This window comes from Halichoeres trimaculatus, unplaced genomic scaffold (genome assembly GCF_033239565.1).
Source record: "Halichoeres trimaculatus isolate MK-OKI-2021-1 unplaced genomic scaffold, fHalTri1.1 fHalTri1_scaffold_7, whole genome shotgun sequence".
NCBI lineage: Eukaryota > Metazoa > Chordata > Actinopteri > Labriformes > Labridae > Halichoeres > Halichoeres trimaculatus.
The window spans coordinates 8,967,912-9,040,000 of record NW_027437185.1 but is presented as its reverse complement, the minus strand read 5'-3'; the positions used below and the strand labels follow the sequence as shown (position 1 = coordinate 9,040,000).

The 72,089-nt window shown below is 40.2% G+C and overlaps 2 protein-coding genes across 2 annotated transcripts; one reads left to right on the top strand and one right to left on the bottom strand.

The window, feature by feature from the left end:
* Positions 1-28,587: 28,587 nt before the first annotated feature.
* On the top strand, positions 28,588-48,285 carry LOC141793067 (uncharacterized). Its single transcript, XM_074673409.1, has 12 exons — positions 28,588-29,009; positions 29,270-29,418; positions 30,838-30,957; positions 35,821-35,960; positions 37,194-39,192; positions 40,056-40,229; positions 41,202-41,375; positions 43,450-43,623; positions 44,512-44,685; positions 47,096-47,269; positions 47,419-47,592; positions 47,702-48,285. Exons 2-12 carry the CDS (start codon positions 29,288-29,290, stop codon positions 47,706-47,708), a joined length of 3,441 nt encoding a protein of 1,146 aa, XP_074529510.1. The 5' UTR covers positions 28,588-29,009; positions 29,270-29,287; the 3' UTR covers positions 47,709-48,285.
* A 6,767-nt stretch (positions 48,286-55,052) lies between these two features.
* On the bottom strand, positions 55,053-57,032 carry LOC141793066 (keratin, type I cytoskeletal 13-like). Its single transcript, XM_074673408.1, has 6 exons — positions 56,610-57,032; positions 56,232-56,314; positions 55,998-56,154; positions 55,728-55,889; positions 55,467-55,592; positions 55,053-55,277 (listed from the first exon to the last, which is right to left on the bottom strand). The coding sequence occupies exons 1-6, from the start codon at positions 57,030-57,032 to the stop codon at positions 55,053-55,055; spliced, it is 1,176 nt and encodes a 391-aa protein (XP_074529509.1).
* Between the last annotated feature and the right edge of the window lie 15,057 nt (positions 57,033-72,089).

Here is a 72,089-nt window from a genome sequence, read left to right as displayed (position 1 = left end):
GTTTAACAGGACCCTTTTTCAGCACAGTAACAGGGTCTCATCATTATGGCAAACACATACACACAGCAGGCACACACTCACTCACTAACCCACTTCCTGTGACATACCCTGCCAAAGGCCAATTAAGCCAGCTCCCTCTGTTATCCTCAGCTTAACTTCCATACAAGTGCACACACACACACAGGTTTGGGTGGTTTATCAGGCCACTTTTCCCAAACCAGCCCTGTGGTGGTTTATGGGGACCTACCTTTTCCTTTGTCCTAGAAAGTAGCAACAACATTTTGCTGTAATATGAGGACGGGCCGGCAGGAGGTGTTTCCTAGCTTAATGGTGACTTATAAGGACCCCCAATAGATTGAGACATATGCCACACACCCACACACAACCAGGACAAAACCCTGGTTTGTGAGGAAAACACTGGTTTATCAGGGCACCAATCGCAAGCACACACACATGCACACGCATGCATGCACGCACGCACACACGCACGCACACACACACACACACACACACAATCAGGACAAAGTCTCTCATTTACGAGTTGTAAGTCAAGAGTTTATTTTGATTTTGGAACCTGTCTCTATTTATCACAGTGATTGCAATCATGTTGGGCCAGTGGTTTGAGTGACACTGCAGACATAATATTCTTGATTGACTTATAAACTTAGGTACAGAGAGAATGCAGACTGGCATGCCTATCTCAGTCATCACAATTTTCAGTATGATGGATGGTTTAATGTACTTTGACTTGCTCATGGTAGCCTGTGAGACTTGTCCAGCCCATTCTTTTGAGCAGATTTTTGTAAACCATTCTGCTGCTTTAATCAAATTTTCATTCTCTGCAGCAATGGCCCTGCAGAGAATGATGTTGCCAATCTTTTTCAGAGAGTGTCCCAACTTTAGGGTAAGACTTGGGTTAGAATATGTGTTTTTCTTCGTCATATCCACCCACCGTTTTACCGCACTAACAATTTTATAAAAATTGTTGGGCCTTAAAGCGTCTTCAAATGTGTGTATGGAATAACTCTCTCTCAAGGTCAACAAAAGTCTGCTCATTTCTTGAACCTTTGTTTGAATGTATTCAAATTTTGTTGGATCACTCCTGTGTTTGTTATACAGAGACTGGGCCAGCTGCAGAATTAGGAAGTTGTTTCGCACCACAGATCCAACATTGTCTTTCCTCATGTTTCCAAGCACCTTCCACACACCTGAGGAAATTTCTTGACTTGGCAATATCAGCTAGATTCAAGTCTTTGCTCTTGCCACCGGCTCCAGTTTTCGCCTTTGACGAGCATCTTCGTGCATGGTGCCGCAGCTCTTTGTGGACAAACATGCCTTTGCACTATGCGCAGTGCAAATACTGATTGGCATTCACAGAGATTTTTGATGGTCCAGTTCTTCTAACTTTCAGTGCTCCACCATGATTCTTCATAACCTCCTGGTTATGTGCATAATTCCCTTTGTTCTGTTACTTCTTTGGTAACTTTTTTCTTTGTTTGAAGTTCTTGGGAAACAAGAATGCTCGGGCAATGTCATGGTCTTTTTCATGCTTTTTAAAATGACAAGTAATTTTGGATTGAGGTGTTTTGCAAACGAAGCAGTAATTTTGCAAGGTGTAAGAAGAGCTTTGTTGGGTTGGTGAGATAGTACAGGACTCGGTTGCATTTGTTGAAAGAGTCTGGTTATCGCCTGAAGTAAGACCATCATCAGAACAGGGTTGGTCAAGTATGACGTTAGATTTGGAGGCATCCTGTTCCATGCAGGATTTATGCTGCAGGACTCCCTTTGTTTTCCCTTGAGAAGAAAGTGATTCAACTGGTCCAACCTCAAGAAGTGGTAAGTTTACTGATTGTGCATCACTGTCATTGCTTAGTTCAGTGTCAGGCACAAAATCTTCATCGGAGCTCAATCCATCACAGGTTGTTGAAGGGGTGGCAGTCATCATCAGAAGCTCTATCACTAATTTCAGAGTTGAAAACATGCTCAGAAGCTTGTGGAACATCCTATGCAGCCAAAATGAGAGAGTTTTGTTTATATACATCCAAAGAATCTATCACTGTACATGTCACAATACAATACTGTAACAGTTTCAAACAAATGTTTAAATTTTAATGAAGACAATCAACATACCTGTGATGACCTCTTTAAAAAGCAGGATTTATGCCATGATCTTGAACACAATAAAAGCACATTTAGAAGAAACATTATCAAGTTGTGCTAAAGACTTGATTTTAGTTTAAAAAATAACTTCACTAAACTTTGTCAAAAATTGGGTTTCAGTGAAGTAAATACTAACATTTGCATGTGAAACCGAGCCGTTTTAAACTGGAGACCGCTCCACTGCAGTCTTGACCAAACCGTCCAAAGTGTTGAGAACTACACTGACCGTTCTACAGTGGCAGTGAAAAACAAATATTGTATAGCAGTTTAAAAAAGCGCACAAATTAACGTTAAGCAAAAGGGGAAAATGACGAATGCAACATTTTGACATTTAACAACAGACTTGCCAAAAAAAGGTGTTCTCATAAAACCCAAACAGCTTAGTTTATAGCCTAAAAACAGGTGTCCTTATAATGCAGGTAGGTCAGGTGAACACCTGACGCACTCCTCAGCTTGCTGCCTGATCTATAAGTTTGTTCCTGTTCTCAAAAGACATTGCTTACTGACAGTCCCAAGCTGTATTAGGTAGTTTACAATATTCAATGGAGTGTGAAGTCCTGAGGACTGTCAAACAGAACTGAATTACCATTGGATGCGAAAGCTTGAGATCTTAAAAAATACAGTCAACTTACTGTGTCATCCTTTGACGTTTCAGGGTGGGGACTGACCGCTGTAGACTCTGCATTGCTCTCAACCAGCTCAGCATCCTGTGTATGAGGCAATGACAGGATCAAATATAAGATTTCTTGAAGCAGAAACAACTATTGTTCATTCAACAAAATGTATTTGATGACACTGGCCACGTTAAAAGCGGAAATTTTAGTCATTTATAAGCAGAAAGGAAGAAAGACTGGCTTAGTGGGCCTGCAATAAATACCTGATAGGCCAATAACATTTTTTATATACCGAGCCAAGTCACTGCTTGCCTTTTCTGCTGATGGTCCGCTTTCGCTGACACTCAGGAGACTTTGCTCTTTACAAGGTTCTTGAAATCAGATAAAGAAAATGCACTGCCTCTCAAAATACTATTACTTATTTGACATTAAGAGAAAAAGAGGACGATTCAATCATGTTGAAAATAATTTGCAGGATCACAAATGTCTACACACTAGGCAGAAGACCTACCAGGAGCAGTATATTAAGAAAAATCTGAGAATCAGAGGAATTGTAAGATTTTTCTAAGAATGACGTCACTAAGAGCTACTTCTAGCCTTAGGATGCTTTGTTAATACAGACTCAGATTTTTTTAAATCTAACCTTGTTAGGAGCAAATTTTTAATAATTCCTAACTTTTGCACCAGGCTGCAAAAGCAAGTCTACAATACAAAGAGAGACAAACAATATCATGAGTGAAAAACTTACCTTTATAGTTGTTGATGAACCTTTCCTCAACGAAGGCTATATCTTTCTCTTGAAAAATATGTTCAATGGTATCCTGTTTGGGAGTCTTTCTCCGTCTTTTTCTCTTTTCAGCCATCTTTGCTGCAATGCCAAGACAATAATGTTCAATTTCTAAGAAACTTTGATAAACTTTGATAAACTTCATGAATAATATGTTGTTAATGTTTAATGTTGAAGTATAAGAAAATACTTTAGTAATACTTTTAAATATATAAATATAATGTTAGTTTGCTTTGAAGATACAAGCACCGTCTGTAAACTCAATGCATAAAAGCTACAATATTATGGAACCAAAGTTAGATCAGTCTCACAAAACAAGGAGGGTAGGCAGTGTTCTAAAATTACATTGTCATAGGACTGAATATGGTGGACTAGCCTGACACCTTTCATCCCAAGAGAAGCAGCTCACCTGTGATTTTTACTTTATATACATCACAGAGACATATGCAAAGGCCTAAACTTGGGTTAACCTTTCTCAACAACTTAATTGGTATTTAGTGCTGATAACAAAAAAAGGGAAACAAAAGACAATTGGCACTAAAATAAATAAAACCTGTCTCCCCTCATTAACATTTACACATCAGTTATTCCCTGAGTTTTTGATCATCACAAAACTAAGGTTTTTTTTCATTCAGCTCCCGCTCTCCTCTCAGCAGACTGATGTGATGTGACCTTTAGGGGACGTTTCTTGGAGACACTTTTCTCAGTCAAGCTTTGCCTCAAATAAACACATTTATACATTTATCTTTACACTAATGTAGTTAAGTTACATCCGGATCAACTACCAAAGGAAAACTCAAAAGACCATGATGCAGATTAAACAAAAAATTTCAATGACCAAAATGAGCAAAAATAAAACTTAAACAAAATCCAACTATAAAAAAAAAAAAACACTGGAAGGCTGGAGACACAGGAGGGAAAGGTTTGACAATGCACAGACAACAAGAGGGAGAGAAACACAGAGACTGAAGTCACAGGGGCAATCAGACACACCTGTGAAACAACACTCAGGTGATCATGAGCAAGGTCATCACAAGGACAACCACAAGAAGCAAAAACTAGAGGCACACGAGGCAAAAACTACAAAATAAAACATGGAACAATAAAAACTTAACACTGAGAGAGACATGCAGACACAGATGAGACCAGAAACACTAAGAAACAATTACAACACTGAAAATTAAAAGTTAAGGGAACAAAACACAGGGATCATAGAGGCAAAGATAAAGAAATACAACAAAAAACGCAATTTTCCTCAGCTTTGCCTGAGTCCCAACATTAACACACCTCTATTTCCAAATCATTATCATCAGAGATGAAAATGTCTCACCTGCTCCTTTTCCGCTGATCCCAACTTCTATAGCTGTGTCCCAATTCAGGGGCTGCAGCCTACGGAGGCTGGATTTGTAGACCGGTGCGTCGGAGGCTGTACCAATACGGAGGCTCCTCCAAATGCGGCCGGCGAATCCTCTGTTTCAGGGGCCGCGAAGGATGGGTTGGGTGAATCCTTCTAGCCTCACATATCCCAAGATTCATTCATTCAAGATTCAATGGTGAAGATAATAAACACGGCCGAACTCCAAATGGAGTCCTGTTTTATCCAGTTGTGAAGGATATCTGGCAACAACTATGTGATTGTGTTTCTAAAATGTGAAAGAATATTTTGTTTTTCTGTGTGAAAATGTGTTTTTTTGGGGGGCTCTTTTCAAGTAATATCCTGAGGAAAAACAGTTCTTTATCAATCTTCTCATTATTATATTAAAAAAATGTTCATAAATGTAAATTCTCTTGGGAAAAAACTTGGTGTTTTTTTTAATTATTTGTTTTACCTGGAATTCAAAAAAGACATTAAATCATTTCAGCAGCTTTTATTTTATACTTATTTATTTATCATCCCCCCAGCACTTGATCAAATGTTGAAAATGTATGTTGTTGCCTTACTCTCATGTAAATGGTGATTCTATACTCTATCAATAATAATAATAATAATCATAAAAATAATAATGCAAAGTAATAAAAGGATAGTGCGAATCATCCTGTTTTAGGCCTGAACCACACGTATATGGATATTTTTTTGATCGGATATCTTTGTCCTCATTTTAAAAAAAAATTCCGTCCACACCACAGAAATATCTCTGCCCATACAAAGAGGTCAAACTGAAAACGATCGCCTCTGAAGCCTGCAATGCCATGCCTGGCTGTTAAGTGGCAGGTTAGCAAAATGTGAAAACCATAGAAGAAGAACGTTATGAGCATGCGCAGTCAAAGACAGGATATTAAATGTTTCTACAGTGACTTGTTGCTAAGTGCTTTACGCCATCGCGTCAACACCAGCTCCGTTTAACACCGCTATTATATATTTTTATATTTCTTGACTTTTTTATCCGTTTTTAAAAATCTCCGTTTATGTGGATGAAATTGTCGTGTTCATGTGGTTGAGAAGCCCAGTTGGACAGAAAAATGCGCGTTTAGGAATATATCCATATACGTGTGGTTCAGGCCTTAAATGTGAGGTTTTGGTTGACCTGTGTTTAAAAAGTAATGAAAGCCTGACAGGTGAGAGCGGCGCTGTGTGACGTCGAGGGTGACAAACAGGAAATGCTTCGTAGACCAGACCGTCTCATTTCAGTTCGGCCTTTGGGGTCTTCACAGGCGACAAAGGCCTGGTCCTCTGAAGGCTACAGCCTATGGAGTCTGCAGCCCCTGAATTGAGACACAGCTTATGTTCACGAGGCTTTGGCCCACAAACAAAAAACATTCATACCCAGAAATATTAACTTATTGACCTTATTACCGCGCTAGGTAGCGCATTTAGACCAATCCTGAGAACCCTCGCGAGGTGAAGAGCCGCCATTACTGCGGTGGGAAAAGCCCCTTCACTGGCATACGTTTAGATCAGAGCGGTCAGAAGAATTATCTGAAACCATTATATTTTGGCTTTGCCACCGTACCACCATGCCAGGAAGGTCTGGAAGAATGTGTGCAGTTTAGGCTGCCACAACAGTAGTGGAAAACTAAAGCTTCTGAAAAAAAGCGAGTGTTTCCAGCATAAGCCTTTGCCTCGGGAGGAGTGTCCCTGTGTGTCACCTTATGGACAGCACAGATTTCCCGGGTGGGCGGAGGATGCTGCTGTTCATCAACAGTGGATTAAAAATATCAACAGAAAGGACTTTGTCCCCGATAAGAACACTGTGGTAAGTTTACGTATTAAGTTGTCAATTGTTTCATATAACCACAACTTTCATGAAGCTGCCTAGACTTAAGGTGAAACATGTAACACTATTTAGCTAATGAAGTTAGCCCTTCATAGCCGCAGTGTCAGTGATTTTAGACTCTTCAAGAGCATGAGCGCCCTTAAATTTCTCATCTGTGGCTACGGAGATGGTAGAGAGTTTACTCAACATTTTCGTTGTAAATCTGAAATCTGAGGCAGGGGTTGTACACTGTCCAGGTGATGCAAAAATAATGCTTTGCTCTGAAAATAAACACAGTTGGCATTCTTGGAGGCAATTTGATGTCTTCAAAATGTGACATTTAGTTAAAAATGTTCTTGTGGTTATAAATTACAGGACAACCCCTGCCTAAGTACTAGAGGATACTGGGAACTTGCTGCTGCTCTCCAATCATGTCAGCCATCCTCAGATTGTTAATGAACAAGACACCACTCACAGACCTATCTACCTTCCTTTTATAAGAATGCAATTTATGTGGAACTTCATTAATATTTTAACAAAGTTTATTTTCCAATAAAAACATGTAATACAATAATTTCATGATGTAATCCTTTATGTTCAATGTTATTTATTACTTCAAACTGATTAGATCCTTTTGAAATAAAAAGAAGTTTTTAAAACTGTGAGTTTTAAATATCTATTGAATTAATATAAATAACACAGACACCTAAAACAACAAAATACACACAAATGAAAAATCTTTACTGTTGTATGGTACATGCACTCAGAATTTATAGAGAAATCACCAACCATCATCTTTACGGTGTTTTTATTTTGCTTGATCAAAAATATAAACACTAGGATACACTGATTTGTTAGTTATACAACATTACTTACTATTAATGTTACCAAATGAGGTAAATTTGTTTGTAATGTAATTTGTAACAGAAAAAAAATATCAGAAGTTATTTGAGGCTATACCCGTTTATCAGAGATCCTTCGGGCTTGCAGATTCTGGACTGGCTGGAGGTCTTGCTCTGCTCCGCCCACAGCGGTTAGTCCCTGGCCTCTGTCTCTGCCTCCGTCCAAAGCCGCTGCTCTCCCCGACGTCTGCCCCGGACGTCTACCTCTGCCATGCCCTAGATGGTAGCCTTATCTTCACTAACCCGATGAGGTGCTTGGCGCTGGATTATAGTCAACTCCAGATCCAACTATACTCTCTTCAAAAGAGCTCTAACAAGAAAAAAAAATGAATAAAAACGTTACAAACCCAAAGCGAAAATCCGAGTGTAAACAGCGGTGTACCAAAATACGTACGTATGTATGCTCCGTAGTTATTTAGTAGCTTCACATAATGAGATGCATTGCTGAAGACACGGACACACTCAATTCAATCGTTACATTTTACTTCTGACTGTTTCCAGCTCTCTGGCTATCAGGAGTTGTTAGCCAGGCAATAATAAATCTGTCATTTCTCATCCACCTATAAGATATACAGAAACGGATGTGCTAGCAGAACCGCCCGCGCACTAAAAGTGCTCATTTTCATCTATTACTACTGTAACAGGGTGTCCGTGGGACCTTAAAAAGTATTAAAAGTTGATAAACCAGTTGTGGGAAATTTAAGGCCCTTAAAAAGTATTAAAAAGTCTTAATCGTAATGTTATGAGGTATTAAATTTTATTGGTATTCAAGCTTTGACTCCAAACATATGCATGAATATTTATTTTCCTCCTTGCCACAGCTACAAACTAAGCTGACACGCCACACAGACAGTTTCATAAATCTCCACAGAAATAGTCCATCTGGTGCGAAAATGTTTTCAGGGTCTGAACCTTCAAAAATAACCTCACCTGGTGATTGAACGATCATTCTGCTCGTCACACTCATCACAGACCACTGTGAGGATCTAGAAAAAGCTTTAGCATCTCAAAAGATTTCTCTCTAGATCATAAGAGGTTCTCAAGCCTCCTGAGAAAATTTCTCAAACTTATGAAGACCTGAGATCTTGGATTCTTACGATTTAGAGAAAGCTTCCTCCAGCTTCCCCTGATCTCAATTGCTTTGGAACAAATTTTCTTTGCTCAAATCACCTTTTTACTGGATACAACGAGGTGAGATAAGGTATTTATCAATACAGTTACGTGGCACTGTTGTTTGAGACGTGACAACAAGCAAAGCTGTAATTTGTGAGGCGCGGGCAATTCGTAGCGCTAGCAGCCCAACATATCCGTAGGCTAATGTGACAACAAACTCAGTCTGTACAGTAGTTTAGTAGCCATCCGTATGTAACGCTGATAGAAAGCAAATAACACATGTCCTAGTAACACACGTCCTAAATTTTGACGATGATGAAATAAAATTCTTGTTTTTTTTCCCCTGCAAGTTGGCCTTGAATAACTGCTGTTACTTTTTGTGGAAATGGAAATATCAATTAACCCGCTTTTAGTTTCATTTATTCTTTCAAACTTTCTTCCTTCTCAACTTACCTAATTTGCAAATGACAACTGTCAAAGATTGGTTGGTAACAGCAGCTTAAAGTTGCAATAAGGTCTTAAGACTTTTTGAAAGGTTTTTAAAAAAGTCCTAAAAAGGTATTGAATTTAACCTCAGGATTTCAGCTTATATCCTGTGTAAAGTCAATTTACTTACATGACAATGAGACATGCTTCCTTTTCTTTGATGGAAATACCACACACAATGTAGCAAGTTAGCTCTCCACTGCTACCTGTGATACTCGTCCAGCTGTTGTCTGCCCCAGCTAGGGTTGCCAACTTTGAGGCAGAGAGAGACGGGACGGGACGGGGCGGGGGGCAGTCAGTATCTCGCTACCGTACAGTCTGTGCTCGCTACACAGTACAGCGCACACGCACTGGGACTGGGTCACACGACCGTTAGCACCACGGCCATAGCAGTCAGCCAGACACACAATGCATGGCGCACAGAGAGAAAAAAATTATGCATCTTGCCTTTACCTCTGAAGCCGGGACAAACAACGTCCCGTACGGGACGCGCCTCTTTTGGCTCAAATAAGGGACGTCCTGGCCAATACAGGACGGTTGGCAACCCTAGCCCCTGCGTGTTCATGTGGTTCAGGGGATGTGCTTTCGGGGGAAGCCTGGAGGGAGGGGATGGGGTTACTCCGGATGTATCGTTTCATGAACTGATATATTCTTAACAAAGTGGTTGAACAAGAAACATGAAATTGAAACGAACTGTGTGTGTCTGTGTGTGGGCATGTGTGATTAGAGCTAAACCCAGTCAATTGCAAGGAGCTCATCCTCAACAACTGCGTCATCCTACCCCCGCTCCTCTTCTGGCTTGTTTTAGTCCTGCTGCTCCTTTCCCTTCACCTACTCCTCCATTTCTTCCTCTGCTGAAACACCATCAAGCTCCCCATCCTTAATAAAAAAATATATATATATGTTTGGGGAGGCCTTGTGCTTCATCTGGAAAAGCCTTGTGCCACATTTTTCCCGGGATCTGGAAGGCAATGTCTCTTTTGTCCAATACCTCCACTACTCCTCCAGGGCACTTCATGACCCCCTCCACTTCTAGAGGGAAGTTTCCCTCAACAACCTGAAGTAAATACAAAGCATTTAGTGTCAAGAAATGAGTGAAGCAGTAGAAAAAGAAACACACAAATCACTTACTCACCTAAACATCAGTGGTGTTCGTTGAGGTCAAAAGTACCCCACCTTTCCCATCACTTTTATTCATAAGATGGGACAAACGTTCCTGGATACCGATGTGCAGCTTGGTTATGTTAGCTTAATTCCAGAGACTAATTGTTACTTCATATCTGTCCTGTATGAGAAGGAAATAATGAATATATATTTATTTAATCTGATAGAAAATTTTTAAAGCAGTCAAGACAAAATGAAAAAGTTGTCCCTCACCCTCATTAGGGTGATGTCTCTCCAAGGGTAGACATTCCCTTTGCTGTCCACAAGCCCCCTGAATGGCTCCAGCTGGTAGACAAGTTTAATAGTTGAATAGTTGTTGATTTGAAACAGTAAAGTGCTACGGTGATATTCATTGTTCAGTACGTGTGTGTGTGTTCTCCCTCTCTCTTTCTCTCTCTATGTTGTTCTACCCGTGTCTTTCTTTGTGCGTATGTGTTCTACCCCTCTCTCTCCCTCTCTCTTTATCTGTGTGTGTCTGGTGGGACCAGATTAAAAAACTAAAATTTACCTTTGTTACAAATCCTTCCACTATTAAGTACGTGCTCTCTTCCTTTGGCAAATCCTTTATTGACACCAGCTTGGAGTGGGGGCTCAACAGGAACTCTCCTTCTTTCTCCAGCTGTTTGTCAAAAGTGAAGTCATTGCAGTCATAAATGCGTGTCTTTTTTGGGGGGGCTCAGGATTGTGGTTTTTCTTCCATATGATCCAAGGGTATAATTTCTTATAAAAATAAATTTTCCCTTTTGGACGTAGTCAGCCAAGTGATTATAAATGACAAATTTAAAAACTGTCTTCCCATCACAGATCACAGCTTCTTTGTTAGCATGCGAACTCATGGGTTTTGCTTCTTCATTATTAACGTGAATCACCTTTTGATTGGTTCTTGCATCAAAAACTTTGACTTGCAGTGGTTTGGAGTCAGCCCTCTAAAAATATAGAAAAGAAAAACGATGTCATTAGTAAAGCAAAGAGAGAAAAAAATCCAGGGGGCAGTTTTGTTAAGTATCGAAATGTGTTCAGGTATCATGCACAATGCACAAAATAACACACTCAGTTTAAGTTAATAACTACCACAGATGGCATTGCAATGATTTTTTTAATGCTTTTACAAAGCAATATCTTGTGAATATATTCTAGCACTGATGTAATATGCTAGGTCATTGTAGGTTTCATTAGCACTACATGAGTAGACAACTGGGAGCGCTGAGGTCTTTTTCCTGTAGCGCAGCATGCCAACTGATAGCAGATATACAACAGTTCTGGATCTGGTACGACACAGAAGACTTAAAGAGCCTAGTGTGGCAGAATGCAGTTAGCCTATACGCTAAGCTCTTGAGATGGTGATCCCTTATTAATTTAAAACATTTTTAAAGTTTGTGAAGAGTTGAATGAGTTTGGGCACCAACGGTGAATATTAACAGCTTTTTGTGGATCTCAGTTTTGGATTCTGCACCCAAAAATTGTTAAAAAACAGCTGTACAAAAATTCTGTACCCCTGTCTAAGTACTGATACATTTAATTTTGGCACTTTTTGTCCTCCATGCATTTCTGCCTCCACATCTTAGCATGTTTACAATTTCCCTCATACACAGACAGAAAGACGAGAGGAGAACGCGCGCGCACACACAGAAAAACCTCCATAAGGAACGCATTAAAACAAAAAAAAAAAAACCACGCCATTTTGTGAAAATGCAACGCTCGCTTTCCTGCCCCTCGACAGAGCTACCATCACCCTCCTAAGGCTGCAGACCGAGAGGAAACACTACTTTGTTACATTTTCACATTAACAATTGTCAACATTAACTGTTATCTAGGTAAAAATATTTCTAAAAAGGTTACCGGCCAAACCAACGGTAAACTGCCAGTTAGCGGCAGGCTAGCAAACTGACGGTTGGCGGTGTGAGCTACTGTCAAAGGAACGAAAACAGGGCTTATACATTCTTCAGTAGTTTGGATCCTATTACTGATTAAAATGCAGCTGTATTTCTTCCTGTATGCTTGGTTTGGTCTGTCATCATGCCATTTTACACTCACATTTAAAACTTAGTGTCTTAATGGTTACGAGAGACAGGAGAGACATCTACTCACCTTTCAATTCCAGGGAAAAGAAGGGCGGTCAATGATCAGCCTGACATCAAAGGACATTGAGGTGCATTCACTTGCACTCGAAAATTCCAACGTGACAGTTGCAGGTTTATTTTTCTTCTACTAGAAATGCATTAGTTTTAACTGTACTATTTATAAGGACATGGAAGGTCACATGCGTGTGTGTGTGTGTGTGTGCACTTGTGTTTATTGTGCTGTCAGTGGGTTGGTAAATCAGTACTGATTGGGTCTGTGACAGGAAAAACAATCAAGATTTCCAACTGTCCTGAATGCACACAGATGTCAGTTGAAAGTTGTGGTTGCTTAAATCCTGACACAGTTAAACCATAGACTCTATATAGAGTGGACAGCGTGGCTCCACCATTAACCACTGTACGGTTTTGAAGCTAAAAAAGCCCCGTCACAGATGCAGCCATTGGTAGCAGTTGTGCAGCCAGAGTCTGGGCAGTAGAGACGGTGAGGGATTCTGGGAGAATCCCAGTCAAGATGGGTGACAAAATTAACTAAAAAGGCAATTTCTGAAGAAATTGCGCTGTGAATGCAGAATGCCGAAGCAGCTTGCGCTGAATTGTTAATGCAAAATGTTGAACATGAATGACTGATGATATGTTTGAAAATGGTCTAAAAAAATCTTGAAAAGCTTGCGTTAAACTGCTGATGCAGAATACTGAACATGGTAACTGAATTTATGTCTGAAAATGGTCATATGAAGTCTTGGAAAGCTTGCACTAAAAGCTAATGCTGAAGATGAATGACTGAAGATATGTCTGAAAATTGTTGTAAGAAGTCCTGAAAAAATTGCACTCAACTGTGAATGCAGGATGCTGAGTTAGTCTGACATGAACTCTTGGATGGAAGGAATTGAATGGATGAATCAATGGAATTAATAAATGAATTTAAAGTTTAAATGGCTGCATCTATTCAAAAATTAAATGAATTAATTAAATTTTAAATAACATTTATGGAAATAATGATCTGACTAAGGAAAAATGAAAGTCTGATCTCTGAAATGCTGTTAAAATGTAATCCTGTGTGTCCTGTGTGTGAGTTTGAAATCATGCATCGCAGCTCTCGCTCTAGGGGGCCCCCTGGAGGTGACTGGGCCCTAAGCAGCTGCTTATGTCACTTATGGCATGGGCCAGCTCTGCACACACACACACACGCACGCACGCACGCACGCACGCACGCACACACATACATAAACAGGACACTTTCTCTCTCATTCTCCCTCTTGTCTCTGTGTGGGGGAGCAGATGTACGTGTGTGAGCCCACACACACACACACACACACATCTCTTAGATTAATAGTGTAGTTCTTTGGGACAAAGAGTGTTTGTTAGGAAATCTGCTGAACACAGAAAACTTAAAGATCCTTTGAGCCGAATATCGTTGAGTGTTTTCCTCTTAAATTTCTCTCTTCACTCTGTGCTCTGTGAGATTGATCTGAGGTCGTGCAGCAGAGAGTAAATAAGACTGTCAGCTTGGAAATGGTGATGCACACTCACATCCAGACTGAAAGAATAAAGACGTTTTAACTTAAGTCTATCTTAAAAGCAGTTAGACTGATCTGACCTCCTGAAACTTGTTGAGGATTCTGAATCATGAGCAGCAGATTGATGTGAACAAAGACACAGGTGTTCCTGTGTTTCTTCCAGTGCCGCTCGGTGCTGGTGGTGAGATTTAATCACTCTTCATCAAACTGGATGAGCTGCTGCAGATGGAGGAGACGCACCTGAGCTGACGCTTCAGCAGAGTGACGAGGATTAAATCCACAAAACGAGGCAAAACCTCAAGCTTTACAAATTAATGGAGTGTGTGTGTGTGTGTGTGTGTGTGTGTGTGTGTGTGTGTGTGTGTGTGTGTGTGTGTGTGTGTTTGTTTGTGTGTCAGGGAGATAGAGTTCAGTCCGGGTTACGCAGTGAGGGACAAATGTTGAACACAGGACCACAGATCACTGAGCTGCAGGGTCTGATTCTGTCTCTGTCTCTATGAAGTGATCTGATGAGGAGGCTCAAACTGAGGCTCTGAAGCGTTCAGGACACAGTTTTCTTATTCAGGTAACGTAGAAAAAAACAAGAGAGGAAGGGAAGAAATGAAAGGCTGGAGGACAAAGTGACTCAGGAGACATAAAGACAGAAGTAAAGAGACACAGACTGTAAGTCTCTGTCCGTCCTATCAGCAACAACATATCTAATTTATTGTTGAGATAAAGACGGATGTTTCCGGTGTTTCCCCTGATGGAGGAGAACCAGTGGCTAAATCAAATTAACATCTTCACTGACTCGGTGTCCCCACAAGAACAAATCAAGGAGCTGAATTACAAACAGGAGCAGAGCAACAGAGCAAATCAATGCTGCCAGGCTCAAAAGAGTGTGTGTTAGTGCTCTGTGTGTGTGAGTGTGTGTGTGTGTGAGCAGTTAAAACACTCTCCCCTTTTGTTTGTTTCCGAGAAGGCTGCAGAGTTAGAGGAAGGAATCAAAATGTTTACGAGAGGTCAAGCAAGTAGCTCTAACATTTAGCTTCTGTTGGAGAATTGCTGTTATCATTATTCATTCATTTATTTATTTAGTCATTTATTTATTCTTAAATCGTCTTGTTTCATACAGAGAGATTAATTACATGATGCAAATATGTGTGGAAGTTACATTTATGTAATTCTCCTTACATAATTTTGTCAGCAGATCAAGATGCTCAAAAGATGCTGAAAAATCCTCACACAGCTGAACAGAAACATTATGAGTGTTTTCATTTCCATCTCTTCCCAGTTCATCCAGCAGTGAGATGACGTGGTCTTCTTCCATTTCTGCTCCGTCACAAGCTCTCAGTTCCTGTGAGCTCAACAACAGGACTGAGCTGAAATGAAAAACGTATAGAAAATAAAGTTTCTGTCACAGACCAGAGACCAGGGTGAAATGAGGACATAGAGCAGAAATCCTGCTGTCATCAGAAGAGGAGAGAAATCTACAACTAACATTGAAATTAAGAAATGATTTTACAAAGTGATGCTGCAAAGTGTTAGGAATTTAAAAAGGCCAAAACACAAAAACAGATAAAAGAACTTAGACCAGACAATTTTTAATGTGAGATTACATCTTTAAGAAGAAAACCTGTTCACAAAGTTTATCGTCCTTCCTGAATGTTGAGTTATTTTTCTTGAAGAAGTGACTCAACACACAGGACCTCCTCGAGAGCCTTTGCTTTTAATGTTTGATGAAATCTTCACCTTGGTCCTGAAAAGACTCTTTTATCAGATCATCTTTATTCACAGAGCAGAAAAGAAAGCCTCCTCTTTCTTCTGTGGGCGTCCTGATAAACACACTCACATGTTTTAAAGTTTCTGTCGACCAGCTGTGGATCTGCTCTCAACAGGTTTCCCTATCAAATGAAAGCATCACCGTCACTCTGCGAACTGTGCCTCTCAGAAAATTGTTTTCTATCGAGGGAGCCGTCTCTCTTTATTTCCCTGTGTTTGTGTTTGTGTGTGTCTGCATCACACAGCCCCACACACACTGTTCACAGTCATTCCCTGAAGACTTCTCTAAAGACTTTGGTTCCCCTCAAAGAGGTTTCAGAGAGTTTCTCTTTGAATCGCTGATGTCTGGGGAAAAACTCTGGAATTTGGAAATCACAACTGAGAAACATCAAAACCTGTGTGTGGTGTTGACACACACACACACACACACACACACACACACACACACACACACACACACACACACACACACACACACACACACACACACACACACACACATACTCAAACAACAAATCCCATACAGCCGTCACACCGTCACACACAGTTAGTGTTCCACTGATCAGACTTTATTAGGGTTCATAATTAGGTTCTGTTTATATATATATATATATATATATATATATATATATATATATATATATATATATATATATATATATATATATATATATATATATATACATATGTGTGGGTGTGTGTGTGTGTGAATGTAAACAGATCATAGCTTCAGATTGCTGATGTAAGGTATGCTTTATCAGCCAAAAAACTAACCTTTCATTTAAGCCTACACCTGCACTGTGACACACCTGGAAGGATTTTTAAAGTAAGATCCAATATTGGTAAAAACAAGCAACAACAACAACCAAAAAAAAAAACACTTTTCATACTATCATTCTATTCTGAATTTGTTTTTCAGAACAGTTTTTTGGTCAATAATATTTTCACTCCTGTTCCTCTGTTTAGCTTTTGGTATTTTAAGTTTTATATTGGGTTTCTGAGCCCTTGATGTGCAGTCTTGTTTCTTTTCTGTCAGTATGGTTCATTCTTTTGGTCTTTCTTGAGTTTTTTTTTTTTAATAAGTTTTACATTGTGAAAAACTACACTTGTGTCCCTCTGGTTCTCAAGGGTTCATGGTTTCCTGTTTCATTTTGCCTGCCTCTTAGGGCCTCTTTCAAACCACCCCCTACACACTCCCCCCTCCATGACAGAGTGCACTCCATCACGGAGTCACACTCTCAGCTGAATGAAGTTCACTTCATCAGGGTGTAGGGTATAAATACAGCTTTGGGACAGAAACTTCACTCGATTTCAGGCGGAAACAGATAAACAAAGAAAAAAAAGAAAATATAACGTAGAAAATAAAAAAGAAACTTACTCCCACGCTTCTTTGGCTGCATTTATTTTTTTATTGAAGGGTTTTTCATGTTTCACTCTCGCTTGAATGAATTATTTTGTATTTTGTAAATAGTAAACACTCAAATAAACACAAACTGTCTGAACAAATGCAAGGCAGGCCTTAATCAATGACATGTACATCTTAAGTTGTGAACATCTGCATAACAATCATTAAACATTTGTGTAAGTTTAACAGTCTTTGTGCAGGCAGATATGTGTGGAACTTACATTTGTCTGTTGCTTCCTCCCTGGCTGACACCTGACACAAATTAGCGCTGCACGTGTTCAGCAAGTCGGCATCCGTGCAGACTCGCTTGTGGAGGGTTTTATGGCCCACTACCCCTCCCCGCGGATCGGTTTGGGATGGCCCTTAATGTGGCGGACCCTCCGCGAGAACGCACAAACGGAGGGGTAGTGGGTAGGGAGAGTGTGTAGGGGGCGGTTTGAAAAAGGCCCTTAGTGTTGGCGTCATTTTGACTTCCTGTCTTTGGTTGTCTGCTCTGCCTTGATGAGTTTCACCTGTGTCTCGTTTGTCATCACCTGTTTTTGATTAGAGTTGGCATGTTTAGTGACAGTATGTCTTCTTTTCTTTGTCACATCATCATAAACCTTTGTCTGTGTCTTTTGTTTTTCGCCAGATGTGGCTCCACTCTGTCAAGTCACCAGGTCAGACAGGTTTCTATTCAAGTAGATGTTTCAACCCACACTGGATCTGCTCGGCATATTGCAAAAGCAACATTTTAGAATCAATACACGTATTAATTCTTGTGGGGTTTTTTTTTCTTATTTTTTTTGTCATGAACATCTATGCACCAAATCTTGACTCACTCCAGACTTTTTCTCTATATCCTCCATATTTCCAGTCAAAGTGAGCCCATTCATTGTTCCTTTTCCTCTCAGAAGTGTCCTCGGAGTCACATCCCTGCCCTTGTCCCGCTCAGATTTCCAGATTCAATTTGCTCTGACATTGTCGGTTCAAGGTGAAAATCATTGGGCTGTCCCCCAAAAACGCTGGATGTGTTAACACATTATCTCCACACGCACACAGCCAAAATGGCAGCCAGTAAAAGCCTTTCCCGCTGAAGGTGAATTAACTGAATAGTGCAGCGCTAACAGCAGCCTGTGACAGAGGCTTTTAGTGGGTATTTATAAAAGCTGTCAAACACCCAGGAGAGGAGCAAAGGAGAGGACGAGAGAAGAGAAGGAGGTGAAGAAAGACCAGGGCAGGAAGGTGAGCGTGACGAGAAGCATACATCAGGTTATGAGAGAAAAAGAAAGGATGGAAAAGAGGAAAAGGTAGAGCTGGTAGAAGAAATCTTTTATCATCTGAGTCACCTTCTCTGACCAGAGCAGGGTGACTCAGACATGGGCACACAGAGTGACCTGGAAGGACCTACAACACAACTTAATCCAGTGTTAATCCAGGAGTCCACACCTTGTGCTCCTCTGTCTCTCCCCTGTAGCCTTTATGCTCTATAGCACAAAGCTAATCCTGCTCCTCACAGTGAGGAAATTAGATACAGAACAGCACCTTAATGTCCTTATAGGTACAACCCGACTCAGAGCAGTTTGTGAAACAGTGACAGTTATAATATATTGATTTCTTTGCACAGACCAGAACATACCCTTTTGTCAGTTGGAGCAGATTTAATTTTACTGAGAGTCTTTCAGTTTTTCTTTCTGCTTTATAATATGCTCTGTATCTAAAGACCAACAAATCTTCTTGTTACACTGAAAAAAAAAAAAAACTGAAATCATATCAAGTTATTATGTCCAATTTTCAGTTGAAAATGTCTTTTTAGACTTAATATGAGCCACATTCACCTGACCAGTCCGGAAAAAAAATGTCTTACTTTAAGTTATTTAAAGACAAGAATGAGGTCTGATTTGCTTGGAGCAAGTTAAGAAAATCTGCCAGTGGAACAAGACCTGTATTAAGACATTAATATAGTTTCTAGTTTTTTGAAGGGGGAACAGTACCACTCCATCCTCCACACTGGAAAAAAAAACTGAAATCGCATCAAGTGTTTCTGTCTTATTTTTTAGTAGAAAATGTCTTTTTTAGACTTAATACAAGCCACATAAAAAAAAAAAATCTGCCAATGGAACAAGAGAAAAGTGACTTGTTTTGAGACATTACTCTAGTTTTAAGCAAATTTTAGGATTTTTTTTCTTGTTCCTTTGACAGTATTTTTTAAAAATTTGTTACAAGCAATTCAGACCTCATTTTTGTCTTAAAATAACGTAAAACAAGACATTTTTCTGGACTGATCAGATGAATGTGGCTCATACCAAGTATGACAAGACCATTTTTGATTTAAAAAAAGACAAAAACACTTGATAAGATTTCTGTTTTTTTGCAGTGCGGCATTATGCAGCTCCATCTGGACTAAGATTTGTTGGTTGAAAGTTTGTTTTGTAGTAAGATAATAACCCTGAGCATTTTGTCGAGCTCTGTCAGGGTTACCCAGACAAAAAAAGATGAAGGTGTTCTTCAAAAGATGGTTTGGCGTCTCAGTTTCCAGACCTCCCTCCCCAACTGAGCTTGTGTGGGATGAACTGGATCGATCAGTCAGAAAAGCGGGTCCCACAAATCATCAGTGTCTTATTGATGAACGAATACCTCGTGTGTGCCGTGCTGTTGTTAAAGCCAGGGGATGTTATGTGGAAGAAAGCAATGAATGAGAAAAACTCAAATTTCTGATAGTTCTAGTAAAAATGTCTTCTGATAAGTTATTCCAAACTTTTGGCCGGTAGTGAATTTAAAGTATAATGTTTTTTTACAGCACCATCTTTAAACATGTAGTGGTTGCATGACCAGTTTTCAGCTGTTTGACCTTGAGCAGCATCACAGAAACAGTGAGATGCTTCTTCTTCTTCTTTATCTTCCTCTAATTCTCTTTTTCTGTCAATAACTCCTGTTCCTAAAGTGAGCCTCTCTCCTCCCTCCTCTTCTACACCCTCCCCCCCTTTCCATCACACACTCCCCTCGTCCTCTCAGTCAGAAAAGAGTCTGCCTGAGGGGGAGAGAGCTGCCTGTGTAGGTATGTGTGGGTAGAAGTGTTTTCATGTGCACATGGTTTGCATGAAAAAGAGGAGGAAAGAGTTGAAGAGACGACTAGAGGAGGAGAAACCTGTGAAGAAGAGGAGAAAATAAAACCTGAAGAAGATGGACAGGGGGGAGAGGAGAAAACAAAGTGGTCAATTAGAAAATGAGTTCTGTAACTAGCAGCTACAGGTTGACGTCTTGTCAGGTGCTGCAGTTATATTGTCAGAAAACGTTTGCTCAAAGGCCCCGACAGAAAAAGTCAAGCTTAAAAAAGTTTATGAGAGAAGTTGAATGTGAATGCAGTTTGACAAAGACAAATAAACTCATATGCTGTTAATTCTTATCACCTTTTTTTTTAATAACTCCAACTGTTTTCATTTAAGTACCTGATGTTTTCAAGGTATCATCAACCAGCTGACTTAAATACTTGATTCTGATTTGAAAAAAATGTGTAATTGACGGCTTTAATTCGTCACTTTCAAATGTCAGATTACAGATTTGATTTCAAGAGCTGACAATGTTTCAAGAACGTGAGATTAAGGGTCAGAACGAATGAGCTGACAAGCTCAAAGTAATGAGTTTATTTTATTATGAGGTAGATGACAGAATACATGTTTTTGAATGATGAAGTTGTCATCAGGTGGATTTACTTGCTGAATGCCGTGTTTAACCAACCAGCAACCTCCAGTCTAAGAATATGAGACAATGCTGAAGTGCTAAAATCTGCTGTTTCTCCAGTGTTTGCTTGAGGCTGGCTCTGGAAGTACAGGAAGTGACATACACCAAGCCAAAAAAAGGTGTTTTCAAAGCAGAAATTAACCTGTTTACAGCCTGGTTCAAAAACATCTCCTGTCTGAGTCACTAATTTTACTATCAGCACATACTGTACGGGTGGGGGGGTTCTAACTCGGCAGTTTGGGGGATATTACAATCGCGACAGCACAGCCTAGGGTCATGTGACCAACAGGCACCCTATAGCTGTACACAAAAATGAATAATGATGTGATTAAAATGCGATTAATTACGATTAATTAATTACAAATGGCATAATTAACTCCATTATTTTTTTAATAAAAAATAATTACCTCCATTATTTATATATATATATATATATATATATATATATATATATATATATATATATATATATATATATATATATATATATATATAAGTAACTCACAATGCCAACTTCACACATATTTTCTGGTATAAAAATAATGTTAATAATAATAATATAATTATGTTAATAACAATATGATAATTAGTATTTCTTTTAATTTCTACTTAATCGTAGTAAAATTAATAAAAACGATGGCAACATCAGCCACAACAATAACGAAATTCAATCTAACTGTATTTTGGATGCTTATACAAACAAAGATTAAAAAAAAAAAAAGATAATAAGTAGAACAACAGTAATATTAATAATTTGTTATAAAAGGGAGAAAAGTCATTTAACACTAGCAGCTGCAGTATAATGATAGTAACTGTAAATGTAAATATATCATAGTATATAAATAAAAACATGAAAGTATTAAAGAGTAATAAAAATACACACAGGGTGGAGTATTAACAAGCAAAGGAGGACCAACATCATTAGTGGCAGGTGATATGATGGTAGGGGCAGGGAGGGGTTGTCATCGGTGTGGCTGTGGTTGTATGGAGAGACGCGGTAAAGGGGGCCTCCTCAAGCCAGTGTCACTTGGAATTCTAAAAAATGTGAAGAAGACGAAAAATGCTTGAGATAAAGTGAGAGAGTATCGGCTCCTACTGTTAGCATTTTGTCGATAGTCCAATACCGTTAGTTATAATGATATAAAATGATAAATGGTCAATAAAAAACAAAATTATTGTGAAGTCTTACTTGTGAAAGGTAATCCCACGTGATCTGCTCTCAAAATTGCGCCAGTTATAGCAACCGTAGGCGGCACAAAATACCGGCATAATTAATCACTTTGCCCTTAATCCGTTTGTGTCTGCTGCTGGACTGCAGCAGTGTTGCCAGATTTGCTTGAGCTATTTCCGCCCAATCACGTTCCAAAATCCGCCAACTTCCGCAAAAAAACACCCAATAGTGTTTTACACAAGAAAACATTTAATATTTTAACAAACATGGATTTAAATGCATTTACAGTGTTTAGCATGTAAGCCCAAATGGCAAGTTGTATTATTACAGACAGTGCATGTCACAGAAAATGTGGAAAAAATGCACCTCCTGTATCCCAGTGCCAGGCCGAAGTTAGTACAGCAGCAGTAACATCAACCACCTGCTATTTACACGTACCACAACACCGGCAAAACGATTACTACTACTCTGGAGACCGGAGATTTACACGAACAGCCACCTTTCACACCAGTGGTGCTGAAAGAAGCACAGCACTACAGCTGTGCAGGATGACAGCTAAATGATCATAGATCAAGAGCACACAGCACACGCCGTGAAAAGATATTTTAAGACAGTCAGTAAATGCATTATAACAGTGAATGGAATTAACAAAGTTGTCATGGCATAGATAATATAACATAAGAATCATCTTACCTTTACGCAGACTCAGCGTCTTTCATGAACCTGATTTGAAGAACTTTTAGAACTATGTACAGTCACTTGAAGTGTCCCAAGTGTCATCCTTCAGGAGTGTCACTTGGGAGAAGGCTCGCTCAATGATGTGAATGTGAATAAATGTGAATGAAGTATACTGAATTTGGTATTTGTACTGTTTTTAAACCATAAAATAACAGTTTGTTGTGCTGTTTCCACAATATATAAAATCGCCAGATGTTAGCAAAAGCAGCCCAAATATTATATACCCGCTCAATGCATTTTTTCCCCACCAGATGTAATCAAAAGTAGCCCAATTGGGTGGAAAACCGCCCAATCTGGCAACACAGGACTGCAGTGAAGAGACCCATCCAATATGGCGGCGACGCCTGATGCGGTCCAGTACGTAATGAAGCATCTACGTATGTCTATAGCTGTGTCCCAATTCAGGGGCTGCAGCCTACGGAGGCTGTAGCCTTCGGAAGACCCAGCCTTCGTAGCCTGTGTAGACTGCAAAGGCCGAACTGAATTGAGATGGTCTGGTCTATGAAGCATTTCCTGTTTGTCACCCTTGACGTCACACAGCGCCGCCCTCACCTGTCAGGCTTACATTACCTTTAAACACACGAAAACAAAAACCTCACATTTAAACAGGATGATTTTCACTAACTTTTTATTAATTTGCGTTATTATTATTATTATTATTATTATTATTATTATTATTATTATTATTATTATTATCCCTATTGATAGAGTATAGAACCACCATTTACATGAGAGTACGGCACTAACGTACACTTTCAACATTTGATCGAGTGCTGGGGGGATGATAAATAAAAAAAGTATAAAATACAAGCTGCTGAAATGATTTAATGTCTTTTTTTAATTCCTTGTAAAAAATAAAAATAAAAAAATAAAAAAACACCAAGTAAGTTTTTTTCCCAAAAGAATTTACATTTATGAGCATATTTTTATATAGCAATGAGAAGATTTATAAAGAACTGTTTTTCCTTAGTATATTACTTGAAAAGAGCCCAAACAAAGCATTTTCACACAGAAAAACAAAATATTCTTTCACGTTTTAGAAACACAATCACATAGTTGTTGCCAGAAATCCTTCATATCTGAATAAAACAGGACTCCTTTTGGAGTTCGGCTGTGTCCATCATGTTCGGCATTCATGCGCAATGAATCTTGGAATATGTGAGGCTATGAAGGATTCACCGAACCCGTCCTTCGCGGCCCCCGAAACGGAGGACGGATTCGTCGGCCGCATTTGGAGGAGTCTCCGGGTGTTTCTCAATATGTGTACTTCAGCGTACTTCTGGACTCGCGGACTCGTGATACATCATCAATCACAGCCGAAGTCCTGTTCCAATTCTAAGTCCGCATCGAGACAAGTTCGGTTCACGTACCCGGATGTGGACTTGCCCCGCCCCTATTACCAAGTCTGCCTCCGGACGTAACTTGAGCGGACTTTTCACAGCTCCAATCCCACAATGCAATTCGCCCGTTCGGCCAAAGGAAGAAGCAGAAAAATGGCGGAGGAGAAGAGTCACAATTGTAAGTAACACTTGCCACGCAAAAGTATGAATACGATAAGTAATAAGAAGATACATACTTGTGATGGAGTTGTGTTTAAAACCTGAATGTTTAATAAGGCCAGGGTTAGGACATCCCAGATGAATTCTAAACGGATGATGCAGGTGGTTTTGGTAACGATAAAAAGGGACATTAAGCTAGCTAGCACCAACCACTGAGCAGCTTTATGTTGGTATCTCAGCAGAGCTAATACAGCGCGAAGTTGCGTTCATAGGTTTACTGTTGCAGTGTTACATGTCTGTGGTTTTAGCGTAGATGTGAAAAAAGTACTTGATAACGACGGTATCACTCTCTGTTATCCAGGGACAACTGAGGAGACCCGGGCCCTTATACAGTGGCGGGCGGCCAATGAGGCTCTATTCACGGGAAGGCGTGGGTCGGCCCAGACTGGCTGGGAGTGAGTAATGCTGTGTCTTGTTGCTTATTGTACGTTTAGGGGCATTATAAAGACGTTATGAAGGTTGATTTATATTCTCCTGTTTTACCAGGGACTTCGTGACTACTTCTGGCCTGCCGATATCGGCTAGGCAGGCCAAGAAGAAGTGGTCCAATTTGAAGGATAAATACAAGGTAACGACCTGCCTCTGTTTGTAATGGTGACTGAAACCTTTTCCGGTACTTTCCTGTTAAAAAAGTGTAGTTTACAAAAGCCATTTAAAAAAATGAAGGTGCGGTGTATATGATGTATACAAGACTGTAAATATAAATGCAGTATCAGCTAGAAGTTGTTTTTCTGCCTCAGGAGCTTAGGGACCCACCGACAGGCAGAGGGGTAGAGGCTGGAGGTGTGACTGCTGCCACCTGGCAGTGGTATTCTGAAATGGATGCAGCACTCCAGGGGCAGCACTCAATCAGTCCGCCCCTGGTTGTTGCATCCAGTCTGACTGCCACTACAGGTGGCTCAGTCAGCACAACAGCCTCTACCCCAGCCCAAGAGGCATCCAGAGCCGTGCAGCCAGGGAGGAAGAGGGCCAGGGAGGACAGTTTGATGGATTTCTTGAGGGAGCAGGCGGAGAGGGATGAAGAGAGGGAGAGGAGGGCTATGGAGAGAGAGGAGGAGAGAGAGAGAAGAGCAGCAGAGAGGGCGGACCGTTTTTTAAACTTGTTTGAGAAACTTGTGAATAAATAAATAAAATGTAAATAAATGTAGTTTTTGTACAGAGTTCAATCCATGATTCATTCGAATATGGTGTCCCAATAGTTGAGACATTTATGTAGTCTAAAACCACGTCAGACTGTTTTAGAAAAATATAAAACATAGTTGTTATACATAATATGCATTATCATTTGGACTTGTAATGGTGCATCTATTTATCCATGTGCAAACTAAGTAGGTCAGAGTTAAAGGAAAACAAATACAAGACATTCATGGTGATTGTAACTCAGAACATTTTAGTGTGCACTGATTTAATAACTGATTGAAGAACTGATTTAATAACTGATTAAAGAACTGATTTAATAACTGATCAAGAACGTAAATAACTGATTAAATAATTGATTAAATAACTGATTGAAGAACTGATCAAAGAACGTAAATAACTGATTAAATAATTGATGAAAGAACAGATGAAATAACTTATTGAAAATGATTAATAACAACAATGAAAAAATAACTATTTACACTTTGTTGTGAACATAATTTTTTTCACAGGTAGTCATGCTGCTCCAGGCATGGTGGTAGAACACCTGGAGCAGATGACTGTGCAGCAAGCCTGCTTCTGAGAGCGTTCCCAGAACTGTGCCGCCCAATGGCATCTGGGCACTGAATGTCCCCCTGGTCTGGGCCTTCCTCCTCCAGCTGCTCCTCATCAAGTATGTCCCCTGCTGCAATGCAAATGTTGTGGAGCATGCAGCAAGCTCCAACAACTTTTGGGGCAAAGTGGGGCCGGATCTCCAAGGCTCGGAGAAAGATTGCACGCCAGCGAGTCTTGAGGAGACCAAAAGTCCGCTCGATTATGTTTCGAGCCCTGGCGTGCAATCTGTTGAACCTTGCTTCAACGCGACCTGGTAATTAATATTCATAAAAAAAAAACATATTAGAATGTATCATTGTAAAAAAAATCATGTTCTTTTTAATATGTTTAGCAACAACATGTCCTTACTTTGAACAGGCTGCCGATACGGGGTGATAATGGCCACAGGGAACTCCAGACATGGGTACCCTCCATCACCCAGCAGGAAATACCCCTCTGGTGGATAGAGGGCCTGCTGGTACATGGGGGACCTTCGCAGGACCAAGGCATCATGTACGGACCCCGCGTTCCCGATGTACACATCCAGGAAAAGCCCCCTGGAGTCGCAGATAGCTTGCAAAATTATGGAAGCAAATAGCTTCCTATTTATGTAGGCCTGCCTTTGTGGTTCTCCAGGGGGCCGGATCCTGATATGGCACCCATCGATTGCACCAGCAGCCCAACGAAACACCTCGTGGCCAGCAAGGCGGGCAAAGCCAGCACCCACCCCCACCATTTCCTCTTCCTTGGGGAAATGGATGGCTCTGTGTAGGGTGTCCATCATTTTATCAATGGTGCGATGGACCACCCTGCAGACAGTGGCCAGTGGCATGCAGAAAATATCTCCTGCAACCCTGTAGGATGCCCCACAAGCCAGCCAGTACAGGGTCACCAGCACCTCCACTTCTGCACCCCATCCATGGGTCCTCTCCAAGGGCAGCATCTGGAGAAGCATATTGATGCTGTCCCTGGAGAGCCTGAAGGCTGGTTTGGTGTCAGCTTCGGCGTCCGAATAAAACAAAGCCAGGATGGGTACACTGGAGTTGACTTGAGCATACCTCCTGGCAGGCTCTTGGTCCTGGCCACAACAAAAGGGGAACAAAAATGCAACATTTTTTTTAAATAATCAGATTTTTAACCTATTTATTATATTTATTATATTTACATAATCAGATTTTTAACCTATTTATTATATTTATTATATTTACATTTTAATAAATGTAAGTTTAGTTGTTATTATCAATGTTAATGTTTTATTATGTATATAGTCCTACTTGTAATTTTTTAACCTATTATTAATTATTCTCACTGTTAACTTAACATTATTTATTCATTTTTGTTATTCTTAATGTTCCTGATTTTTAACATATCATCAATTAGTTAACTATTAATGTTGATGCTTCTGAATTTAAATATATTCATTATTTTTAATGTTATTGATTTTTAACATTTCTATGTCTTATTATTATTAATAAACTTTCCCAATTTAAATCTTTTTACTCTGGATCATTAAATCATTAACCTTACCCTACCATACTAACTTAAATTATTAACCTTTTTCAGTGTGTAGCCTATATAACATTTATGTTTGAATATATGCATGTATTTATTTAAGCAAAACTACTCAATGATTGTTTTTGCGTAATTTCTTATTATTTGTATTAAAGGTAAGTGGTGCCCCCGTTTGTCTTTGTCCTAAGCATAAAAAGTCACACTGTCTTGTATGTTTACTGTGAAAGGTTTCGAAATGAAATGTTTACTGGCCATTTTTTTCGATGTATGACATATGAGTAATTCTATGCGGCAAAGACTGTTTTGTGGAGTGACTTAGATTGATATTTTCGGCACTTTATCGAGCCTTGAAACATACACTTAAGATATCAGTTTGTCTTTCACTGGGATAGAGCTAATGTAAGTAAGTTCAAAGTATATCTAATTGTCTATTCCTAATCTGGATGAGATGAAATGAACGTACAAAGACAGCGAAACTGGCCAGCAGGGCGCGTCGTCTTGCCATCCTTCGCCTCATCCTGGCCCTCCTCTGATGGATCTGCCTCCTCAATCGTGCAGCCTCCTCTTCAGCGGCGATATAAAGTATGCCGACAGCAATAGTCATGTCGATTTCGTTCATTTTTGTGTGAATTTTTAGACTTAACTGATTGAATTCGTGCCAAGCAGACGCAGAACCGATGTTTTCTTTTCCTCCCCAACTACACTCGTTTTTTCCCGCCACTGGTTTGCTATTTATTGGAATTCGGAGAAACTAATAAATTACTATGAAACAATTACCACAACATGAGACATGATTGATTTATGTTATAATTTATGCTTTTTATTTGTGTAATTTTTGTCAAACTGCTGGCAAGACAACCGGATGTGACGTGGACGTACAGGGAAGGGGACGCAAGTCCGCTGCCGTTCCAATAGTGGTAGGATCATCCTGCGGACTCCCGACCTCTGAAGTCCGAACTCAGAGACGAACTTGCCAAGTTCGAACTTCCAGAGTTCGCGAGTTCGAACTTGCGAACTCTGAATTGAGAAACACCCTTCGTATTGGAACAGCCTCCGACGCACCGCTGTGACGTAATCGGTCTACAAATCCAGCCTCCGTAGGCTGCAGCCCCTGAATTGGGACACAGCTTGTGGCTTTGTGACGGTACTTCTGGGGCCAGCCTCAAGCAGACACGTGACATATTTTAGCACTTCCACATTATTTTAGACCGAGGTTAGCGCTTCATTGGGACAAAAACACTTTAACTTCTCAGCTGTTGCTCAAATGTTTGAAAAGTTGAGTGTAACGGAGGACACTTTTCACTCACTGGTCGCCATCTCGACTATGCAGACGCAGAGAAAGAACGGTGGGGATGGATCCACAGAACGGTTGTGAAATGTGATCGTAGGTTCCGGTAAGTTCATGCACTGTTTAAGTAAGTGGACACTGAACGAGTGTGTGTGTGTGTGTGTGTGTGTGTGTGTGTGTGTGTGTGTGTGTGTGTGTGTGTGTGTGTGCGGTGTGTGTGTGTGTGTGTGTGTGTGCGTGTGTGTGTGCGTGTGGCTTGCATGCCTGTTCCTGTCCCTGTTTTCTGAGTTGGGGCTCTTGAACTAAACTGGTTTCTCCTGATTCTTGTGTTAAACTCTCAGTGAGTGTTTCTCTGAAACCCCTCAGTCTGACTTCAGTCCAAACATGAGCGCCAGATTAGAGGAAGAGGAGGACAGAGCAGGGTCTCCTGGACCCAGCTGTCTGTCCCTGAAGAGTGACTGGTCTAAAGATGATACTGTGAACTTCAGGAATGAACCTGAGCCCTCAGACACAAAGTAAGAGTCTTTCAAAGAGTTGCAAGTTTCTGTATCTTTTTTTTTCTGGTTGTTGATTTTATTCCTTTTTTCTATCATGCAGTTGTTTTCTGTTGTGCAATATTGGCATTAAATAGGTTTGACTAGTTAAATACAAGTTTGTTTATTTATAATGAATACTTTTTAATTAATGAAAAGTATTTCTCTTAACATTTTCCCACTTACTGGTTGACTCTGAGCGGTCTTTGTTCCTTTTTGATACTACTGCTAAAGTAGTTTGTATTGTTCTAACAACATATAAAACAGGGAGACATGACCTTTAGGTAATTGTAAAAGTAGCTTAAAAATATCGTAACTGGATGACAAATTGGTGGCTGGTTGATTTTACCTCTAGCAGTTTGTGTAGTTGTTGACACAAACAAAAAAATGAAGCATTGGTTGAAAATTCAAAGGTTTCTTTTAAATCCCAGAGAGGCTCACATTTCCTTGCAGACCGCTGAAATGTTGGAATGCTGGGCCCTAAAACCTGACCCCAAGCCTAACCCCTCCTAATGGCATCATTTTGATGTGTTTTCCATGGTGATGGAATTTAAACAAGCAGTTTAGTTGTAGAAAATTTAATGTCCTTCATCTTTTGACAGCTCTGGCTTGTGGCCTGAGACTTCTTACTCCTTCTCAGCATTGTAGCGTTACCACAAATAGTAGCTAATCAGTACCATAACTAGATGACCAACAGGTGGCTGGTTGGCCCAATCACTAGCAGTAATTTGGCAAAGCATAGTTGCTGAAACAAACAATGAAAGAAGCATTTGTCTACAATTTAAAGATTTCTATGAAATCCTGAAAGCCTCTGAATCCACACGTCCTCACGCAATGTCTCTATATCTTGACCAATTTTAATGTCTCAAGAGGTCTCTATACCCAGGATCATCTAACCAGGTGGAAGCTGGTTAATGTGTCAGCCTTTAAGTGCCAATGTGGTTATTTCTGTAACCAAAGATCTGAATCTTTCAAAACTGGAATAGGAGCATCTTATTGTTGGACATGAAACAAGATTTTAATTTTTGATTGTTTCGCAGAAAAAGGTTTCAACTTTTTTTGTGTGTCTAAAAAAGTCTTTGATCTGGTTTTAAATAGTCTGCAAGAACCCCCACAAATCCTTTGTCCATCTTCCTCTTAGTAAAGCAGACACTTGTCATGAAGTCAGAGAGCTGTGATCATATCTCAGTGAACAAACAGTCATGCTGAACTCTTTTGATCACTGACAGCTGCATTATCAGAGCTTATCATCAGCTCTCAGCCACTTGCAGAGGTTGTGCTCTAATCTAGGAGACTTTAAACTTAATCTCAGGGTTTGTAGTTTTAAAATTATTTCCTCTTTTCTCTGAAACGTTGTCAAAGATTTGTGAGTTGTTAATTTGAATATTTTTGTTTTTGCAGTTTTGAGTCCATCAAACAGAGAGCAGGGTCTCCTGGACCCAGCTGTCTGTCTGTGAAGAGTGACTGCTCCAAAGATGATACTGTGAACTTCAGGACTGAACCTGAGCCCTCAGACACAAAGTAAGAGTCTTTCAAAGAGTTGCATGTTTGTGTTCCTCTTTATTCAAGAAATGCTATTTATCAATCATTGAATAATTTTCTGTATTGCTGTTAGATAGGTTTGACTAGTTGAATACAAGTTTGCTCATTTATAACAGATATTTATAGATGAATGAAATGTGGCACCTTTAAGGACGACCCTGAGCAGTCCATGTTCCTTTTTGATACAACTTTTAACCATAACCCCCCCCCCCAGAAAAACCTGGTGGCTACAGGGCCAACCCAGGCCAAGTCAGGGCCCTTAGCAGCAGCCCCCCCATTACACCATTACAACATGACCGTAACATGAAATGCCATCTCAGTTCACAACCCTTTTTTAGTTGGAACATATGAAATGAACAGCCTCTTTCAACACTGGAACAAGCCTTTTACAGATGCACAGATCTACATTTTCTGGCTGCAGAACCATAATGTAAATACTAGCCTCATGAAATGTTAAATGCTCTAAATGCTAATATGACAGCAACTAACAAAAAATCATTATGATTTAATATTTCTGCATTTGTTTTATTTATGTCATTTTTGTTATAATTTTACTTAGGTTCTGTATTTCTAGGCTGTTGTTTGCTTCTGCAACACTTTGAATTTCTCTATTGTGGGCCAATAAAAGGATAATCTTAATTTATCTTATCCAACCATAAGATTAGATGACTCTTGTGACTTTCATTTAACAGGAGATGGGGACATTAATCTCCATGATAATATCCCTAAACCTTTATTGATATCATGGATTGATAGGCTATAAACCTGAGCCAATATACAACCAGCAGCTGGTTAATTAACCACTCCTCTTCCAACAGAGGTGAATGTTTATGCACTTAACAAGTCAGTCAATGAAAGATAAGAAGGTCCCACTAAAAATGTAATCACCAGTCCACATCTAAGCAGCATTATTCCTCACAGCTGGGGTGTTTATGCCACAAATATTTTTTTTAAGTCCTTTTATGTCAACAACAGGCCAACCTTCAAGTGAAGGACAGGCCTTCTTTAGTTTGGACTTTTCTTTCTTTTTCTTGCTTCCAATTCATATTGCTATTTGGAGGCCATTTTTGTTGTAATTATAAGCAAACCTTTGTGTTTCTAAGTTGTTAAAGTGATTTAAGCTTGAAATTTGAGTAGTGTATCTGTGTTTTATTTGACAGAAGATGCTTTTATTCTGAAATTGTCTGTGCTTCACAGCACTAAACAAGCAGAAGAGGACAATGCTTATGCATGACAATATGTGATGTTTGCGACCTCCTGTAGATAGCATGTGTTTTTAGGATGCTTTTGTAGAAAAAGCTGCACAAAAATCTGTGAAGTGAAAGCGACTCGTGTCTGTGCTTGGAGGGAACGACAGACACCTTTATCCAACCCACATCCAACTGCCTGTCTTTACATCTGACCGCTGATTGGTCGGATGCTGGATTGTTGGGCCCTACGCACAGTATTTATTCTGGGTGTAGGGAGGGGTAACAATGGTTGGCTGGTCAACCTCAACACTTGAAAAGTCTTTAATCTGGTTTTAAAGAGTCTGCAGGAGGCCCCACAAATCCTTTGTCCATCTTCCTCTTAGTAAAGCAGACACTTGTAATGAAGTCAGAGAGCTGTGATCATATCTCAGTGAACAAACAGTCATGCTGAACTCTTCTGATCAATGACCGCTGCATTATCAGAGCTTATCATCAGCTCTCAGCCACCTGCAGAGGTTGTGCTCTAATCTAGGAGACTTTAAACTTAATCTCAGGGTTAGTAGTTTTAAAATTATTTCCTCTTTTCTCTGAGATGTTGTCAAAGATTTGTGAGTTGTTAATTTGAATATTTTTGTTTTTGCAGTTTTGAGTCCATCAAACAGAGAGCAGGGTCTCCTGGACCCAGCTGTCTGTCTGTGAAGAGTGACTGCTCCAAAGATGATACTGTGAACTTCAGGACTGAACCTGAGCCCTCAGACACAAAGTAAGAGTCAACAACAGGCCAACCTTCAAGTGAAGGACAGGCCTTCTTTGGTTTGGACTTTTCTTTCTTTTTCTTGCTTCCAATTCATATTGCTATTTGGAGGCCATTTTTGTTGTAATTATAAGCAAACCTTTGTGTTTCTAAGTTGTTAAAGTGATTTAAGCTTGATGTTTGAGTAGTGTATCTGTGTTTTATTTGACAGAATATGCTTTTATTCTGAAATTGTCTGGGGCATCTTGTGCAGTGTCAGATCAATTGTCTCAGTTTTATTTCTCTCCTGCCTTGGGCTGACCTGGTGCTGGATGTGCGCCCCCCTTTGCACATTTGCTATGCAGACATTCCCTTGCATAAAATGGGGTCAACATGGATTGTGGGGCCCCTACGCACAGTATATATTCTGGGTGTAGGGAGGGGCGATAATAGTTGGCTGGTCAACCTCAACACTTGAAAAGTCTTTAATCTGGTTTTAAAAAGTATGCAGGAACCCCTACAAATCCTTTGTCCATCTTCCTCTTAAACTAGATCAGAGACTTTAGACTTAATCTCAGGGTTAGTGGTTTTAAAATTATTTCCTCTTTTCTCTGAGACGTTGTCAAAGATTTATGAGTTGTTAACACGAACATGTTTGTTTTTACAGTTTTGAGTCCATCAAACAGAGAGCAGGGTGTCCTGGAACCAGCTGTCTGTCTGTGAAGAGTGACTGCTCAAAAGATGATACTGTGAACTTCAGGAATAAGCTTGGACCCTCAGACACAAAGTAAGAGTCTTTCAAAGAGTTGCATGTTTGTATTCCTTTTAATTCAAGAAATGTTATTTTCCAATAATTGAATAATTCTCTGAAGTGCTGTTTAATAGGTTTGACTAGTTGAATACAAGTTTGCTCATTTATAACAGATATTTTCAGATGAATGAAATGTATTTCTCCAAATATGTGGCACCTTTATGGACAACCATGGGCGGTCTATGTTCCTTTTTGATACAACTTTTAACCCTTACCCTGAAAAAACAGGTCTGGTTTTAAAAAGTCTGCAGGAACCCCCACAAATCTTTTGTCCATCTTCCTCTTAGTAAAGCAGACACTTGTCATGAAGTCAGAGAGCTGTGATCATATCTCAGTGAACAAACAGTCATGCTGAACTCTTCTGATCACTGACAGCTGCATTATCAAAGCTTATCATCAGCTCTCAGCTACCTGCAGAGGTTGTGCTCTAATCTAGGAGACTTTTAACATAATCTCAGGGTTAGTGGTTTTAAAACGGATGTTTTCTCTTTTATCTGATTTCTTATTATTAGTTGTTGTCCAAGATTCATGAGTTGTCATCGTTTTTTTATGATTGCAGAAACACTAAAAACCAAAGAATCACAAAATTATCAGCACCTTGCACTCAAGGATGAAAACAGTGGACCAGATTTTCACCAGTATAAACACAAAGTCAGCCTCACACTTTTTTCAGAACAGTACACACAGTGACTTGCAAAACACTAAACACACTTGTATACATCAGACACAGAAGTATTTCATGATATCACATCCTTACAATTCTAAAGCTCTGCGATATCTGTGCAGTATTAATGCTGCAAATTGAGGTGTGGGAGATGGGTGAAGCTTTCAAAACTTAATCATCGACAAATTTTTGGTTACTTCTCTCTCCAGGGCCTATATAGATAAGAAATCTGTGTACCTGTACCATGTCACACTGGTGTGTCCATTGTTGCCAAGCTTTGATTATAACTGTTGTTATATAACATATTGTTTTGTTCTTCTTCCTTTTTGTTTGAGTAATATTTTTTCTCTTTCCCTTTTCTTACTAACTTTTTGGTATATATATATATATATATATATATATATATATATATATATATATATATATATATATATATATATATATATATATATATATATATTCTTTTTTTCCGTCTATTAGGCGAAAATTTGATAAATTATTGATAAAATAATTGTACTAGATATAACAAAATGTCAATAAAATGTTCATTATAAAAAAATAAAAAAAATGAAAAAAATTCCAAAGCTCTGATTGACAAATCAGCACACCCCCATGATTGATTGTAGACACACCAATCAGGTTTGAGCACTGTAAAAATGCAGCAGGTGAGTTAACGTGCTTTTGACTAAAATAGAAGGAGTCAGAGGAAGAAGAGTCAGGGTGAGAGGAGGAATCTGTGGAGGACCAGCAGGAGCTACAGGTAGAGGAATACCTGAAGCAGGAGGAGAATACGTTTTGTTGTGATTGTCTATGTTGACTGATTTTGGTTATATGAAGATAAATAAAACACATTTTCAATAGTCTGCAGCACTGATCTTGTGTTGTGTTTGGTGAATTTACCATGTTGTATTTGCACTTTCTCTGTGTACTTGACTCACAGCAACCTAATCACTGAGAGGTAGAACTGCAAAAAGTGTTTTGAGTTAAACACAGCAGTGTGTAACTGGTTCAAACAGAATTAAGCCTTATGAAATGTGTGTGTTTCATATGGTAACATTAAGTGGTTTTTATAAATGTGTATATGGTTTTTACAAAAGTGTTTCATTTTGCTCAGGATCTGAGGTGTTCTGCATATTGTGTGGGTGGTTGTGTTAATTGTGTGTAGTGTTTTGAATTTCCAAGCTCTGTTTTCAAAGTTGTGCTTAAGCAATCGTAAAAAAAACTGTAAAAAGAACATTTTGTTTTTTGCAGACTTCAGTCAATCACACAGAGAGCAGGGTCTCCTGGACCCAGCTGTCTGTCTCTGAAGAGTGACCATTCCAAAGATGATACTGTGAACTTCAGGAATGAACTTGGACTCTTAGAACCAAAGTAAGACTGAAGCTCCTGATGTATTTCCACATTAGTCAACAAATCCTGTACATATAAGGACCTGTGTTTACAGGGGGGGGGAGAGGAGTCCTGTTCCTGTGGAGGAGCAGCCTCCCTGCTATGCTGTGTGTAAGGACGTCCTGAAGGATCCAGTCTCTACCAGCTGTGGAAACAGACCCGGAACAGGAGCCTGTCAGACCAGCCCTGAACAAAGTAAGCCTGTACACCTGTCTTTTTCTGTGATCTGGGGCCTCATTTAAAAAACCTTATTAAAATTGTATGTGCACCAAAAACCCTGAAATGACATGCGCACAGAAAGATTCTGATTCATAAAACCCTTCGTACCAAGGGGCAACATCTGGTTTAAAAAAAATAAAGCCTATGCGGGAATCCGCCTGAGGCTGGCTGCAGAAAGACCAGGAACCATGTACACACCAAACCAAAAAAAGCAACGACAAAAGAACCCCAACTTTTATGGCATTAAAAAGCATATTTACAGCCTGGTTCAAATAATGGCTTGGGTCTTATATGCTAATGGGGTGGATTTTTTCTAACTCGGCTGTTTGGTAAACATTGGGATTGTATGATTATCCAATCAGAGACACAGTTCAGCTTGCGTCACTGACAAGTGCCCTATAGCTTTTAGAAAGGAAGCTTCAAGACTTGTACATATCCAATGTGGCTGCGTCCATGGATTGGCTTCATTTTCCCATATCAGGCAGGCGATGTCTTGGAGGCTATGTCCATATTTTATACAGTCTATGGTTCGTACCCACACCTACACACCATGGTTCCTTTATAAATCAGGATCCACTTGGAGAAGCTGTAAATTCCACTCCTGGCACCCCCATAATCAACTATAAATGGTCAATGCAGTGCAAATGTACAAAACATTTTAAAACGTAAACTTTGTACAAACAATATTTTTGTTCATTCAGAAAATTACTTTACACTTCTTGTCTCTTTCACCCATCAATGCACTTATGGCACAGACTGTTATGGTACCAGTTACACACTTTCATACTCATCTCCACCCTACTGACGAACTTTGCCGTCTGACTGCAGGAGCAGGATTTGAACCCCAATTTGGGTATGTATGGGGTCAGGAAAGTGCCAGTTTGAGCGCACATAGAAACCATAACAATCAGCATGCATGAAGCCCACTCCCTACAAGCTTGCGGTCTCTGTTTGCGCTCTCGCTGTAACACTCTGCGCCCTCACGGTGTCCATCTAGACACTCACTGTAACTCTCTCTGCTCTCCATGCACTCAACTTTGATGAGTTTTGGCACTCAGGGATGGGCATTGAACTTAGTTTAGTTTGCACAGTTGGACACAGAGCTACAAGGACTCCCTGCATATCTTTTCATATTGATGAGCTAATGGAAACGATCACTTCATTTTCACTTTCTCTTTGTTTTTTCTCACTTTTCTTCGTCTTTTTAAGAGCCAGCTGCTCTGCAGGAGATCTTAGAGGAACACAAGATCAGTCTGAGGAGAAGATGTGAACTTGTGACTGAAGGAAGTGATGAAGCAGGAACTAGAACCCTCCTCAACAGGATCTACACTGAGCTCTTCATCACAGAGGGACCAAGTGAAGAGGTGAATACCCAACATGAGGTGAGACAGCTGGAGACAGCCTCCAAGAAGAAAGTCCTCCAGGACACTCCCATCAGGTGCCAGGACATCTTTAAAGCCTTACCTGAGCAACAGAGAGTCATCAGAGTGGTTCTGACCAACGGCGTGGCTGGGATTGGAAAAACTTTCTCAGTGCAGAAGTTCACTCTGGACTGGGCAGAGGGCTCTGAAAACCAAGACCTCAGTCTGGTACTTCTGCTTTCATTCAGGGAGCTGAACCTGATCAAAGACCAGCACTACAGTCTCCTCAAGCTGCTCCATGTTTTCCATCCAACATTAGAGATGCTGAGCGCAGAGACGCTGGCTGTCTGTAAACTGTTGTTCATCTTTGACGGCCTGGACGAAAGCAGACTGTCTCTGGATTTCCTCAACACTCAGGTTGTGTCTGATGTCTCACAGGAGTGGTCCGTAAACCTGCTGTTAACTAACCTCATCCAGGGAAACCTGCTTCCCTCAGCTCTCGTTTGGATCACTTCTCGACCTGCAGCGGCCAATCAGATCCCTCCTTCATGTGTAGACAGGCTGACTGAAGTCCGAGGCTTCACCGACGCCCAAAAGGAGGAGTACTTCAGGAGGAGGTTCAGTGATGAAGATGTGTCCAGCAGAATCATCTCACACATCACAGAAACCAGGAGCCTTCACATCATGTGTCTGATCCCCGTCTTCTGCTGGATCACTGCTACGGTTCTGGAGCACATGATGAGCACAGAGCAGAAAGGAGAGCTGCCCAAGACCCTGACTGACATGTACTCACACTTCCTGCTGGTTCAGACTCAGAGGAAGAAGAAGAAGTTTGCTGAGGGTCATGAGACCAGTCTTCAGACCAGTCCTCAGGAGCTGATGGATGCCGATGGAAAAGTTCTTCTGAAGCTGGGCAGGTTGGCATTTAAACATCTGAGGAAAGGAAACATCCTGTTCTACCAAGAAGACCTGGAGCGCTGTGGTCTGGATGTCACTGAGGCCTTGGTGTACTCAGGAGTTTGCACAGAGATCTTCAAGAGAGAGAGTGTGATCTTCCAGAAAACAGTCTACTGCTTCGTTCATCTGAGTGTTCAGGAGTTTCTGGCTGCAGTCTACATGTTCCACCGTTTCATACGTGAATGCACACCAGGACAGAAGGATTTTCCGAAGAGACAAGAACATAGTGATGATAACGCTAATGATGACGACATTAATGAAGACGGTGATGAAAATAGTGATGAAGATGAAGACACTGATGAAGATAGTGATGACAGTGACAGTGGAAGTGAAGATTATGATTGTGATTATGGTTATAATGATTATGAGGATGATGATGAAGATGATGGTGACGATGATGATGAAAATGGTGGTGAAGGTGATGACTCTTTGAAAGTCTTTCTGGAAGGAGCCATGAAAAAATCCCTGAGAAGTAAAACTGGTCACCTGGACCTGTTTGTTCGCTTCCTTCATGGACTGTCCCTGGAGTCAAACCAGAGACTCTTAGGGGGTCTGCTGGGTCACACAGACAACAATCCAGAGATGATCCAAAGAGTCATCGACAACCTGAAGAAGGTGAATAGTTTTGGGGTCTCTCCTGACAGAACCATTAACATCTTCCACTGTCTGACGGAGATGAAGGACCCCTCAGTCCATCAGGAGATCCAAGAGTTCTTGAGGTCAGAGAACAGATCAGAGCAGAAACTCTCAGCGGTCCAGTGCTCGGCTCTTGCCTACATGCTGCAGATGTCAGAGGAGGTTCTGGATGAGTTAGATCCAAAGAAATACAACACATCAAGGCCAGAATGGCCGAAACTGATTCCAGTTGTGAGGAACTGTAGGAAGGCTGAGTAAGTTTATCTGAGATCAACCTTATAAATCAGTGTGATATGAAGCCCCGTTTCCACCAAGCAGCTGATCCTTTTTGAGTTTCCACAGTTAACCATATCCCCTTTTGGTAGGCTGCATGTAAGCCGGAGGCCAATAGCTGCGTCAGTTACTTAATTTACTTAAGTGTTACTTAAGTGTGGCACAGTGTACCCTTCAAATAAATCCATCGAAGAAGAAATATGTGACTCAATAAACAAAGAGCAACAATGTGAGATATCCAGCAATTTGTCTTCTTTGTGACTGTCATGTGGCAAAATCAAGGTGCAAGGTTCAAAGTTATTGTTTTTTTTTTTACCCCTGCAAGAGGTCAATTTGTCTTGCAGTCAGCAGCAAAACACATACATACAGACTGCAATCAGCAGACAAACAAATGGAGAATTAAGCTCAATCAAGCCCAATCAACAGTCTGCAGTGTTGTAGCTCCACCCTCTGGGGGTCAGATGAGTATGTCTGGCAACCCAACGGAAGGGTCCCAAAAATTGAGATGTTTCGATATGGTTATTTTGGGGTTAGTCACTGGAAACGCTACAAAATCTGTGCTCTACCAAGACAAAACAATCTAAATCAGCTCGGTGGAAACTGGGCATAATGGTTAAAACCTGAAAATAAACACACTATAAATCATAATTACTCTGAAGAGGGTGATCTACTCGTTTATTAAAGTGTAATATGTTGTGTTCTGTCCCTGATGTTGTTTGTATGTTTCGGACTCTGCGATCCTTCTGATGACATTTATCTTAAACGGGATGTGATCAACTCTCTTTTCATCAAACACATTCAGAAAATAAAGTGTCCTCTCTCTTCCAAACCAACTTTATTACAGCCTTTCAGCCTGTTATCTCGCGGGGCTTTCTTGTGAGGTTGTGGCCTCTGCTCTGAAGTCCAACCCATCCCATCTCAGAGTCCTGAACATGAGTTTCAACAATCTGGGGGATTCAGGAATGGAGCTTCTGTCAGCAGGCCTGGAGAGTCCTCACTGCAGACTAGAGACTCTGAGGTCAGTTCACAAACTGAAGCTCATTCTTTTGTTTTTCAGATTTTCCTCTGCTCTTTTTCTGACCCTTCATTTTTTTTGTTTAATTGAGCATTGAACCAAAAAAAAATCCTCTGAGGTCAATGTTTGCTGAATTTTTGTTGGAATAAGGGCAAGTGGAGGGATAAAGAATTTGACCTGGCAGGTTTTTTAGGCTGCCTCAGACTTACATTGACCCTCATTTATCAAGCCTGCATGTGACTGCATGGGTGGGTGGAGGGCATGCTCAAATTCCACGCCAGATGAGACTGTGTATGCAAGTCTCATGTCAGAGGAGAGCACGGTACAACAAACAAAATCTGTTATGTTTCTCAAATACATACGCTCAAAAAAAGGAACACGGGTGTTTGTTCAATATGCATGAGTAAGCCATGTAGCTTCTACTAAATTAATTCATGTTTAGTGGTTAAACATGATTAATTAATGTTGTTTCAGCATGATGTGCAAAATTGTTGAAACTACAAGATTACTCTATGTTAACTTAACCTGGTTGGTTAAGGTAGGTAGGAATCCCAACTGCAACACCTCTCCAGAGCAGGAGGTGGCAGCAATGTGCAACAGGCCCAGAGTAGAACCGAAGGATAACCTGGTTTATGCGGGCATCATCTTGAAGGGTGCAAGCAATGAGCTGGGAAACAATTCACTTGCTATTGCCAGGGGTGACTCTGGGCATAACTTTGTAATCTTTTGATTGTTAAGTTGGTACAACACAATTAAGTAATTTTGACAGCTACACCATTTTGACAGCTCATTTAGACCCTGAGTGAGTAGAGGACGCAGTGCATGTAAGACCTGCCTGTCTGACCTGCTCTGCCTGTCTCAAGAACCAGATGTAAAAGCTGAATAAAGTTGGCTTCAGCTGTTTAGACTCTCGTGTTTCATGTGCTACAGATTATGAAACACTTAAAGATTTCAAACTTACATGTTTTTATTCAGATTGGGGAGGTGCAGTTTGTCAGAAATCGGCTCTGCTTCTCTGACCACTGCTCTGAAGGCCAATCCTTACTATCTGAAAGAGCTGGACCTGAGTGAAAATGAGCTGAAGGATTCAGGAGTGGAGCTGCTGTGTGGTTTTCTGGGGAGTCCTCTCTGCAGACTGGAGATTCTGGGGTGAGTCCACTGAATCTCTGCCATTACTTTTCTGACTTGTTTAACAGTGGAAGTTATTTAGTCATTCATTCCTCACATTTCTGTTCAAAGGCTCCAGATCAGCAGAATGTTATTGATGTGTGTTGACATGAACAGGAGGAAAGTTCCTCTGTGACCCCAAACCTGAGCTAATGATACCTCAGCATGATATCACACTGCCAGACACAAAGACTGAGGGGCCGTTTACACGACAATGGTTTTAGGGTGAAATGCAAAAGTTTTGTTGTGTTTCAGCCTCGAGTTTCCACGAAAACGGTGTTTCAGCCAACCAAAAACCCAAACTTTTGAAAATGACCTCCACAGTGGGATTTTTCTGAAACACTGCTGACACCGTTGCCATATAAACATACGTTTTTAAAGTATTTAAAAGTAGAATATAACTGAACAGTGCTCTGGTGCACTGAAATGGTATCATACAAGCTTCTTTAGCTGTATTTTTGAATGCAAAATGTATAAAATTGTGCAGCTTTTAATGTGAACGGAAAACAAGTCTGCCTCCTTTAAAACTACAAAGCGAAGTTTTTAAAACCGAAGAACAGCTGAAACTTCAATTACAGGAGTGAAATAGAGGTTACTTTTGTATGTTTTTTAATACAATTAAACAAAACTGTTTTTTTGTTCTCTCTGTCAGTTGTACTTTTTTTTTCAAAAGGTGGGTAAAACATTACAAGAGAAAAAAAAAAAAAAATTAAATGGAGTTAACATAAGTTCATGCAGGACACGTAAGTCATACGCCCAGCTGTGATCAGCTGACAGGCACAATAATCCCACTTCCACCCCAGCCTCCTTTTATCAAGCCTCATGTATGTATCTTTTTGATCTGTATGCATCCATTTGATCTGTATGTATGCAGGGGGTTTGCTATGCACTCCCTGGAAAGCTCAAGCAAGCTTCTCGGCTAACCCAGGGAGTACTTGGAAAAGCAGAGCTTTAACGCCAATTCTAACTGTATCCATTTTGCAATAAACGGTTGATCTACTACGAGAGTGTTCCTGACTGAAAATCAGGGATTTTATTTTTAGGCCATATTGCCCAGCCCTACTTTGTTATCTTCACCTTTGTCATTAGTCTCACCTGGGTTTGATTACCACTGTGTGTATTTAGGCCATGTCCACATGTAGTTGGGTATCTGGGAAACTGCATATATCTCTATATGTTTAGGCCTGTCATCCACACGAAACTGCAGTTTTCACTGAAAACAATGTTTTCTAAGAAGATTTTGGAAAACTGCTTTTGTGCATTTGCTGAAAAACAGAGTTTTTGGTTGACAAACATCACAGCTGAACGACAGGGGGTTCAGATTGGATGGCACAGGTTTCACGAAGAGCATTGCCAAATATGGGTTTGGCATGCTTCAAGCCACACTTATTAGCAGATATGCCCGGTGTGTGTGTGGACGACAGTATTTAAAAAAAAAAAAAAAAAAATTAAAATACCCAGCAGTGTGTGTACAAGGCCTTAGTCTGTTTCTTTTCCTTTTTTCAGTATTGTTTGTTGGTCCTTGTCTTCATGTAATTTTTCCTCTCCATGTATTTCCCTAGCAAACATTTTTTTCCCCCCTTTTTTTAAGAGTTTTTGGGGATTTTTGATTCTTAGCTTTAGCTATGCTATTTGAATTAATCTGTTCTAAAACCATGGCCACAGCAAATGCGAATGTGCAAATTTAAACGCACGTCATGCCTGTAATGCGCCGCGTGGACGCCCAATCACAATCAATGCCTGCTGCCTCTCCCTGGTAATCCACCTCCACTGGCCCTGCTGGGCTGTTCTCTCAACCTCATCCTCGACCCCCCAACCCATGTTCCCGGAGGTCTCCCTGGGGATAATGAAGGGGTCGAGGAAAGAGAGGACCGCAGAGAACTTCCATCTTTTTCCTGGCTCTGCCCCTGCCCCGCTCCTCCCTCCTCCTCTATCAGGCTCTTACAACTTTCATGACAAAACTCCACAGAGGAAAACACAGTCGGACTCAGTGATGATTTAAAACATCTGACTGGAAAATAAATTAATTTTTGTCTTCACTTTTTTTTTTGTTCAGGTTGACAAACTGCAGTTTGTCAAGTGACAGCGGTGTTTTTCTGGCCTCTGCTCTGGAGTCCAATCCCTCCAGTCTCATAGAGCTGGACCTGAGTAACAACAATCTGGGGGATGAAGGAGTGGAGCCACTGTGTGGTTTTCTGGGGAATCCATACTGCAGACTGAAGACTCTGAGGTCAGTTTACTGACTCTGTTATTACTGTTGCTCTGACTGCAGGTCTACACTATCTCTGGCCTACTACCCTCTGCCTTCAAAAGATGCCTGGTGCTCCCAGCCCAGCATGGCCCTAAATCTCTTGCCAGACTCTTCTCCTCTGTGGTGCCCAAATAGTGGAATAAATGACCTAACTCCATGGACCAGATGTTCAAAGAATTAAATCAGGATCAAAATGATTTGGATTTAGAAATCCCATTTCTTGCCGTCCGTGATGAGGTAATCAGTCTCAGTTTTATGTCAGTTTTTCAATACAAAAGTGGATTGGATCACCCTGTTCTGGATGTACAGTTTTCAAGTTTACAAAATCTGGATTACCAGTGCTCTAAATGGGACAACATATCACAATTTGGGCTTTCAGCTCTGCAAAGAACAACAGGTAAAAGAGCCAACATTCAGCCATTGTCTGTGTTTTTTTCCACTTCCATTTTTAATTTCTCTTTTGGCCTCTCATCTGAGCCCTAACAAATGAATAACAAATATACATAAAAAAAATAGAAAGTGGAAATTTTGAAAATGTCTGAAATGTAAAAAAAGAGGCTAAATGTCCAATAGTAAGCAAAATTAAGAACAAAGAAGAGTCCAGCATTTTTAAACTCTGCTTTTAGAAGGCAGATCTGATTATTCAGAATCAGAATTTGAATTAAAAATAGTTACAGAGTAAATTTTGGTCATCAGTCATTTTCTAAAGGTTGGTCTTGAAAAGAGGAGAGTTGCCTTATAATTGTGGTCATCCTATATTCGGGTCAATACGGTACATCACTTATTTTTATTTGAAATGAGTTGGTGCATTCAAAAGGTCTGATTGGATGATGAATTAATTTTTCTCTTCTCTTATTTTTTATTCAGATTGAAAGAGAACAGATTTTCAAAAGACAGCTGTGCTTCTCTAGCCTCTGCTCTGGAGTACAATCCCTCGAATCTCAGAGAGTTGGACCTCGGTGAAAATGAGCTGAAGGATTCAGGAGTGGAGTTACTGTGTAGTTTTTTGGAGAGTCCACTCTGCAGACTGGAGATTCTGAGGTTAGTTCACTGAGCATAAAGGTTCACTAATGATTAACTACCCATGTCCATGTTTTGTCATAACCTCAGCCAGACACAGAATGTTGCATTAAATAGACAAAGTCAAAACTGAATTTTGGATGTCAGCAGTTATCATCTGCCAAAACATTTAATAACAAAGTTGTAGATGTTTCTGGTGTTTTAGTGTAAAATGTGACCCCGTTAACTGATGCCTGTCACCCGACCAACACTGAAATGTTCAGCTGAGAGTCACCAGTTAGTGTGGTCACTCTATACTCCCAAATACTGGTAGCTCTTTAAAACAGTCAGTACTTAATCAAAGTTGACTTCATGGTGTAGAAGGATTATCAGTCTACGTCATCATAAAGATGCGCACACATCTTGACCACAGAAGCAGCGTTTAGCTCCATTCATCCAGACAAGTTAACGTTTTCCATCCATCCATTTTCTTAACCCCTTATCCTGTTCAGGGTCGCAGGTGGCTGGAGCCTATCCCAGCCGTCATTGGGTGAGAGGCGGGGTACACTCTGGACTGGTCACCAGCCAATCACAGGGCTGACACAGAAACAGACAACCATTCACTCACACACTCACACCTAGAGACAATTAATAGTGTTTAATTAACCTGGTGAGCATGTTTTTGGACTGTGGGAGGAAGTCTAAGTACCCGGAGAGGTCCCACGCATGCACAGGGAGAACATGCAAACTCCACACAGAAAGGCCCACCAGCCAAGCTGGGAATCGAACTGGTGACCTTCTTGCTGTGAGGCTGCAGCACTAACTGTTGTGCCACCATGTAGCACGAATTAGCTTTTTTTTAGATACTAAATTCAGCCTGTTATCATCATACAAATGTACGGTTGTTCTGCGGTCAGTTTTTAGAAACAATACTATACAACAGAGGCAACGTCTATCAAGTTTGGACTATCAAAGAGCAACTGGTGTTATGGAGTTAGCAACCATGCTAACTGGTGAGTAGTCGGTGATTAACGGCTGAGAGTCACCACTTTACAGGGTCACACTTTACACTGATACACCAGCGAAGTCTGCAGGTAAATAATTAAATGTGCTGTCTTTATATGATTTGGTGCAGTTCTCTGGACGTAGTTTTCTGGTTCTTTTATTATGAACCAGGTCTCAGACTCAGCAGTCTGTGTGCTTTTTTTTGGTCTGGGAGGGTTTCTGATTTGTTGTCACATGTTTACATCCTGGTCTGTCACAGTCTAGTCAGTGTCCATGGATAACACAGTCATTAGCATCGAGTGACAGCTGTGTGTTTAAATTGCTCTCTGGGTATATGCCTGATTTCTCCTCTAAAAACGTGTCTACCTAATATCTGACCACTTGCTGATCTCTTCTGTCCACTCACTGCTATTTCACAAACCTGTGAGCCATTTACCATCCATATAAGTGATGATATTTAGATTAAAAATGTTTTTTTTTTCATGGTTAGCTCCCCTACGTTGGTTGACAAATCATTATACCCGGCAGTGCTTGTGCAGTCAAGTTGCGTGTGCATCCGGCGTTGTTGATAAACAAATTATCCCTCTATAGTAATATTTTTGACAACCGACCACAGAACAACCGGACATTTTTGAGCTGCTAACAGTTTGATTTTAATGTTTAAAGCAGGGGTCCTGAGTGGGTGGGTACCTGGGTGCCCACGAGGACCCCATAAGGCGCCCACGAGGCATGTTCCAAAAAAACAGCACTGGTCACAATGGAGCTCCTCCCAGAAATGTATCTATGTTTCCTACCATCATTTTTGTGTAAATCATTAATAGTAGTTGTGAAATAATAACATTTACATGTGAGCAGTCTCTTCACATAGTATTACTACTACTACTCTTATTATTGTTGTTAAAAACTGATCCGTGCAATTTTGTTCAGGTAGTTTGTACCAGACAAGTAGCCCTTCATAGCACTTATTTCCTTTATGCTAACTTGTCTGAATGCACTTCCGTTACCAAAATGCATGCATATCTCTATGATGACATACGTAGATTGTGTTTGTTACTGCAGGTGTGTTGTGCAGATTGAGAGCTGCATGACAGGTGGTGGGTGTGACCAAACAGAGATGGGATGTGACAGCATTGCTGATACTTTTTTAGCTTGACAGATTACAGGCACAATAGACAGAATTGTCATGCATTTTGAAGACCTGACAGACCACCCACTAACATTTTCATCCAGTCTGGTCTCATCAACTAAAACTCCCACAAGTGTTCATGTTTAAGTCATCAATGGGCTGTGTTTAGCTTCCTGTCTTGATATCATCATAAAAAAAGGGGTGTCAATGAAATGATTTTGTTATCACTGACTAAAAATAACAGTACTGGATAATAATTAAATTTTATCTTCACCATTGTTTTTGTTTTCTATTTCTTTCTTTTCTTTTCTTTGGATTCAGATTGGCAAACTGTGGTTTGTCAAAGGACAGTTGTGCTTCTCTAGTCTCTGCTCTGACGTCCAACCCTTCCCATCTCAGAGAGCTGGACCTGAGTGAAAACAAGCCACAGATTTCAGGAGTGAAGCTTCTGTGTGGTTTTCTGGAGAGTCCACACTGCAGACTGGAGTCTCTGAGGTAAGGTCACTGACAAAGTCCTAGTCTTTATTTCAGGACAAAAATCTTTGATCAAGTCTGTGAAACGTTGAGCTACACATTAAAAACATAAACACAGTCACATTTGATAATGCATTCTCTTTTATCTTTGTCATTTATCCTTTATTCAGATTGAAGGATAGCAGTATGTCGGTTTTCAACTGTGCTGCTTTGGCATCTGCTCTGAAGTCCAGCACCTCCCATCTGAGAGAGCTGGACCTGAGTGAAAACAAACTGGCGGATTTAGAAGTGAAGTCCTTGAGTTGTCTGAAGAAGAGTCCTCTCAACAGACTGCAGTTTCTGAGGTTCCCTTCTTGAGAGTCCATGTTCTTGTTGGGTTGCTCCATTATTTCTGCAGTCTGTGGTATAAACACTGATTTATGACCTCTGCTCTCTGGACCCTTCTCTCCTCAGGTGGTGATCTCTGTGAGTGGTGATGATCCAGAGAGGTTGGAGCAGCAGCAGCAGCCTGTGTGTGGAGAGGCTCTGTCTGCACCATGTTACTGGGAGAAAAAAGAAGAGGAAGGAGTGAACTTAATCTAGCAGTGACTGACACAGGATTCAGTGCTGCAGTCTGAACTGCTCTGAGATCAGCTCCACTCTCAGACACAGTGTCAGGTTCAGCATCATCAGAGTGTTTGTGGGCTCTGTCCTTCTACACTCTCTCTGCAGACATACTGGAACTCCTCACCTCCTTCTGCTCACTCAAACACCCCCTCCACCTGGAACCTCCACTTCGGTTTCAGTAATTCTTACTTCCTTTTTTTCATAGAGAACTAAAATGTGTTGATAATCGTTTTTCTGATGATCCTCCCTGAAACTCATCATTGTGTATGTTTTGATAATGTTTTCAGTTTGGAGGCTGACTAAAGTATTAATTTCATTAACATGCTCTCAAGTTGTTGACCCATCACCCAGTTAGGGCTGCTTTCTTAACCTACCAGCATACGTATCCCTATTGTACAAAAAAGTTATGTTCGTTTTTGTTTTTTTTTAAACTGGCTACCTCGCTTTTTCTAATGTGGTATTTTACACAAAAACTCTTTGAAAAGTGCTGGAAATGTATGAATAAACAAAGTTACACAAACGCATGTCTACTTGCTGTTTTCATTACATGTGGCAGTTTGTTTACCAACCTTTGCTAAATTCTTGCAACAAAAAAGGAACAACATAAAGTAGATTCAACATAAAAAAAGATAATTGCAACAAAGCAACAATTAATAACATTAAATAGATTTTATGCCATTTAGTACCATGTAGAACCATTTTTTGTTCTTGAGCAAAGTAAAAAAAAATCATCAAGTTTTATGAAGAATATATACATAGAAACAAATGCATAAAAACTTTGATCTAAATATCTACATGAAACACATCTTAACGTAGTCGTGGTAATGAATTTGAGCTGTGCAGGAAATGAGCCAGTTTTCAACCAATCAGTGAGAGTGTCTCATCACCTCTCCAGCTGCTGTTTTTGGACAGCAGTGTAAACCTGAGTCTGTGCTTCTGTTTTGGACTGAGCTTCCTCCCAAAGCCAGCTGCTTCCTCCGACCCGATGAGCTCTATCTGAACTTTGGTTCAGTGAAGTTTCTGAAAAGAGCAGCCTGCCACCACCATCTGCAGCAGAGAGGAAGTCACTCCTCTTCAGCAGGATCATCCACCTTGAATTAAATCTTTCACAAACTATTCCCAGCCCTGCTGCGCTGAGGGCTGAAGGGCTCTTGTGCTGGAGACGGAGAGCAGCCTTTCATTAAACACTCCAGAGATGGATATGGAGAAGGAGGGGGAGGCCGTGAAGAGTTCTCCTAATTCATCTTCACACCAATCACATACAGTGATACAACACTCAGGCTTACACAAAGCTGTTTGAGTGTGTGTGTGTGTGAGAGAGTTATAGTATATAGACACCCTTTGAATGAATAAATTAATGAATGAATACCTCTTGCACTTTGGATGTTCTGAGGTTATTTACAAGGGATTAAAGAGTCGGTGTTAGTTTGATTCTCTGGTAAGTGTTTACGCATAGATAAAGAGAACAGTTTTCTTTGGTCTCCTACTTTAACTTTCACTCCACACATGGATAAAAGTTCTCCATCAAATTCATTTTGATTTGTTTTGATATAACCTTAGGGGAAAAAGAAATCACAAAGAAGGTTTGTGACAAAAATAAACTGCTGTTTCTTTCAGACAGGTTATTTCAGTGAGTAATCTAACACTAGGTTAGTTTCTCTTTCTGTTGCACTTTCATGGACCATTCAGAACGCTGTCTGGTTTAGAAAGAGTACTGATAGGGTGACCAGGTGTCCCGCTTTGTACGGGACTGCACAGCATTCTTATCACTTTTCCCATGTCCCGCAAATTGAGATGATGTTTCATGTTTGATTGGCTCTTGCTCTCCACAGTGCGGCAGTCTCCTTTCTGACTACATGGCTTTCATCCAAAAGCTAAAAGAGGGCTACCACCTTTACATGTGTCTGCTGTCAATCAATATAAACATACACGTGTCGTCAAGAGTTCATCAACATGTCACCTGCGTCCTCCTTACCTCCGCCTACTGACACGAAAAACAAAGGCAAAAGCCACAGACAACAGGATGCAGATTTTGGAGAAAAAACATAAAATTCCTCAGAGAAAAAATAGATGGGAACATGTTTAAGGTTGAAACCAGAGCAGGGCGATTCACAGTGAGAGTTTTGGGTACCTGATCAAATATTTCTCCACAGCACATGGTGGTGGGTATGATGGAGTGACACACGGCATGATGTGAAACCTACAGGATACAACTCGCAGAAAGTTGGTAACCCTGCAAGAGAGACAGAGAGAGCATGGGAGAACATTTCTGCTCCGGTCAGTGTGTAAGTATAAATGTAGTTCTTTTCAATCACAATAACATTATAGGGGAAATCTGCTTTAATTAAATAAATCAAGCTAATTGATATATGCATATTTATTAATTGAATTTGTTTAATTAAGGTTCAATCCTGTGGGGGTGAAGTGCACTTGGCAGCAGCTAAGAAAGAAATATAATAACACTGTTAAAGCAGGTAAAATCTCAGCATAATCTAATGGGGGGTTTACCTTATTTTTAACCCTTTGATCTTTGATGCCTGTCGTTGCGAATTTGCAACATATCCTGTCAGGTCTTGATGCAGCAGAAATAACCTTTGTATGTTATATATATATATATATATATATATATATATATATATATATATATATATATATATATATAAAACCTAGTTATAACTTTTGTTGTGTACTATACTCAGATTTACAATCTCCGCTTGATTTAACATCTGTAAGAATGAACACATAAAAACAATCTGTTTTTATAATTCTCAATTTTTTCAGGCAGTAAACCCAGTCTGCGTACAGTTGCCTAACTTAAATGCTCAGCATCTTGGATATTATACAAAAAACTTCTCTTTGCAAAGAAAAGCAGTGCAACATAGAATATCTGTTGGGGCATGTGGGCATGACTGGGAGCCGTAATGTTGGAAATGTAAGGACGGATTAAGTTGTGTATGTAAGTGATTGACTGAGACGTGAAATGTTACCGCTCAAAAAGATAACTGTCTGGAAATGCAAGTACATCTATGCACAGTCTGGTAATCAACTCCTGATGGATATTTAATTCTCTATAATGCTGCACCTTTATCCATGGGATTGTTGACAAAAGGACATGCCATGAGAGAGAAAACTAAGTAGGTGTAGTGGAGTAAGATTCCACTTGCCATCTCGTCTTATGAGATGTCTTTGTTTTGTTTCATGTGTTGTTTGAGTCTTGTATATGTAAGTGTGTATCCATGGGGAGCTAATGTGGCATCAGCGCCCTCTATTGGCGCCCGTGCAGACTTGGGTGGTGCAGCCTGTGTTTCCATGCCAGTCTGTATGTTGCCATCCTCATGGTAAGTCGCTAAGTTATTAGTTCTGCTAAATGTCTTTTATACGTTTGTTTTCGCAAGTAAATGTCATGCCTCTGTGTTTGACATGTGTAAAAAGTAACTCTGGGTTTGGTTTTAGGAGTTTCTGGTGGTTGTAATGCTTTGTTTACATCGTTAGCCTCACCATGGGCTGTAGAATCCTGCTTGAATATGAACGAACTCCGGTGTAGCATCAAGCAGATAGCTCTTTTCTTGTTGTTGTTCTGTTTTAGCTTTTATACTGATGACTGCCCAAGACGACGTGAGACATCAAATAGCCTCTGTGTTAATCAGGTACTGCCTTCTTACTTTGTCTGTTGTAATGTGTTGCCACGCCAGTCTGTATGTTGCCATCCTCGTGCTTTTATTCTGATGACTGCCCAAGACGACGTGAGACATCAAAATTTCCTCTGTGTTAATCAGATTAAAAGGCGAGTTGGTGCCAGAGATATCAAGTTTTTGCCTGATTCATCACATGACGCAACGACGAGTACACAGCCGCTACATAGGTCCGTAACACCTACTGTGCTGATGAACTACTGACACTGGCTGTGTCCGAAATGGCATACTAACGTACTACTCATACTAAGTGTGACGTCAAAAATAGTATGTAGTGCGTTCACATTAAATAGTATGAAAAGATTGTGTGCGCGAGAAATACCCGGATGTATACTATATCGGAAAAAATTGTAAGTATGGGAGGTGGGCATACTACTCGCACTGACACGCCCCATAATGCATTGTGAGCCCCATATTTATAAACATAAATAGTGAATGAGATGACAAGATGAGAAGCAACTTAAATGGACTTAGCTCTACAGGGAAACCTAAACGTAAGTACAAAGAAATAAAGTGCCTGAGGCGACGGACGGATCGTCTTCGGTGTCTGCGAGCAGTAAACATTTTTTAATTTTTTGAAGAGAGATGAATTCATCTTGAGACCGGTGTTAGCTAAAAAACAGCCACTAGTGAACTTCCCGTTTTCAAAGTAAAAGCATATTTTATTATCTCCTTTAAGTTCTTTAACGCTTTTGTAAATTGGGCTCTTGTTTTGGAGCCGACCGGAAGTTTCTTCGATAGCATATTGGCGCTCTTAACAGAATGTCCGAAATGACGAAATTAAATTTGTATCCGTGCGTTTTATGGCCCAAATGACCACATTTTGGTATTCTACGTGATGACTTTCTCGCCTAAAATGTTCTTGAAACTTTCAAATGTGGCGAATCAACTGAGATATTTGATAGCCTGGTGTGCTTCCACAGACTTATGTGTGCTTCCAATTTTTGTCGTCGGAGGTTTTGAAATGCATCATGGGAAACTGAGTAGTATACTACAGTGTAAATGGTTGGCACTCTAATCATACTTATAGTACAGAGTATACAGTATATACACAACGGCCATGTAGTATGTAGTACGTTAGTATGCCATTTCGGACACAGCCACTGTTTTTTTAATGACAGATGGCTAAACAACGCTACTCCAAAACTAGCCTGCTGACTGAATGAATGAGGAAATGAAATGGTGTGTGGCTCTGACAGAGAGCGGAGACAGAGAAAAACTTGAAGTTTACTGAAAAAAACCTGCTCTTGACCAGGTTAGATCCAGAGACTCAGTTGCCAGAGTAACAGACACAGAGTTTTAGTTACACCTCTTTGTGAAACAGGCTTGAGTTAACCCTTGGGTTTTATTAACCCCCTTACTGAAACCGAAAACCCAGAGTTTCCCTTATTTCCGAGTTAATAGACAACAAGTTTTTGTTAAGCCTGCTTTGTGAAACCACCCCAAGTCCTGATGGAGTTTTGTGGCTAACATTGACATGCACCGGCTTGTCTGGGCATGCTGTGTAAAGGCTACAGTGCACTCCTTTATATAATTTACTAGGTTAATTTACAGGAGAATGATAAACTGTAAAAAACATATCTTGATGAAGAAGTGTTGATACTTTTATTAGCCTAACATCAAGCCATCTCTTAACCTGTTGCATTTACACTTTGAAAGGGTGAAAGGTAAAATGACATGACTGACAGAGTGTTTGTTGGGGGGCTTAGGGACTATCCAGCAGCATTTTAACAACTAAAGAGGAACTTAGAAGTTGGAGTTCATTTGAATAAGCTTTAATCATAAAGTGATGGCTAAACTAACACAGAACAACTACAAAGAGCAAAGAATTTCCTCTATCTAAAAAAACAGGAAGCAGAGAAGCATCTTGACACGGTTTTCTTCAGCTCCGCACCAGCCACATGAGCTGACTTTACCAGTTTAGAGAACATGGTCCTGAGGACAACAGGAGGCGCCCTTGATCCAATGCAGTTTGCCTACAGGCCGAGTAGAGGAGAGGAGGATGCAATTGTAACGCTGCTAAACAGGCTTTTAAAATACTTGGACAAAAATGGGACTCATGCCAGGCTTTGATTTGTGGCCCTTTCTTCTGCTTTTAACAGCATCCAGACCCTCATCTTGACTGAAAGACTGTTAGGGTGGGCTGGACTCCTAACTTTTTAACTGACAGGACACAAAGGGTCAGGGTTAACAGTACTCTGTCTGACCAAAAACACACATACACATGGTCACCACAAGGGTGCGTGCTTTCACCTCTGTAGTTCATTCTTTACACTAATATTTGTCAGAGCAAATATGAAAACGACTCAGTCACTGTAAGTTTACGTAATGGGAGAGAATCCAGCCATGGCTCAATAGATGATAATTTTGTTGCTTTGTGCGAGGTGTACTTCAGCTACACTTCGAAAACAAAAAAAAACTTTGATTGATTGAAGTTAAACAGTTTTGCTGAGGACTCTTCTTAAAATCCGAGGTCAGACCACTGAGTGTGTGCAGTCATATGACTACCTTTGGTGCGATTAACTGATTCAAAACTCAACTTTGAAGCTAACTGTGAAGTGGTGCGTAGGAAGGCTCGCCAGCATTTATATCATGTGAGAAAACTGTCACACTTTCACCGACCAATGACCATATTCTATCCATCTTATATTAAATCAATCTTGTCTTTTTCCTTGGTGTCTTTGTTCGGTCACATGTCTCCAAAAGATAAAATTCCTTGAGTCAGGAAGTGAAGTGATGAAGTTGTCTTATTGGTGAGCCTCAGCTCTATCCAGCATCCATATATACTAGCCTGTATACTGAGCAGTTACAGAGGATGGCTAACTCTGCCTTAAATGATGACTCCCACTCTTTGTTTTGCACTTTGAACTTCAGCTTCTCTTTACTCAATGGGGGTTTCTAGTCCCACTATTCAAAGTGATATAAAAACAACTTTGCCCCTGCAGTTAATGCTGAGCGAAACAAGTTGAAGCCCACTTAGGTAATTATTCTACATTAAACTTGTTTTTTATCCTTGGCTTTTTTGAGAACTATTGTTTTACCGAGTTATTACATTTGATCTTAATGAAGGGTACTTCACCCTCTTTCATGCTTATTTCTGCTTCAATGGAACCTTGAGCACTTTATTGTTTTACCTGGTTCTGGTGTTTTGGAATGGATGTTTTTCTCACTGAATGTAAAACAAATCTACCTATGGGTACAAATAAAGAAATCTGAACGAATTCTGACGAGCTAGACCACGTGGGCAAGCAAATACACCTCCTTGGGTACCGTATCTCTGTACTGTTGGTGCACTTCCAGTCCATCCTGCAAGGAGCCCATGGTTAAGTCAGTAATGTGTGTCATTTGATCATCTTGAGGACCCCGTCACTAATGAACCCTTCTTTTTCTGCTGTGCTAGTAAAGTCACAAAATATCACAACCTTTAATCACTTGCCGTTTTGCCATTTGGTTTATTCTAGTCTCTCTGAAGGATTTAATAAGTCGTCTGTATTGTATCAGAGAATCTATCTGGAGTCTTCTGTCTCTAGCAGGCTCCTGTAGGTTGCGATCTCTTGCTCCAGTCTGGTCTTGATGTTAAGGAGTATCTTGTAGTCCTGGCCTTGCTGCTCTATGATTGCTCGCAAACTAGCAAGCTTTGACTGATGCACGTCAACTGTTTTCTGGAAACCTGCAAGTGTAGTGCTGTATCGTGCCTCTGTCTCTGCGACTGTGCGCTCCAAACCTGCTTTCTGTGACACAGTGGAGGGGGAAAGAACAGTTTATCCAAAAGCAGTCGACAGAAAAACAAGCTTTTTTTAAAAGTTTCTATTCACAATCCACACAAAAAAGCAGTACTATGTGTAAGTGTATGTTCTTGCAGGACGTGTCACATGATTAGCTGACGTTGGCATAGATAATCCACAGTGGTGGTTTCTTACCATGATGTGCTTAGACTGAAGCTCAATCTCCAGGCTTTGCAATGTGCGCCTCCGGTCACCGATGTCCGTTTCTGACATCTGGATTGTCTTTGTGCTGACGGCAACTACCTTAGACAGTGCTGCCGACTGGAGCAAGAAACAGAAATTTGAAAGAAGTGCATAAGCAATCTTAGTGATCATTTATTATTTCATTACAAACTACACTCCTGCAGGAAAAAACGTGGCTATTTATAATGTGAGAGATATGATGTCACTCTTTACCTTCTCTCTAAACCAAGCATCTTGGTCGCAACGATGTTTGGCAGTGATGGATGCATACTTAGCGCGGATCTCCTCCAAAACTTTGTTGAGGTCTTTTTGGGGTGCAGCGTCCACTTCCACATTGACTGGACCAGTAGGCTGGGAGCGCAGTTCTGCCAAATCCTGTAGAGAGAAAGATCACCACTGAGAAATCTTTGCACACTTTCAAACTTTCTGTGATGAAGCAGGTTTCTCGTTGTCACTGTTAGCTAGAGGAAGTGCATTTGTCACCTCTGTGTGATCCTTCTTGAGGTAGGCCAACTCATCTTGCAGGCCCTCAATCTGCATCTTCAGGCTCGCCTTTGTGAGGGTGGACTGGTCCAGCAGGCGGCGGAGGCTGGAGATGTCAGCTTCAACTGACTGGCGCATCATCAGCTCATGCTCTAATCTACGAAATTCATTAAGTTGAGAATTCTGGCGTGGGAAATGTGTAATTTGAAGAAGACAGATGAAGGCTTTTCTTACTTGGTCTTGAAGTCATCGGCAGCCAGTTTGGAGTTGTCACTTTGTAGCAGGTGGTGGGCATTGCCGATGGTGGCGGCGGCAATCTTTAGAGAAGGATGATAGATTCAGACGGCCTTCAGGGCCCTCGCCCTTCCTCGTCTACATCCCCAAGTCCTTTATCACACACTTAACTCCCCGGTACGCTTCAGTTTCTGGAGCTTTGACTGATCACCCACCATCTTTATTTGTCCAAATGATTACAGACTCAGGAACTTTATGCAGACTGTAATCATAACTGTAATGATGCACTCTTTAAACCCTTCTCACCTAGTCATTAACAGCACAGCAAACATTTGACTTCTCATGTGTTTAAACAGCCAAGGCTGGTGCTCACTTTACCTTGTCCTTCAGGTCACTGATGATGGCCCAGTAGGTGCTGTAGTCCCTCTCTGCTACTTGGCCCTTCTTCTCGTAGAACTCTTCGATCTGCTTCTCCAGCGTAGCGTTGGCAGCCTCCAGAGCTCGGACTTTCTCTATGTATGAGGCCAGACGCTCGTTAAGTTCCTGCATGGTGGCCTTCTCAGTCAGGTAGATGGTATTCTGGTTCAGGACACTGGACAGGTCAAGTCGGGCATGACCACCCATTCCCATGCCTCCTCCAAATCCAGAGGAGATGGTGCGAACTTGAGACGAGGAGATGCAAGGGGCTTGTCTGAAGCTGAGGTCTGACACGCGCTTGGCCGTACGGGGAGCAGCTCTGGAAGAGTAGCTGCGGCTCTGCTTGAGTACAGGACATGTGGTTATGCTCTTGCTGTAAAACATGATGCCTGGCTGCTGGTGTAGAGAGGACTCTGGACTGTAGCAGGACTGTGGAGTTTGATAGAGGGAGGCTGGCTGTTGTTATTGTTCAGGATCTAGGGCGGACCTGGCTGGGAGGAGACAGGAGGAGAGGGAAGGAGAGAGTTACTCTCTACCAGAGCTGTCCTTTTGGCCAATCCCCTATTTGTTTTCTTTTAAGCCTCCTGTTTCTGCTATCTAGTATCTTTTACACTTATAGTCAGTTTGACCCAGATCAACCTCTAGATAAAGATTATTACCAGGGTCAAAGCTGTCAAATAAACATGAGATTTTCTTTCTTCTTTTTATATAAAAAACAAAGAGTAACACCTTTTCAGACACGTACTTTTTGCTGTCCCGTGGATGATATTTTGTGAGGATGGGCTGAAAAGTTCATAGCCTGACTAGGAAGTAGTTGTGCCATAGTGATGAAACTTCACATGCATTAAATTCAACATTTTCTAACACTTACGGCATGGTTTATTTTTCAAGACCGTCAATGCTTTCTTGGGTCAATTTCAAGGCTCTCCCTACCCCTCTTGAATTCAGCTGCATCATGTAGCATTCATGTCAGCGTGAATGTCCTTGAGCGCGCGGTGGGTTAACTCCTTTTTCTGCAGGGTTATTTTATCCATTTTCACAAAATGTTTCTGGTTCTACTTTTCAAAGTCCTCAAACTCGACATCAGTGTCAGTTAATCTGAATATAAACCATGCCATAAGTATTATAAAATTAAATTCATGTTTCATCACCACAGCATAACTCCTTCCAAGTCAGATTACAAAATTTTCAGCCCTTTCTCGTGAAAAAGACGCAAAAAAAAAAAAACAAAAGGTGGAGAGTGGGATCTGCAGAGACTTCCTGAGAAGGGGCTCACTTAGGGCTACACGATATGGCCAAAAAACAATATCTGGATAGTTTTAGGCTATATCACGATACACAATATATCTCAATATTCTGGTTTCTCTTCTAAATCACTTTATAAATGTTTAACTCAACCCTTTAGTGCATAAAATGAGACCAGACCTTTCAGTTGGGTTTTTTATTTTTTTGATTTTGCAAGAAAAAAAGGGAGCGTCTCAGTCAGGTAAAGTTTAACAAACCTTTTATTTGACACCAAACTTTATGTAGTTACATACTTTTAGTTACAGTTAAATAATTCATTCAGATTCATTCAACTGGCTGATTATCATATTATATTATATTATATTATATTATATTATATTACATTATATTATATTATACTATTTTGTATTATATTATATTACACTTTCATAATGACATGAACCTGGATATTGTTGGTCATGCTAAAAGAACTCATCTCGCCAGTGACTTCTGTCTGTAAGCCTGGGATATGGTTTCGTTGTATTGGATTTACCTCCTCTTTCTGTTTATGCTCTAGGCTCACTTGTAACTGTGGATTACAGATTACATTTATAACTAAGGACTACCATCCAAGTACTGCTACAATGCACAACATCAGACTTATTCCGTTTTGTTTTATTGTGGACCTTTTCAGAACAGCAAACTTAATTTGCCCCACTCCTTTATTTAACCCTTTGGTGCACAGTGTTCACAGCAGCAATTCGATATTTAAAGTTATTTTTCTCCTGAATGCAATGGTTTCTATGGTGGTGCTGCTGCATCACTCCTTTGAGCTTCATTCAGTGGTCAGTCGTTGTTTTCAAGATGACCGCCAGATAGCCGCATCTGTAGTCCCCTGCCGGCATATCCTGTCTATCCTTCTATTCCAAAAGAACCATAGAGGTAAAAAAAATAAAATAAAATAAAATAAATGAATAAATAAACAAAAATAAAACACACACACACACACACACACACACACACACACACACACACACACACACACACACACACAATTACAAAGAGGTTAAGAGAGTTTTATTAGGTCAGGGAGTTGAAACTAAACCGTCGGTGTCTGCTGGTTGCTGCTGTCATCACAAACCCCTGGGAGGAGCTGCTCGTCTTATGTGCTTAGAAAGGCTCATGAGTCTGAGGTAATGTTTATCCAAATGTTCGCCAACATTACAATCAGACTTAATGTTCAGGTCCAGGATTCTCAGCATGTGTCTATTAGGCACACAAAGAGCTTCCCAGTTTTATGGATCTTTCCTTTGCTGAGACATTTAAGGTCAGACGGATGAACTCTTGGCACAGGCGCTGACACGTGTGATAACCCTGATGATGAGGATGTTTGCTGAGACATAGCTACACTGCAAAAACAAAGACAGATGTGCAAACTTAAAATTTCGAGGAAAATGTCTACACTACATTTTTGAGTTTTTAGGCCATATGAAAATCTTACATTTGAACCAACTAAGATTTTGTTGAGATGACTTATTATTCACATTCAATATAACTTTAGATTTTGAGTTCTGCATAGTAATAATTCAGAAAAGTAAAAATACAAACTTGTGATTTCTTTTGTTCAGAAATTAACTTTACACTTGTAGTCTCTTTCAGCCATACAGACCATCGGTTTTACACATTTTAATCATCCCCACAGCACTGACTCTGTCAGTCTGATGTAAACTCTGTCGCGTAACTGCAGGAGGAGGATTCAAACTTAGACCTCCTGATTGGGAGACAATGGCCCTCATTAATCAAACATACGTATGACTGAAAAATGGGTGTACCCTCATATCCACGCACAGATCGGAATTTATCAATCTGAAGGTGAGCAGAGGGTACGCTCAAATCCCACACCAAGTTTGAATTCATGTACGCAAAGTGTACGAAAGTAATTTAGAATCCCCTTGTAATTTATTGATGATAGGTATGTGTGGGCTATAGTCTGAGTCTGGACCCGGACCACGGTCCGCCAGTGGCTGACCACTGCTATACAGGATATCAGAGTGGAATAGGTGTGTGTTATTACACTTTGAATGTTAAGATAGAAGATGAAGTCATGACTAATGGAGTCAAAAAAACTAAAGGATACGGAACATTTTCTATACTCAATTCAAGGCCAGCCACACTAACATACAGGCAGGATATTCCTGAAAGAGAAAAGGCCTGTATGTCTGTTTTTGTGTGAAACCAAAAGCACCTTTTTTAAAACAGCAATCACAAAATAAAGAAAAGAAAAAAAACACTGTAAAAGCCAAGGCTGAGCAGTATGTTATCATATTTGGTTTCAGACTCTGCTCTATATCATATCTTTTGTTTCATAATGATGGTGTGAGCATCTTGTTGACAGTGACTTGCCGTAGGGATGTCCCGATCAGCATTTTTTCCCCAATTTTTTTATTTTTGAGTATTAGCTGATACCAAGTCATGACTCGATTTTCTGGTTGTGCAGAGATAAACTTGCTGAAGAAGTAAGACCACTTTTTAGTTCTGTGTGTTAACAATAATTAATAGGAAAAAGTAACAATTAAATATGTCTTAGCTTATGAAGTCTGTTTAACTAAGTCCAGCCAGTTTTGATGTTAAAACCCTATAAGTCCCAAACTCAACGGCAGGATCAAAATACTACTTATTTTTAAATGACTGGCATTTACAAACCATTTATCAAATACAATGTCGTGGTACCTGAATGTATCACATTTGAGGTCGGCAACATGTCTCAACCATATACTGTATATAGAGTGGACAGCGTGGCTTCACCATTTACCATTGTACGGTTTTGAAGCCAAAATACCTCCGTCACAGCCGTCTACGCAGTAAAGACTGTAAGTGATTCTGGGAGAATCTGAGTGGACAAAAATAATATATTTGTTTTTTTTTTCGAGAGTCTAATCACTTCTTGACTCTACCTCCCAACATATTTTACTATCCCCGAAAAAAAATACACAAGAACAGCAGCTGTCAGTCATCCTTAAATGGGACGTAAAACCTCATTTTCAACCTCTTATAACTAATGAAAACGAAACTATTCAGTAAAAAGAGGACTTGAATACAAGGCAGCCAAATAATATCTTCAAATCACCACAACAATCGGATGTGAGGAACATTTCTACAAGGTGTATTTATTTTTTAAAGTTTGACTACAGCCCATCTGGAATGAAAGGAAAGTCAGATTTTTTTTACCTATACTGCAGCCAGCCACCAGGGGGAGCAGTTTTTGTGGTGACCTCTCTTCGAACCGAGCAAGATGACTTCCATTTTTTTTTTTTTTACAATCTATGGTCTCAACATGCCACAGTAGACGGGAGAATTTCACCAACATTGCTTTGAATTTCATTTTTTTCTTATGAAATTTACAGAAAATAACCTGTTTGCTCGAACTAAAACCTGTAAAAAAAAACACAAACAAAACAAACAGATAATTCTGTGCCTCTTACTGCTTTCAGTAAACCCTAAATGATGGACAACTTGCATGCAATACAGATGCTGCCCTGAACACAGTTCTCTCAAACTCGTGTTTTTCCCCTGTCATGGAAATCTTTATTTTGCTGCTACTGCTTCAACTGCCCTGGATTATCCGAAACTGGAAAGTAAAGGGATCCAGTCCAGTATGCTGCGAGGCTCAACAGAAACACAGGAGAACCTTCTGTTGTCAAACTTATCACACCATGTTTGAATCACCTGGTGTGTTGCCATGGACTGTGCTGCAGTGGGGTAGGTTAACAAACCTTGTGTCTGAACAGCAGTACATACCATGATAACTGAGATGGCACAAACCTGCGTCACACCTTCTTCATCTTCTTCTGCTTTTTTAATGCCCTCTTGATCTTTCCATGGATATAGCCAGAAACAGGGATGCAGCTTTTCCTCCGTAAGTGAACCACATGGTTTCAAGATATTTTGGTCGTACTGAACGCCTTGTGAAAAGCTTGTAGTGCATAAATGTGGCAGTTGGACTGTTTTTACTGTCTAGTCAGATAGAGTCTAGTCAGATAGATTGTTAGGCGCCGCCCTGTTGGCTATGGCTGCCTTTTGCAGCAGTTCTCTGTTCTTTGTCCGTTTCTTGTAATTTTTCTGTCTCTTTTTCGTAATCTTTGTATTTGGAGTGGATCATTACTTTGTATGGCTGATTTGTTGGTCATGGACACCAAACTTTTTGAGGCTTCAGTGATATTTTTACTACTTTTTCTCCTGTGTTTGTCTGGAGATCCTACATGTAACCATGGCTGCATTGTTTACACGTGAACTCAGCTGTTGGCAGCCTGTAGCATGTCAATGCTAACTGGTGTAAGGTCTGATGTCTTCCCACAAGGTGAGGTGAAGGAGGTGAGGACGACGTGCTGGTTCTCAGGTGTGAGCCAAGAACTGACGACATGGACCTGTCCTTTCATCCATCGTTATTGGGAACGCAAGATCTTTCTCCAGTGAGATGGACGAGCTAGCCATGCTAACCCAGCAACTGAGGGAATACCAGAGGGCAGAGTAGCATCATGCTATTCACAGACATGGCTAACAGAGCTAATATCAGACATCGCCGCCATGTTGGAAGAGCTTCACCTGCTGTGAGCAGACAGGATCCAGGAGACAGAGACTGAACAGACTGCTGGGGAGGCTCAGTCCTGGACAATGATGGGCAAGCTGTCATCATCTATTTTCTTATGGACCTTTTTGCACTTTCTATACACTTTCTTACTTTTGCTTTCTTAAATGCTGCTGTGACTCCTGAATTTCCCCTCAGGGATAAATAAAGTATTTTCTATTCTATTCTATTCTATTCTATTCTATTCTATTCTATTCTATTCTATATTTCCACACTGTCTGTTCTTTTCTTCTTGATCTCTCTCTGAACGTAGACAGCAGCAATCAGAAAAGATATGAAGATAGTCGGTCTTTTTCTCCTTAAAACATTTTAACTCTCTTTTACTGTTTCCCTGGCAACTCCTCAGAAGAGGTGTGAGCCTTTAGAAAATCACATGACCTCCTGACCTTCCGTGTGTTAGCAAATACAATCACAAAAGTCTCCTCAGTCTTCAGTGAGTCGGCTCTCAGCTGAGTTTCATCATGGCAGCTGTGGACATGTGATTCAAAGACTGATTTCCCCAAAGCAGTGAACGCAGTTGAAGTGTGTGTATTCTCCTTTTGTCATCGAGCCAGCAGCTCAGTGTAGTGTGCAGACTCTCATAAAGCTCTTTGAATCAATGATAAACCTTATTTTGGGTTCATTCTCTAACACTGACCTTTAATGATGGCTGCCTCACACTCTAATAGAGCTTTCCACATGAGGTGATAGACTTCATCAGCTGTAGCTTCAGAGCAGATTACAGACGTGAGGATTACGGCAGCAGGAGCAGCAGTGGACTGTGAAGGCTCAGTTTATGAGTGAAAACGTGTTTGTCAGGTGTTCAGGTGGATTTATGTCCCTCTACCTGTGTGCTGCAGGTTGACCTCTCTTTAACAGGTTATTTCAGAAAGATGTGATCGTTTCCAGTGTTTCAGGGACTTTCCTCCTCAGGAAACGTCTGAAAAAAATCCCCTACATGCTCCAAACATCTCAAGAAGTCAATAAGAGCTGCTTCTCTGCAGCCAGATGCCAATGAGCTCATATGAAACTGTGATCTGTCTTTTTCTCTTCCCAGACTAATGTGACCTGGATCAATACGTTCTCTCTGTGAAAGCTGCATTCGACTCTTTGATAAATGAAGAAGTTTTATCATCTAAAAGTTGATTTTGGAGCCAGATTATTAACTGAGCATGCATCAGTAGTTCATGTAGATCAAACAGTGTTTATTTGATACTCAAAGCTGGACTGATGTGACAGTTTCCTCTGTTTCTGTAGATTTTATTGACACATTTGTAAGAGATGGATTAACACACAAATTGTGAAACATGGTTCAGGACTCAAGAGGGGAGATTTTTTTTGTATCCATCTGAACTCTGTATTTCTTTAAACCAAATCCCGATGACCCATAAAAATCTTAAACTTTCAGTTTTGTTGAACATTCAGCATAACTTAATTTTCTACATGGCTTTTTCCTCAGCTTTTCAAACTCTGAGAGACTCACTTTTTCCAGATACACATCAGATCTGATTCTCGTCCCTAACTTCTTTATTTCTCAGCTTCTCAAAAACTTTCTCTCTGCTGTGTTTTGAAATTCTTACAAATGCATGTGTCTCCTAATGGAGAGATGACCGTATGTTATCTTTCCCCAGCACCTGATTTCTCTCCTCTCCCTCCACCTTCCTGTCCCTCCTTTATCAATGAAGTTTAATGGGTGTAAAACAGGAGTTTTTGTGGGAGTATTAGCGCTGTGTTAGCTCAAGAAAAGTGGTTGATATAAAGTTCTGCTTTCTGGAAACATCCAGGGAAGATGTTTTTGAATAAATTAATGTTTGAGTTGTTTTTCTGAGTGAGACACATGCAGCAGTCAGAAAAACATCTCATAGAATCCTGTGAGCCAATAAAGTCTACATTTACATGAGGTTTGACTTCTGTGGTCGTCCTTTTTGAGATTTCAGACTCATTTGTGTTTGACATGTTGATAGATTTAAAATCTGGGCCTTATTTGCACATGTCAGGATCAGTAGTTAAGTCTGCATGACTCAAACACTGAATTAAAACTGAGTTAATAAATGAAAAACTTCGACCTGTTTGTATTGACTTCTTTCCCTCAGCTTCAGTTTTATTCCTCACATTAAGCACAGAATCTGCTTCAGATGACAGAGGCAACGCATCTGAGAAAAACTGCATGAATCTTAACATGCTGCATTTATTAGAGCATCAGAAACTCTCAGTGCGTGTTAAAGAGGATGATCAGCATTCAGCAGCACAGGCGGACATCCAGACCACTGACACATGAGTGAGAAGGGAGATGATCTCTTACTAATTAGACAGCTCAGGGAGAAGACTAACATCCACTTCACACAGTTAATTTTTATATTGATTTTTAAAATTTGTATTTATTTTTATTTTTTCATTTTTATTATTATTTATTTAAGTTATTTTTATTTTTATCTTAGCTTCCATGTCACCTATTTAGAGTTTTGGTTCATACCAGCTTGGAGAGAGCAGCGTGAATCATGGCCGTCTTGTGTTCGTCTCTAGCACCAAAAATACCAACACCTCAAAAGAACTCAGTGGAAAATATAAACCAAAGAAAGGGCACTAATGAAGAGCTCTGCCCTTAATAAAGTAAAAGTAAGTGATCAGTGCTGTCGGTTTACATTGTCTGATAAGCTAACATTGAATAACCTCAAAAATTTATGCATACTGCCAGCATTCCTTCCAAGATTTTGCTGCAGCAGCAGTGTTTTTTTTTGTCCTGAATGATGTTTAAATTCTTCACATTTCTGGAGAGTAACTGTCTGCTCCTCCAGGGTAAAGTGGGCTGCTCTGCTCGGTGAGCGTGCGCTAATCAACACTGGGTTCACTCACTGAGTTGATATCCAGCTTTGTAGTATGGCTTATCAGGGCTATTATTTGGTAAATAAAGTCAATGGCATGCACTAGCCCGGGAAGAGGGGTGCTGCCAAGGCTGTAGCCCCCCCTGGTGGCGGCTCAATGTGACATCTCTTGTAGGAGCTTTATTAGCAATACATCAGAACACAAGCCACATTTGGTGCCCTGTAAATCAAGGTAATGATTACTTTTTCAGAATTACTCTCAATGTGCACACTGCGTGCTCATTAATTCCAGTCATGTTTTATGTGTGTTAGATCTCACGTGTATCTACGCACACCTTGAGTGCAAGAGTGCGTGTGAGGCTGTAAGTAAAATGTCATGACTAAAGTGATGGAGAAAATAATAAACTCTTGCAAGACAGCATTTCTCCAAGGCACTCATTAAAAGGAAACTGTATTTGCTGTGAAAAGAAGGAAACATTATGCGAATTATGGGTTAAAAACACTTTTTGCCTCCTTTAATTGAGTTGGATTACAACAGTAATTTCATAGTAGCTGCAGCAGCAAAATTTGTTGCTAACAGCTGTCTGTGTTGTTTTTAATTCAGATATGTAAAGGACTTGTCTTTGCCGATTTTTTATTTTTTTTCGATCTATCTCCCCTACCTGTCATGTCAGAGGTAGAGAGTTTTAGAGTCTTGACCCACCTGACTGTTTCTGCATCTTCAGCACCAAGGACAGTGCTTAAAATGAGGATGAATTACTGCTGTTAAAGTAAGTTTGTTATAGTCTGCTCTCATCATATGATGAATTACTGTCAGTCTCTGTATGGAGAAACAAATGTCATACAATTTGAATTTTTTAGAACTTCCTAATGTTTTATTTGTGTGTATGGCAGCCAGTCAGCAGCCTAATGAGTGGTGGTGCCTTATACAGCAGGAAAAAAAAGGATGTCTCTCATTCTTTCATTTAGTGGGCAGCCCCCCCACTTGAAACACCTTCCCACGTGCCTGATTGCATAGCTCTTTATTGGGGCTGCTGGAGAACCTTTTTAAGAAGTTTTTTTTTTTTTCTTACAAATCCTGTTGGCAGCAGATAAGCTGCATTACTTATTGAATATATACTTTTGAGCCATCTTCCTTCTTGTGTCTCCTACTCCTCTTGCCACTCAGCTTGTATCAATAGATCACCTTTTCTTAATGTTAACAAGTTCCCTGAAAAAAAAAAATGAACCTTATGTTTTGACATTTAGAGCAGTCCCTGATTCATAACACAAGTCATTCTTCATTTACAGACATAACTCAACTTATCAAGTCACATCAGGTTTTGTGGGCTATAAGCCATTACCATATCTTCACCAACCTCTGCATCTCCAGATATTTTTTATAACAGATATGTTAATGCTGTACTTTGGGGAAAACATATGGGAGACAATTGTCCAACAGCAGCAACTCATGCAGAAATGACAGCACGGGCTTGTACTGTTTGGAAAAACTACCATTATTAAATAGAGAACAACAATATACATCACCATTTTCAGCTTCATTTCTTTTCCTCTCACTGTTTTCCCAAACTTTCTGAAGAAGAAAAAAAAGAAAGAACTGATCAAATGACCACCACTTTAATAATACTTTTCTCGATGCATTGTGGGAAACAATGGGATTACTGTTCAGGGAATAACAGTGCTCACTCAGAATCAAGAGACTTTGACAAAAATGGCGTAACCATTACATAGCGCGCATCATCACCAAAAAGTTGATGAACATTTCTCTCAGGTTAAATTCACGATGAAGGTCTTATTGAAGTGAAAATGCAGGGATTAACCTCTGCAGCCCTAATATTGAGTCAGACACTGAGCCGTAAAAGGTTATTACAGTGCAGTGTGAGGAAATTATTCAGCAGTAAAATGAAATACTCAATAATTTATGTCAACACTAGGAGTGAAATCAAGCAGAGAAATGGTTCAGTTTAATGATTCAGTTTTCTGTTTCATAGAAGAGAAGAGGAGGAAGTTAATCAGGAGTTTTATCATCAGAGCTGCAGCTCATGATCAGTGATTTAAAGTCTGTTGAGACATGTGTGTTATTTATATAAAAAGATCATCTTCATAAGATAAGAAAGTATTTTCTGTACAATTTTTTTTTATTTTTTTTTTTTTAACTTTTTTTGTTCCTAAAGTAGTACAATGCAGTATTGTGCAATTAGCTTAAATAAATCCATTCTTTATTTGTTTTTTAACAACTATTTTATCTTATTAATTTCTGAAGGTGGGGGTGCGGAACGACATACTGAAAAGAGGCTGCAGCCAAGATTTGAACACAGGCCACCACCTAAAGGGCCCTCTGCTCCTATTCATACATTTTTGAAAATGAAAAAGTTACAAGGAAACAGACACTATTTCATTCTATATAAGTTTTAAATTTTTAAAGATCCTGTTCAGGATTTATTTGAATTTCTGAAGAAGCCAAATGATGTGTGTGTGTGTGTGTGTGTGTGTGTGTGTGTGTGTGTGTGTGTGTGTGTGTGTGTGTGTGTGTGTGTGTGTGTGTGTGTGTGTGTGTGTGTGTGTGTGTGTGTGTGTGTGTGTGTGTGTGTGTGTGTGTGTGTGTGTGACGGTTTATGTGAACACTGACAGCAACCTGTTTGAGCATTTCTCTCAGGTTAATTCTTCTGTTGATTTTTTGATGAAGCTCTGTGTTCACAACGCACCCACATCCACTGGACTGACACAGTCCTGACCTCAGAGATGTGTGTAAACGTGTTTCAAAGACAAAGTGTGTGCACAGAGTTGATTCATAGCTGCTTTTAATCTGAAGCTTGCTGAAGGGCATCGCTGATGGAGTTGGGACACTGGCGATCATATTTCTAACAGCAGGCTGCGTTTTTCTTACAGAGCCTGAACGCCTCACTAACAGCTCCAAACATATAAATTCTTTAAGGTTTAAGTGCTCAGACCTTTTCCAGTGAAGGACTCAGACTTGAAACTTATAACTCAGTGACTCACCCTCAAATACACTAGAGACTCTGTCGTGTCAGGGCCCACCTAAAGCAAAAAAAAACATCCTGAGCTCTCAACCAGGCAAAAAACAGGTTTGAGACTTCACGATGACCCGTAACATCCTCCTCTCAGGAAATATTTATGGAAAGGTCACTCTACTGTTCAAATCCATGAACATGGGAATCGTACAGAAGTCATCCTTCTTCAGAAATTAGGACTTGTACTGAGTCCACCATCAGGGCAGACCCCACTGAACAGTGGGCCACAATGACAGGCTAAAATATTCCAAGGAGTGTCAAACAGATAAGGTCAGACTACACACCTCTCAGGCAAGGAGTTTGGTGTTTACTGCAAAAACTGAAATATAAACAAGTGTTTAAATTAACAATTGTCAGATTACACTTGATATGAGCCACAATCAAATGACACGTCCAGACACATGTCTTATCTTAAAACAATGAGAGACAAAAATGAGGTCTGAATCATACAAACATCCACCAGTGAGGTCAGAAAAATGGTAGATAATCATAGATAATGGTAGAATTGCTAGATATTTTTACCTGTTATAAATTGTGCTGTCAAGGGATTAATGAATTAATCTAATTAATTACAGGATTTGTAATGAATTAATCTAATTAATCGCATTTTAATCTCATATCTGCTCAAGGTTCCCAAATAAAGAATTTGAATTCTAGGACGTTACAATATTTTAGTGCATTACTAATCAAATTAATACATGAAAAAGAGAAGATTTGTAAATCCATATATACATATATATTTTTTAACAGGCCAATATTAAATTTGTCAGCATTTGCTGCTATTGATGTCTATAAAGTTTTCTCAGGAACCGTTATCGAACTGCTAAGCTCTCGCGATTCGGTTCCCCCTTTCTGGAAATTGGCTAGTGTGCGGGAACTTTCTTATGACATTAAGGCCAGATTGTTTACAACAGGCTAAAAAAACATTCAAGAAAATTGAGAGTACTCAAAAATGTCCTACCTTGCAGTAATCAGAAACAACGCACTTCACAGTCAACTTTAGTCACTTCCTTCTGTTTTCATCCTTTACTTTTTCATCCTTTACTTTCTCATGTCCTTTAAAACTGAGCAGTCAGCTCTGAACTTTACACACTCAGATATTCGAGCAGTGGTTGTGATTTTCTGAAGCAGTGAGAAACAATTTCACCTCCTTATTGTTCGGTTACATTTCATCTTTCCATGAATGCTCCATCTCTCCATCACGGTCTCTCTTTTTCTCAATTTCTCTCCCTTTTTTTTCTCTCATCAACTTGTTTGTAGCAGCTCGATTAGAAAAAGCTGATTTAATTGTAGGTTATGATATTGACGACTCCTGCTGCTCTCACACGCTCTGACTGTGGTTTAAAAAGTCACACACACACCTCTGACTACGGCTGGTTTCAAAGGTGAAAGGATTGATTTCTGCCTTTGGACGTTTGTCTCCTCTGGTATTTGCAGCTGGTGCATCATTATTACACCACACACACTTTGTGTCACCGTGTGTGTGTGTTTGATCTCTGTGAAACTTGTTTAGTTTATCAAAAAACAGCTACAGAGTTTGGAGACATGAGAGAGACGGTAGAAGTCGGAGTCGAGGAGGGAAAAGGTCGAGCACAAAACAAGATGAAGGATGAAACAGAGAAAAACAAAAATAGAGAACGACAGAGAGCCAGCGTCACACAGATCCTCCGGGGACGATGAGGAGATGAGATTCTTGTGCCATGGGGGGTCCAAATTAAAGTTTCACAGAACTTAAAGTAAAGCCTATTTATGGGAGCAATTTTCATATTCATGCAACATTTCACACCCCACACACACTCACACACACACTCACATGCCCCCACAGACACAAGTGACTCTGCTGCTGATAAGAAGCCACAGAAACACATTCAGCGAGGACAATTCAGCCAGCGCTCTGCATAAGTTATCAAGAGAAATCTGAAAATAGCAAAGAAGCAATTTAGAGGAAATACAAACTCTAAGAGAGGCCAGTTTAACTTCATATCCACTGAGAGTCTATATTAGCAAAGGGCTGTGGCAGAGTGACTCAACCTTTATGTAACTGCACTAATGAACGAGCCGTGGACTCAGTGGAGAAGTTAACCGAGAGTCTGACATCATCAGGAGAGGAAACAGAAAGTTTTCAGTCCCTCATTCTTACACTTCCTTTTTACCTCAACACATGGCGCCATTTTCCTGTGTCTTTGGCTAAAATCTAGACAGAAACTTTTTTTTCTGTCAGTTAAGCTTATTTACCGTTCATTTGTCTTCAGGCTGATTAATGAGGTGAAGGAGGAGTCTGCCTGGTTCTCTACAAAACAGCCCACACTGTTGTTTTTTTTTTTTGAAACGAGTCAATTGTCACTTTACACACTTTAAACTGATCTTTGAAATAACTAAAAATGAAATAAATTTTTATTTGATGAAAAAACAAAAACTGAGAGCAGTCTGCAGAGTCTAACTGTGTGAGTCATTACTTGTTTGCTGAAAACTAGTGATGCTGTACTGAACTGAATTATCTCTGAGTGCTGCTGCCTTTTAGTGACGCTACAGTTGATGCCTAACCACACTCAACGGGCTGATTTCCTCTGAATACAGAGACGCTGTTTCATAGAGCGTCTTCTGTTTAATGAGCTTTTTCCTGACTGTTTGTTTTTTAATGAGTCTCTATCAGCAAACTGTAAACGTTATGGAAACATCCCAATATGGTTTTACTCTGTGTGTTTGACTGAGGGCTTACTGTCATGTTAGTGTAGCAAAGTTAGCATACACACACTCACACACACACACACGCTAACCCAGAAATGTGAGTCCCTTATGGTCCAAATGTCGGCCAGCTTCACTGAGTCAGTCCTTTAAAGAAACTGAGGTCTGGATCCAACTTTAATTTATGCACATGTAGAAATAAATGTTTTGATAATTAGCATAGCCAGCGTGTTTTAGTACTGAGCTTAACAAACACTTCAGACTGATCAGATGTCAGCTGAGTGTCTCTTTCCTCATATTTCAGATGAAGACAGTGAAGTGGTTCGTTTTACAGCATGATTTGTAAATTGGTGCCTCATTAGTGAGCCAAAAGAAGTTAAATCCCGACACGTGGATGTCTCAGCAAATTTGCTGGAATGAGTTTGACTGAGCAGAAAATCTAGAAGCTTTAACTGAAACCACTTAACCATGTTTATGATGCTGTCAAATGTAACAGAATCAGAACAGCTGTCAAAAAGTTTCCATCTCCATCAATCTGGCACATGTAGAGGAAAAATCAACAGTCTTTAAGCAGAGTAGTGTTGTTCTCTGTTATCATTATGTTATATTTCCAGCTCCCAGCACATCACCTTGTGTTAGATGTGTCTTCATCACAGCAGGACAGGTAAAAATTTGGTGGCTTTGAAATGAAGTGTGCAGGGTCCTGGTCCAGCTTTTCTGTCTGACAGCATGTCTCTGCAGTTTCTACATGTCCACCCTGGTACTTCAGGTCCTTCAGGTAGACCAGCAGACAACAAATCATCATGTCTGTGTTGATTTGTCAGGAGTACATCACAAACCAGGCTAGGTTTCTGTGAAAAAAAGTTCTCTGTCCAATACTCAGTCCTAAGTCTCTGCTCGAAGCGCGCATCCTGTGTACCACTGTGCATACCCTTGAATGGAGTAGACTCCTGAGCTCCACGACACTTCCTGTATGTCTCGAGCGATAGCATGTTAAACTATCAACTCCAGTCAGTAGTAGCTAGCTGAGCTAAGCTAATAGCAGTATTGGTGT

Coding starts and splice junctions, on each gene's coding strand:
- LOC141793066 (XM_074673408.1), bottom strand. CDS start 57,032: ATGTTTTACAGCAAGAGCATAACCACATGTCCTGTACTCAAGCAGAGC. Junction 55,890..55,997: donor TCAAGAAGGATCACACAGAG/GTGACAAATGCA, acceptor TTCTCTCTACAG/GATTTGGCAGAACTGCGCTC. Junction 55,593..55,727: donor ATGCTTGGTTTAGAGAGAAG/GTAAAGAGTGAC, acceptor TTCTTGCTCCAG/TCGGCAGCACTGTCTAAGGT.
- LOC141793067 (XM_074673409.1), top strand. CDS start 29,288: ATGAGCGCCAGATTAGAGGAAGAGGAGGACAGAGCAGGGTCTCCTGGA. Junction 44,686..47,095: donor TGCAGACTGGAGATTCTGAG/GTTAGTTCACTG, acceptor CTTTGGATTCAG/ATTGGCAAACTGTGGTTTGT. Junction 47,270..47,418: donor TGCAGACTGGAGTCTCTGAG/GTAAGGTCACTG, acceptor TCCTTTATTCAG/ATTGAAGGATAGCAGTATGT.